This window comes from Gobio gobio, assembly GCF_949357685.1.
Source record: "Gobio gobio genome assembly, chromosome: 1".
NCBI classification, from domain to species: Eukaryota; Metazoa; Chordata; class Actinopteri; order Cypriniformes; family Gobionidae; genus Gobio; species Gobio gobio.
The window spans coordinates 8,027,667-8,099,755 of NC_137097.1; the positions used below are offsets into that span (position 1 = coordinate 8,027,667).

The 72,089-nt window shown below is 39.7% G+C and overlaps 1 protein-coding gene across 1 annotated transcript; it reads right to left on the minus strand.

Moving 5' to 3' along the window:
- Positions 1–4,996: 4,996 nt before the first annotated feature.
- On the minus strand, positions 4,997–29,459 carry LOC307138425 (uncharacterized protein). Its single transcript, XM_079836717.1, has 3 exons — positions 29,392–29,459; positions 24,134–24,492; positions 4,997–7,980 (listed from the first exon to the last, which is right to left on the minus strand). The coding sequence occupies exons 2-3, from the start codon at positions 24,441–24,443 to the stop codon at positions 6,845–6,847; spliced, it is 1,446 nt and encodes a 481-aa protein (XP_079692843.1). The 5' UTR covers positions 24,444–24,492; positions 29,392–29,459; the 3' UTR covers positions 4,997–6,844.
- Between the last annotated feature and the right edge of the window lie 42,630 nt (positions 29,460–72,089).

Here is a 72,089-nt window from a genome sequence, read left to right on the forward strand (position 1 = left end):
CTGGTTTGAAATTATGACCTGTAGTTAATTTTGTTTATTCTGTCCTTATTATATGTTTGAGGAGCTGAGTGCTGACGGTGGGGACGGCGCGCTCGGGACGGCGGGCTCTCTTTGCTGTGTAGTGTGGGTGCCCTCACCGTGTGATTGATTGCTGTGCTGGTTGTGTGGTTGTGCACATGCGTTGGGGTGGATTATCTGGATACTTATGCCCGACGGCCCGAGTCGCTGGACGCCCACCAGTAAGCCTCAAGCTCGGTCTTGTGAGTGTGCGTGTGTGAGAGACTCCTTGTCAGTACACTGACTCAACCATCTCAGGTGCCATTTATTAATGTGTTTTCTTGATAAAGATGAATTGTTCAATCCATTGGATTGTGAATGTGGATCTATGGTGATTTTTACCATCAACTCTCCCCCAGAGTATAGTGTTTTAGGAATGTGCTGACGTCAGCTTTCATAGTGTTTACTACTTTTTGCTGTGAATTTGCTGTGCATTTGATTAATAAAATTTGTATTTTTTTGTATGGAACTACTTCTCTGTTTGTTCAGTGCCCGAACCTGATGGCCTAAGTTTACAGAAAACTGGGTGGTTACTTACAGTTCCCCGGATTAGATCTCGGGGTGGCGTAGTCGAATTACATTACTGCCGCTGCTACACTTGCATGATCTCCCGCATTAAAAATGAAGAAAAGTTTTCTTTAATTTGCATGTGTTTAAATCCTGGTAAATAGACTGTTGACAACCCTGACATAGAATTGAACAGTCCATTTGATAAAATACAAACTACTAAAATATGCAGTAACGCTTTAGATTACGGCCCGGAAAGTACTGCGTAATTAAACCGAATTTACAGGGTAATTTTTTTAGTGTAACTATAAAGTATGTATGTGTAGGTATAGGGGAACAACATGTGAAGTTTTGGGAATGAAGGGGTAACAACCAGGAAAACTACAAATAATTATACTGTAAGTATTTTATAACTAAGAGCTAATTAATTGTTATATTACGTGCTATGACATAAACGACATGGGAAATTACAAATAATTTTACTGTATTTTATAACTAAGGGCTAATTATTGTAATATTACGTGGTATGACATGGAAAATTACAAATAGTTATACTGTATTTTATAACTAAGGGCTAATTATTGTAATATTACGTGGTATGTATGGACGAGGGTAAAATTCTAAACAACAGAGCAATTAATTATTACTATAGGACGTTTTTTCCCCCGCTACTGTCATCTGATGGTGTTTTGGTTGCTTGCCATTTTCACCTTTAGGTTGCTCATTGGGGGCTTAAATGACTATTAATATGCACAAAATATTATCAAACTAATTGTATTGACACTATCAGATGAGAACACAAAACATTTGTAAACATTACTGTTATTTTTGTTTATTATTGTGAAGCTGCTTTCAAACAATTTGTATAAAGCAATATAAATACATGTGATTTGACATGATGGAGATGTTACATGCTAAACAATCATTTGGGAGCAATTTAGAATGAACATACACTACAGAACTTTTTGGTAATAATATGTGTCGTATAATACAGAAGGAAATGATGTAGGTTTTTGCTATGATTTTATTTAGTAATGCACTTACCTGAGTGTTACAGATATTTGGTCTGCTATTCCGTTTGAATGGCATTGGAGTCCATCAAGGTGCAATGTACTGGAAAATAAGCTTACCTCATTCCAGCTAATCCCAGAAAATAAAATATTACTATAACATGATTAAACACACCTGCATTTTGCTACTTATATACAGTAGCCTATAATTGATATGTTTTGATAGAAAAGTGCATCTGATTTAGATGGACCTCCATGTTTCAAGGCAAGTAAAACTAAATTAATTTATTACTGGCAAATATACCCTCTTGTTACACATAGTTACAGGGTAACTACATCATCTGCGGGCTGTAAATTAAAGTGGCGCTTGTTACCCTCTTGTTACACATAGTTACAGGGTAACTACATCATCTGCGGGAGGTAAATTAAAGTGGTGCTTGTTACCCTCTTGTTACACATAGTTCCAGGGTAACTACATCATCTGCGGGCTGTAAATTAAAGTGGCGCTTGTTACCCTCTTGTTACACATAGTTACAGGGTAACTACATCATCTGCGGGAGGTAAATTAAAGTGGTGCTTGTTACCCTCTTGTTACACATAGTTACAGGGTAACTGCATCATCTGCGGGCTGTAAATTAAAGTGGCGCTTGTTACCCTCTTGTTACACATAGTTACAGGGTAACTACATCAACTGTGGGAGGTAAATTAAAGTGGCGCTTTTTACCCTCTTGTTACACATATTTACAGGGTAACTGCATCATCTGCGGGCTGTAAATTAAAGTGGTGCTTGTTACCCTCTTGTTACACATAGTTACAGGGTAACTACATCATCTGCGGGCTGTAAATTAAAGTGGTGCTTGTTACCCTCTTGTTACACATAGTTACAGGGTAACTACATCATCTGCGGGCTGTAAATTAAAGTGGCGCTTGTTACCCTCTTGTTACACATAGTTACAGGGTAACTGCATCATCTGCGGGCTGTAAATTAAAGTGATGCTTGTTACCCTCTTGTTACACATAGTTACAGGGTAACTGCATCATCTGCGGGCTGTAAATTAAAGTGGCGCTTGTTACCCTCTTGTTACACATAGTTACAGGGTAACTACATCATCTGCGGGCTGTAAATTAAAGTGGTGCTTGTTACCCTCTTGTTACACATAGTTACAGGGTAACTGCATCATCTGCGGGCTGTAAATTAAAGTGGTGCTTGTTACCCTCTTGTTACACATAGTTACAGGGTAACTACATCAACTGTGGGAGGTAAATTAAAGTGGCGCTTTTTACCCTCTTGTTACACATATTTACAGGGTAACTACATCATCTGCGGGCTGTAAATTAAAGTGGCGCTTGATCAAAAGGGTGCTTCTACTAAATACTGAGCAAAGGGTCTGAATACTTAGGACCATGTGATATTTCAGTTTTTCTTTTTTAATAAATGTCAACAATTCTGTGTTTTTCTGTCAATATGGGGCGCTGTGTGTACATTAATGAGAAAAAAATTAACTTAAATGATTTTAGCAAATGGCTGCAATATAACAGAGTGAAAAATTTAAGGGGGTCTGAATATACCCACTGTATATAAATTATATATGTATTACTTTACTGTATATAGTTACCTAGCTTGTTATCCTTAGAATGTGGCTGTAATATTAGCTCTGCAGCTAACAACCCAGTTACTGTCGCTAATCTAAAAGTAGATAGCATCAAGTATGTGTGTGAATACACACACTATAACGCGAGTGTTGTAAGTGTTGATAACCGTTCTGCTTTTGGTGTTATGTTGCGCGCGATATACACATTTCCAGATTGCAGAGCTCGATGAAATTCTAATAAGATAAGTAAGTAAGTAAATGTTATTTATAGAGCACATTTAAATTCAGCTTACACTGACCAAAGTGCAGGGGTGGTAAAAGTACTCAAAAGTTATACTCAAGTAAAAGTATATATACCTAAATAAAAAATTACTCCAGTAAAAGTAGAAAGTCCTCCATTCAAAAATCACTTGAGTAAAAGTACAAAAGTATCCGATTTAAAATGTACTCAAGTAGAAAGTAAATATTCAAATTGACTGTAAATATCAATAATCAAAGAGAACAGTTGTTTTGGGAGTGATATGCAATGCTTTAATTGAACAAATGATAATGAAGCACCTTAACGCAGTATAGGGGTTGAACAAGCAATAGACATGTTCCATAATTAGCTGCATCAAACAAGATAAGCAACTAAGGAACATTCTATATGATTAATAGATTAAATAATCATTACATTGTTAATAGTTAAATGTGTCATTTTTTATTAATTCTCTAATAACATTCTATTAACTAATAGTGTAAATTCATGTTAATTACCACAATATTAATTTACACTATTAGTTAATATAACATGTTATTAGAGAATTAATACATGACACATTTAATTAATATCAATTCATATATCACTTAATCTATTAATCATATAGAATGTTCATTAGTTGCTTATGCAGTGATCATTATTAAATGATTTAGTCATACATTAACTCATGATCTGAGCATTAGTTAAGCATGAATTAATGCATATTAGTGTGTTACAGACACCGTTAGCTATCAATATGCGTTAGCTAACTTGACTAACGTTAACTAGCTGTTTACAAGCCATGTTTGACATTTCAATATGAAATCACTTGGCTAACAATAGTAACAACATTAACCTCAGCTCACCTCAATATGTTTCTTCAGATTTGAGGGTGAATTCTTGAAAGCTGATATTGCATTCACCCGTGGCAGGCAAAGAAGACATTTCAGCCGATATGAATCTCCCTTGACTTCAATGAATTCAAACATATCCTTGAGATATGGCCATGGATGATCTCTGTCGGGAATCTCTGGATCATTGCTGGCAGCGAGAGCTGCCCCTTTACCTGTGGTTTCTGCGGCCATCTTCGCAATGGTTAACTGACTCGATTGTGCGCGTATGCTGGCAAAGAGCTCGCGGGAGTCACGGCGCCTCCGCGTTCTTTTTATTCAAACGAAAACCACGTTTTTCATTGGTTTGGGAAGCAAGTGTAATAAATACTTGAGGCGGGCATAGGGAAATGTATCGGAGTAAAGAGTAAACTTTTTCTTTAATATTGTAGTGGAGTAAAAGTGAAAGTAAATGCAAAAAAAATATACTCAAGTAAAGTACAGATCCCAGAAAAAAATACTTAAGTAAAGTAACGAAGTATTTTTACTTCGTTACTTACCACCTCTGCCAAAGTGCTGTAAAAAAACAATCATAAAATACAATAAAAATAATAATAAAAATAACAATCAAAAACAGAATAAGAAAAACAAGAAAACGGTTACTAAAACATAAATTAATAACCAGGAAATGCTTAAACGTAGAGATGTGTCTTAAGTCTAGTTTTAAAAACAGAAAAAGAAGGAGCACTCTTAATGTCGGGTGGCAATTGATTCCATAACCGTGTTTATTCAGAACTCTCAGATACAAAAAAAATAAACTCACGCTCTCAACAACTTGGTACAATATAACTTTTTTAGCAATCTTTGTTCTCCTGCTCTCTCTCTCTGGCAGGCTCACAGATGCAGACCTCTCTAAACCACGCCCCCGCCTAAGATCTAATACTCATTTCAGATGCAAAGATGTCAGCCAATCACAACAGTTTACTGAAGTCTCACAGCAGACATGCCCCTTCAAACAGGGCCTTCAGCCACAGGGCAAATATTAGGATAGAAAAAAATGCCTTTTATTTCTAAATTATGACATTTTATTATGTAAAAATCATACTACCAATATAAGTACACCTCAGGACACATTCTAAAATAAAGAAAAACATTAATTAAAGATAAATTTACTAAAGAATAGTTTGCAGTTTCATCAGCAGAAGCCAGCTTCAAGTCTCACAAGGAATTCGTAGGCAGCGCTCCCTCTCTACCCGCCTATCGTACATACAATTTCGCAACAGTTGCACTGTTTTCAAAGTCTAGCAACGTCATTACTGCCAGGTGGATGATTTTGATTGGCTCAGAGAAAATGAACATTCATGGTAAATTTCCACACTATAGCCGCGTTTCCACTGCAGGAACTTTCCCCAGGAACTAGGAACTTTGGGGTGGTACTCTGTGTGTTTTGGCCACAGGAACCGGGGTCTAAATGAAGTTCCGGGTAAATATTTCACCCTCCGAACAGTTTTTCAAAGTTCAGGAACTTTCGGGGTTGGGACTTGGGCGCGGAACATGCTGATTGGTTGAGCTCACGCAGCATTTTATTTCAACCGGCATTTTTAAGTCTTTTGCGAGGTTGGTTCTGCGTTCAGAATATCAGTCTTGCTCTTTCAGTCCGATGGCGCGCATTCGTCTCAGCAATCTCACGATCAATGATAACATACATTGCCTTATTTTAAATCTAGCTTTACTAGCTTTCAGAATACACTTTAGTATCAGTGCTTGTCTCTTTTCCGCTGTTTAGTTAATTACCTCTTTAGTAAACCAATACAAAAGCAGCGCTGCTTGCATCTCCTCCATACTTGTTATTGTTGCAGACAGTATCGCAAAAAAAATTATTGCTGTCCATCGCTGACTGGGAGGAACAGTCGTGCGCAGTCCCACGTCTCTGGACTAGTTAGCCTAATCTTCATGGTACTTTAGACCGCAGTGGAAACGCAAACAGTAGCAGGTCTGGGGGGAAAAAAGTTCCTGTAAAAAAAAGTTCCTGGTACAGATTGTTCCGGGTAATTTCGGTGGAAACAGGGCCATTGTCAGTTAACCCCACTACTGCCAGGTTGATGATTTTGATTGGCTCAGAGAAAATTAACATTCATGGTAAATTTCCACACATTGTCAATAATCAGATTCACATGTACATATATCACTTGTTGACGCTTTCAGCCCGGAATTAAGCACGTCGTGACCTTCCAGGTCTGGAGCAGGTTCCAGCTTGCCCAGAACAACAAGTAAACCCATCTCTTAGGATGCCCGTAATCCACCTCCAATTCTGATCTGTAACATGGAATACTGTGCACTTGCACAGATACACAGTTTCTCCAAGGTTGGAGTAGGTGAGCTCTGGTACTGACAAGAAAAAGTTTCCCAAAACATACAGATTGCATGTGCTTTCTCTCAGTGAGAAGTACAGACAATAGTACAGGCAATATTCATACAATTCTTTAGGGTTTTAGTAAAAGGAAATTTAAAATGAAATAACAAAAATGAAATGAAAGACCCAACCATATTTCATCTCTGGAAGCCGGGCTAAGTGAGCAAGCACTGTAGCTGCACTCCCGTCGTGAATTCTCATGTGGACTTTGAGATCTCCTTTATTTCTCCCTTATTTCTCATGTGCCTGTCAAGGTTTCCTTTATGTGTGAAACTCTTTCCACACTGAGGGCAAGTGTAAGGCTTCTCTCCAGTGTGAATTCTCATGTGGACTTTAATATGTCCTTTATCTCTGAAACTCTTTCCACACTGTTGGCAGGTGTAAGGCTTCTCTCCAGTGTGAATTCTCATGTGGACTTTAATATGTCCTTTATCTCTGAAACTCTTTCCACAAGTTTGGCAGTTGAAAGGTTTCTCTCCAGTGTGAATTCTCATGTGAATTTTAATGCTTTCTTTTCGAGTTGAACTCTTTCCACACTGTTGGCAGGTGAAAGAGCTCTCTCCAGTGTGAATTCTCATGTGGATGTTAAGTTCTCCTTTATGTCTGAAACTCGTTCCACACTGTTGGCAGGTGTAAGGCTTCTCTCCAGTATGGATTCTCATGTGAGTGTTAAGGTTTGCTTTTCGGCTGAAATGCTTTTCACACTGTTGGCAGGTGTAAGGCTTTTCTCCAACGTGAACTCTCATGTGACTGTCAAGATCTCCTTTATTTCTGAAACTCTTTGCACACTGTATGCAGGTGTAAGGCTTCTCTCCAGAGTGAACTCTCATGTGCCTGTTAAGGGTTCCTTTATCAGTAAAACTCTTTCCACACTGTTGGCAGCTGTAAGGTTTCTCTCCAGTGTGAACTCTCGTGTGACAGTCAAGGTTTCCTTTACATCTGAAACTCTTTGCACACTGTTGGCAGGTGTAAGGCTTCTCTCCAGTGTGAACTCTCATGTGCCTGTTAAAGGTTCCTTTATCAGTAAAACTCTTTCCACACTGTTGGCAGGTGTAAGGCTTTTCTCCAGTGTGAATTCTCATATGGACTTTAAGCTCTGTTTTATTTCTGAAACTCTTTCCACACTGTTGGCAGGTGTAAGGCTTCTCTCCAGTGTGAACTCTCATGTGGACTTTAAGGTCTCTTTTATTTCTGCAACTCTTTCCACACTGTTGGCAGGTGAAATAAGTCTTTTTAGCCTGTGTCGATCTTTCTCCAGTCATGAAATCATAATGGTCTCTCTCTTCTTCCCTTTCATCAAGTTCATGACTTGCCTTTTTCAATGCCATGAGGTCTAGGGCAAAAAACATACATAAAACAATTTAGACATTTAAGCATCAATAGCAGGGTATAGGGTAATATGATATATAACCTATCCTATCCTAGGGACCAGGGATGGGCAGCTTTGGTCTTGAAGGGCCACTGTCTTGCAGAGTTAAGCATGTTCTCCCATCTGTCTGCCAATGAAGTCCACTCTGAAATGCCAACTGTCCTGTATTAGCTCCGACGTCCTGTATATTGGGCCTAAATGTCCTGTAAGTGACTTTCCTTGACCCATTTATTGAGTGATACGCTGATCTAACCACTGACCAAGGCGCCGTTTACTCAAGTTTGTTATTTTTAATTTAGACACTTGCACAAAATAGAGCAATGCCATTGTGATGCTCATGCGCTTGTGGGTTCATTTAGGGTGCTCTCACACTTGGTTCGATTGCCTGGACCGAACCCGAGTTCGATTGCTCCCCCTGCCCCCGCTGGACTGTGTTCATATTATATTATTTGGTTCCGAACCGGGGTGCGTTTGCTTCATCAAAGCAGCAGCTGTTTACCCGGTTGCTTAGTAACGACAGCGAGCGTGAAGGCGGCAAAATGCATAGCGTTGCTCACCTCACTTTTATATTTTTGTTTTTTAACCATTGGTTTTGTTTCTAAAGCTTCAGTACGTAATGGCACTTGTGTCCATTTGCCGCAAATGTACTGCAATGCTCTAAAGAATGCTGAAGACGAGCAGAAATGAGGTTTACAGCTCTCTGCTTGCAGTATGTCAGTCACGCTCGTCAGGAAAATGAGTGAAACACACACAAACACACATTTTTATCAAACCATACGTCATTAATAGCGGTTCACTTCCGCGATTTAGTACGATTGCGTTCACATCAGCAGCGAACCGTACCGGAGTTCACATGAACCGTAGACCACCCTTTTTAAGCGGACTCTGGTACGGTTAGTGGGTGCGCACCCGAGTTCGGAAGACCGCGTTCACATCATCCAAACGTACCGAACTCTGACGTCAATCGAACCCGGGTGCGCACCAAAACTGCTAGTGTGAAAGCACCCTCAAAGTCCTAAAGATGCGTCATTAACGTAATTTCCATCACGCAGTTAGGTGATCCTAGAAATCGGGTGTTTATCACAATCACCGTACCTGTAACCCTGATAGGAAGACATCACCATTCTGCTTCTCTGTTTGTGAGGCCATTTTAAGCCGTATTCTGTGATCGTTTCTGAATAACACAATTTTTACATAAAAGGGTCTAAAATGAAATGAGAATTAAAAAGAAAAATCTTGTTATTGTTGCTCTGTACACATACTATACACTGTGAATTCTGTAGTTTATGTAAAAAAAAATTCATAGCTTGAATATGCTTAGGTGTGTATAAATATATTATATAATATAGAAGTATATGGACTCCTTATATTTGGTGTCATTGGTGTCCAATGATCCTTGAACATTGAACATTTAGTGTTATATCACAGTTTTTATACAACCTAAAAATTTTGAAATTAAACTTATAATGTGCTCTTGTATAATGGCCTTTCAGCATCACGGTCAAACTTCTGCAACTGACACAGAGTGCTGCAGCAAGAGTAGTCTTAACTGAGCCAAAGAGCGTCACACCTCTCCACTGCATCTCCAGAAGCTTGCAGTGAACAACGCCTTATGGTGCCATCCCATAGAGGCACACAATCATTTTCTGTTCCCTGCTGGTGGAATTTTCAAGAAACTTCTGAAGACATATCTTTTCCTGCAACATGTGACCCATTAATATTAACAAGTCACATTTGTAAGTCACTTTGGATAAGAGTATCTGCTAAATGATTAAATGTAAATTTAAAGGGTTAGTTCACCCAAAAATGAAAATTCTGTCATTAATTACTCACCCTCATGTCGTTCGACACCCGTAAGACCTCCGTTCATATTCGGAACACAAATGAAGATATTTTTGTTAAAAGCTGATGGCTGAGAAAGGCTTCAGATAGGCCTCCATTGGCATTCAGTACATTTACACTCCCAAGACCCATAAAAGGCACTTAAAACGTTGTTACAAAGTCCATCTCACCACAGTGACTCTACAATAATCTTACGATGCGACGACAATAGTTTTTGTGCGCAAAAAAAAAAATCAAAATAACACCTTTAGTCAACTTGTTATTGCCTTCCGTGTGTGCCTCCACGACGCATGCGCGAGAATATGACATAGCGCCGGCGTTCGGGAATCCATGAAATGCGCAGTTTAGTCCCATTTTGAGAACTACGCCAAGACCTAAAGCACGATAATGTAGAATCCAACAGCTGAGATACGCGCGTCTTCCTCTGATTGTAAACAAATCGCTTCTGGGTCATCTGTCCGAACGCCGGATCTACGTCATATTCTCGCGCATGCGTCGTGGAGGCAGCAGCTCATTTGCATTTAAAGGAGATCCACAAAATAGCTAATTTTACTCAAACCGAAAAATTGGCATATTCAAAATGGTATATTAAATGATCTATCAGGAATTTGATCACAGACACACTGGGGTCACATGAGACGTATATTAAATCTTGTAAAAAGCAGGTGCCTTTAATATGTAGCAAAACAAAATAGACATGTAATTTTAACATGTTTAACATGGATATTTTTCTAACAAAAACCCATCGTTTCACTTCAGAATGCATTCATTAACCCACAGAGCCGTATGCATTACTTTTATAATGGATGTATTTTGGCTTCAAATTTTGAGCTGCCATTTACTGCCACTATAATGCTTGGATTAGCCAGAACATTTTTAAAGGGGTCATGAATTGAGAAATCAACTTGAGCTTTTGATATATAAAAGGTTGTGGTAATATAAGAATATCCTGTAAGTTTCTGAGCTGAAAACTTCCTTATTAGTCAAAGAAAAGCTTTTGTTGACAGCAGGCTCAGCAAATGCTCAATCTGTGAATGTGCTTCCCTATGACATCAGAGTGCCGTGAAAAGCCACCTTGACTGAAGATGACAAACGCCTGATTCTGTAGCCCTGCCTACCGATTTGTGCATGACATGTAATAGATAAATAACATAGGCCCCGGCTAAACCGGATCAAACTTCCAAACAAAAAAGATCCTGCATAAGATTAATTCGGATTCCAAAATTAGGAATGTGGTTGAACTTTGTTATATTTCATTACGTTTTATTAAGTTTAAATTAAGTTCCAGCTCACGTGGGTAAGACATTGTGCATTTGCTCACGTCATTTAACTGTTGATTTATTTGTAAACAAGACAACGGTCAAGACTGGATTTGCAGACAGAATGAAATTATAAAACAATGCTGTGCCTTTTGGATCTAACAGGAAGGGTGCAACACACTTATGTGAGTAAAACATGTTTTTTTAATGCGTGATAGTGTTGCATTGTTACAGATCGTTTGATATCTACTGATTATGTGTCTAACTAAACATAACTTACATGCTGTCACAAGCTGGAGTATACTTTGTATTTGAGGTGTTGTTTGTTCATTGTCAGCCTAGAACATGTATGGGCAGATGCTCGCAAAGCCTTATGTCCAAAATGTATCACCGGCCTGCCCAATTAGCTATCTTAAATGTTGAAATAACATTCCTTTCTTGATGTGCGTTAAAATGAAGGTGCGTTAATATGAATAGTACAAGTGGGCTTGTATGACAAGCCTGGCTACATGACACTTTCATTGAAGCAGAATTTCGGTGGAGATCGCTAAACTCCAGTGTACGTTTGTTTTCAGATCATCAGCACTTTCTCCGCAATTAGAGCGAGCGCGTGCACAGAGTTGCCAGACTGCACAGATTAAGTAAAACACAGGGAAGAAAATATATCCTTTTAAAATTAAATCTGCAAATGCATCCTATTGTTCGACAGAGATAGTAATGAATATATTTATTGGTTGAACTGCGTATGCTGTCTGTGAACAATTCCACATGGATAGGATCATTAGATTTCCATTCATGCAACTAATCCATTTTTAGTGAGTAAGTCTCACATGTGCAGTGTTGTGCAAGTTACATCCAAACTGTAATACATTATAGATTACTTATTACTGTTATTTAAAAGTAATTATTTGCATTAAATACAACTGCCTCAGAATTGTAATGAGTTACAGTAGAAGGCGATATGATGTGGCATAATGACTGTGGGCTATCCAGATTACTAATATAGCATATAATTGGCAAAGTGAAGGTTCAAGACAATGCAAGAAAGAATGAATTACAAGCGATTCAAATCTGTTAAAAGTAGGGTAGAGGTAAAGTGATTATCTGGCAATATCTGGGTCTATTCATATTAGACACAACAGAACTCTATGTAAACTCTAATTCCATGACAAGATGCACATTTGTTCTTTTCTTATTGTAGTCATTATTTTATTCTCTTTGAATTCATGAGATTCACAACACAATGTAATTGCAAGTACAAAAAGTGCAAGAGATGTTTTTTTTTAATTGCTAGTGCTATTTTGCGACGTTGATAGTTCTTTCGGTTTTAGAAAAGGTAGCATTTGCATTTGACTATTGCGTTCTTCTTGTCCTCATCTCTGACAAACTCAAAGTAATGCGCATACGTCCATCTCGAATGTATTCTTCTTCTGCCTCATTAAACCTTGTTTATTTTCTTTTGGCTCCGCAGTGCGAGACTCCACTGACTGCGTGCACGCCTCGTCCGTTTGGGGAGGTATACTCGACGTGCTCGCCGTTGTGCTATTTTTTTTTATTCAATGATAAATACAGACAGCACGTTACATGTCCCACCAGAGACAGTAAAATACTGGACCACTGTTACACCACAATAAAGAATGCATATCACTCCGTCCCTGGGGCAGCTTTGGGGCTCTCTGATCACTGTGTGGTTCATCTTATACCGACCTACAGGCAGAAACTGAAATCAGCTAAACCTGTAATAAGAACTGTAAAAAGATGGACTAATGAAGCAGAGCGGGACTCACAAGCCTGCTTCGATTGCACTGATTGGACTGTTTTTGAAGCTGCTACCACTGATCTTGATGAGCTCACAGATACTGTAACATCATACATCAGTTTCTGTGAGGATACATGCATTCCTACCAGGACATTCTGATCATTCACTAATGATAAATCATGGTTTACTGGGAAACTCAAACAGCTCCGTCATGCCAAAGATGCTTAGAGAACTGGGGATAAAATCTTGTATAACCAGGCCAGAAACAGACTGACAAAGGAAATCAGAGTTGCTAAAAGAAGCTACTCTGAAGAGCTGAGAAACCAGTTTTCTTCTTACGACCCTGCTTCAGTCTGGACAGGCCTTAGGAACATCACCAACTACAAGTCACCATCCCCCCATTCTGTAGAGAATCAACAACTGGCAGATGAGCTGAATGCTTTCTACTGCAGGTTTGAGAAGCCCAGTCTCACACCTCACACACGCTCTGATCTGCACTTCACACGTTCACCAGCTCCTCCTTCACCCCCTCTCCTCCCCCCTCCTGCCATCCAACCTGAGCTTGGTCTGTGTGGAGGATGTGAGCCGAGTCTTCAAAAAACAGAAGACAAGGAAAGCTTCAGGCCCAGACGGCATCTAATCTGCTTGTTTGAAAACCTGCGCTGACCAACTGGCCCCAGTCTTCACGCAGATCTTCAACAGATCATTGGAGCAGTGTGAAGTTCCTTGCTGCTTCAAACGCTCCACTATCATTCCCGTCTCCAAAAAAACCCAAATCACTGGACTTAATGACTACAGACCTGTCGCTCTCATGTCTGTGGTCATGAAGTCGTTTGAAAGACTGGTTCTGGCCCACCTGAAGGACATCACTGGACCCTTGCTGGATCCTCTTCAATTTGCCTACCGAGCAAACAGGTCTGTGGATGATGCAGTCAGCATGGGACTGTATTATATCCTGCAACATCTCGACAGACCTGGGACTAACACAAGGATCTTATTTGTGGACAGGTTGGCCTTCAATACCATCATGCCAGATCTTCTCTCAGCTAAACTGACCCAGCTTTCCATGCCATCCTCAATCTGTCAGTGGATCTCCAGCTTCCTGACAGACCGGCAGCAGCTCGTGAGACTGGGGAAACTCACATCCAGGACTCTCACTACCAGCACTGGCGCCCCCCAGGGGTGTGTTCTCTCCCCACTGCTCTTCTCCCTGTACACCAATGACTGCACTTCTAAAGACCCCTCTGTGAAGCTCCTGAAATTTGCAGACGACACCACTGTCATCGGCCTCATCCAGGACGGAGAGGAGTCTGCTTACAGACTGGAGGTTGAACAGCTGGCTGTGTGGTGCAGTTATAACAACCTTGAGCTCAACACACTCAAAACGGTGGAGATGATAGTGGACTTCAGGAGGATCAGCCCAACTCTCCCCCCACTCACCATCATGAACAGCACTGTGGCAGCAGTGGAGTCATTCAGGTTCCTGGGCACTGCCATCTCTCAGGACCTGAAGTGGGACAATCACATTGACATTGTGAAAAAGGCCCAGCAGAGACTGTACTTTCTTCGTCAGCTGAGGAAGTTCAACCTCCCACAGGAGCTGCTGATTCAGTTCTACTTGGCTGTCATTGAGTCTGTGTTATGCACTTCCATCACTGTCTGGTTTGGTTCAGCTACCAAATCTGACATCAGGAGACTACAACGCACAATCCGGACTGCGGAGAGGATTATTGGTGCCCCCCTGCCAACCCTTTCAGGACCTGTACTCTTCCAGAGGGAGGAAGAGAGCAGGTAAAATCATCACAGACTCCACTCACCCTGGACACCTCCTATTCAAACTGTTACCGCCAGGACGGCGACTCCGATCACTGGCCACTAGAACATCTAGGCATAGGAACAGTTTCTTCCCACAGGCCATTTCCCTCTTGAACAGTTAGATTAGATTAGATTCAACTTTATTGTCATTACACAAGTACAAGTACAAGGCAACGAAATGCAGTTTAGGTCTAACCAGAAGTGCAATAGCAGCAAGTGTAGGATATACAACGGTTGCATAAGTGCAGGACATGGATATGTACTGAATATATATAAATATAGAGATGGTAATTACTAAAAACAGAATTTACAGGTGAATATGTACAGTGAATAAATATACAGATGGCTATTACTTTAAACAGAATTTAAAGGTGAATATGTACTATGAATATAATATACAGATGGTTATTACTATAAACAGAATTTTAATGATAGAGTTATACAATGATATGTTAGGCTAAATAAGGAATATAGTAGTCGATTAAGGTATTGCAATAAATTTTGGACAGAAGCTATCCGAAAAAGTGTGTAAAACTGCAGTGGAAAGTGATTGCATATTACAGTTAGAAGTAAGGTGCAAAATGCAAATGTAAACAGTAGGTACTGTAAATAACAGTCAGCAGTGCAATGAGCATAATCCAATTAAGGTATGGTAGTGCAAGATACATAAGTAAACGGTTGTTACTGTAACAAACAGTCGGTAGTGAGAGAGGAGAGTTAACAGTTATGAGGGAAATGGATCAGCGGGGGTTTGAGTTCAGCAAAGACACAGCTCTGGGGAAAAAGCTGTTCTTTAATCTGCTGGTCCTGGTCCGGAGGATCCTGAAACGCTTGCCGGAGGGCAGGAGAGAAAACAGTCTGTGGGCTGGGTGAGAGGAGTCCTTGAGGATGCTGCGAGCTCGATGCAGACAGCGTTTCCTCTGAATGTGCTCGATGGCAGGTAGTGGAGTCCCTGTGATGCGCTGGGCAGTTTTCACCACCCGCTGCAGTGCCTTGCGCTCCGCAACAGAGCAGCTCCCATACCATACTGCCACACAGTTGGTCAGGATGTTTTCTATTGCGCAGCGATAGAAGTTCACCAGGATGGCCGAGGAGAGCTGATTCTTCCTCAGTGTCCTCAGGAAGAAGAGGCGCTGGTGAGCCTTCTTGACCAGGCTGGAGGTGTTGGTCGTCCACGACATGTCCGCCGAGATGTGGATCCCCAGGAACTTGAAACTGGAGACTCAACCGCCATTCCATTGATGTGGATGGTGTCGTGTGAGCCTCTTGACTCCTTCCTGAAGTCCACGATGAGCTCCTTCGTTTTGGTGGTGTTGAGGAGCAGGTTATTTTCAGTGCACCATGTGGCCAGGTGCTGGATCTCCTCCCTATAGGCAGTCTCATCGTTGTTGCTGATGAGACCAATCACATAGTGTCGTCCGCAAACTTGACGATAGAATTAGATCCATAAATAGGCTTGCAGTCGGCAGTGAAGAGGGAGTAGAGAAACGGGCTTAGCACACAGCCCTGTGGTACACCAGTGTTAAGAGTGATGGATGTGGAGCAGGTGAGCCCTGATCGAACATTCTGGGGTCTGTCAGTTAGGAAGTCCAAAATCCAGTTACACATTGAAGTGTTGATGCACAGGTCTCCAAGTTTAGCTATTAACTTGGTTGGGATGACAGTGTTGAATGCTGAGCTGAAGTCAACAAACAGCATGCGTGCATAAGTGTTCTTATTGTCCAGATGAGTGAGCAAGGAGTGCAGTGCCATGGAAACTACATCCTCTGTGCTCCTATTGCTGCGGTAGGCAAACTGGTGTGAGTCCAATATGGATGGTAGAGAGTCTTTTAGGTGTTCCAGGACCAGCCGCTCAAAGCACTTCATAACGATGGGTGTGAGTGCTACAGGGCGGTAGTCATTAGGGCACCTCGGGCTCGTGTTTTGGCACTGGCACAACGGAAGTGCGTTTAAAGCATGATGGTACAGCTGCTTGGGCAAGAGACAGGTTGAAAATGTCTGTAAAAACCCCAGTGAGCTGCTCCGCACATGCCCTGAGAACACGACCAGGGATGTTGTCTTGTCCAGTTAACACCCCCACCTCCCGTTTTCAACGCGTTACTGCCAACACTGCACATGTGCACGTCACAAGTAAGTCTCAAGTAAGTACATTTTTGTGAGAATTAGGGATATTGGGTGAGATATGTTCTTTGTATTATTTGAATGTTCTTTCTCCTGCTTGTCCTGTAGAGTGTGAGCAGGTGATTGTTAATATGACAAATAAAGGCTTTTTATATTATTTCAATAATTGAGTGCCTTGGATTCTTGATTTTTTTTTACTCTTTTTTTCCCCAAAAATGAAAATTCTGTTATTAATTACTTACCCTCATGTCGTTCGACACCCGTCAGACCTCCGTTCATCTTCAGAACAGAAATGAAGATATTTTAGTTGAAATCTGATGGCTCTGAAAGGCCTCCATTGGCACAATGGCACTTTACACGCTCAAGACCCTTAAAAGGTACTAAAGACGTCGTTACAAAGTCCATCTCACTACAGTGGTTCTACAATAACTGTATGAATAGGCGAGAATAGTTTTTGTGCGCAAAAAAACCCTAAATAACGACTTACATAGTGATGACGATTTCAAAACAAGGCATCATGAAGCTTTGAAGCGTTATGAATCAGCGAGTCGAATCAGTGGTTTGAATCGCCAAATTTCAGCAGTTTGGCGGTTTGACACGCGATCCGAATCATGATTCGACTCACTGATTCATAACGCTTCGAAGCTTCATGATGCCTTGTTTTGAAATCGTCATCACTATGTAAGTCGTTATTTAGGGTTTTTTTGTGCACAAAAACTATTCTCGCCGATTTATAAAGTTATTTTAGAACCACTGTAGTGAGATGGACTTTGTAATGACGTCTTTAGTACCTTTTAAGGGTCTTGAGAGTGTAACGTGCCATTGTGCCAATGGAGGCCTTTCAGAGCCATCAGATTTCAACTAAAATATCTTCATTTCTGTTCCGAAGATGAACGGAGGTCTTACGGGTGTCGAACAACATGAGGGTAAGTAATTAATGACAGAATTTTCATTTTTGGGTGAACTAACCCTTTAACATGTCCAAACCGGGGCATAACCATCATTTCAAAAGCGAGGGGGACAGAATGTCAAGTGTTATACCACTTTTGTTTTGACGTTTGTCTAATTGATGGTTCTATTTTTAATCTTCAATTTCTTTGCTTAATTGGCTTAATATGTTATTTATGTCAGCTATCTGGGTCTTTTTGACCCCAAATGATGTTTGCTGAAATAATAAAAACAAATCATCTAAATTGGCATGAGAATTGATGTGGTGGTTGATGTGGAATGATACTAGTTGTATATTTTGCATTACTACAGACACTTGTAAATATTGTGTTCAACTGTTTACACAATTACTGTGTAAAACACATGTAGTAGTACATGTCTATATTAAAAGGCATATTTTCTGTTGCAAATACTTAACGGGCGGTGGTAGCTTTAACAGTTGGATTTAGCCATATTGCAAATGTGAATAAAGCATTTTAAATCGCTGGGGAAAACCACTGTTGGTACTAGGGGAATGTCTTTGCTGCGCCTGCGCAGTGGCGTCCTTTTCCAACCAAAGCTTGGCCAGCCGTCAGAAATGAGCCCTGCGTCGGTGAGTGAATTTAATTAAACGTGTAAAATAGTAAATATTTCTCCCCTAACATGTGAATGATTTGTGTTAATATTCCAGGAAACATAATTTGTTTGTTTTAACCTCTGTTAGGCCGTTTCCATGTTCCGTAGCCGAATGTTTAGTATGTTTTAGTGTGTTGTGGTTAAGCATCAATAGGCCAGCGAGCTCTCACGTTTTGCAATGGTGTTTAGGAATTAATTGTTTTTAATAATAAATTAAGGTGCCATGCATATAAGGTTAATAAGCATGGCACCTTGAGTTTGAACTCATAATAGTCCTTCTACCAAATCCTATGCGGTAGGTTAAATCACGTTTGTGCCACCTGGCTTTTTAAAATTGTATTGATCATGGGATGAATACATTTAACATTTCGATTTTCTCATTGTATTAAATTATGACTCATCGTTATATTATGATTATGATAAATTATGATATCACGGCATTATAATATGGTGTTATTATTATATTGTTTATCCCGCGGCTGTCTTCATAGACATGCCAGCCTTGGCAATATATTTTTAACAAAGCTGCTGAGCACTTTAAACAAAGGTTGGTTCATAATTTGTTAATATTAATATTTCATTGTTTCTGTTTTATGCACTGCAGGTGGACATTGAATTTTCCAAGATGACAGGTGGGAAAGAAGACGTGTTTAACAAACAGAGCATGTATACCTGTCCAAAGTGCTTGCAAAATATTGTTGTCAAATGTCAAACTGTGTGTGTGTGTGTGTGTGTGTGTGTGTGGGGTGATTATTTCTTATTTGAAGTTCATTAATAGATTGTTCTATTTGACAGTAGTTTTACAGTACCTAACAGATATGAGTTGTATAATATTTGATATATGTTGTCATTTAAAGTGTTTTGTATGATTAATGTTCTGAAATGCTTATCATGTTAAAACCAGAAAAAATTCTAAATGAACAGTATGTGAACTATATTTAATACTTCAGTGTGATTTCATGATAAGTGTACATATTTTATTCTGATCCCGCTTTTTCAATAATCTTTTATATTAAAAAAAAAAAATTTTAAACACACAATTGTGTTAGATGTATACAAAAAATACACATTAATGTGTTTTGTAACAAGTGTGTATTTTCACAACATATTCTGTGTTGTATTTAACACAACATCTGTTGTCCCGGAGCATACTCAGAGTGAAAAGGTCTTTTACCACTTTTAACTCATCGTGATCTCTTTGTATGAAAATGATGGATACAGTGTGGTGTGGGTGTGAGCAGGAGCGTGCCATGACCCGTGAGCAGTGATGGAAATAACGGCGTTATAGATAAACCGCGTTACTAACGGAATAATTTTTTTCAGTAACGAGTAATCAAACGAATTACTGTTTCTCCCGTTACAACGCCGTTAGCGTTACTGAGAAAAAAATGCGCCGTTACTATAATTGAGCTCACTGAAGCGGTTTTCATCCGAACAGGCTCTCTGTCAGTCGGACCTGCAACGTGTATGTGTGTGCGTGTGCGCGCGCCAGCCATGTGTGTTTTGGTACACATCATAACTGATGATGATTGGTGGGTGGGAGACAAGGTTGAGGTGGAGTTCACACCTATTTTTTTTACGGTCTATGGTTCACACACACACACACACACACACACACACACACACACACACATCTATGACGCACACACATATGCACAGTCAGCGATGGTCCAACGACTTCAAAGGTAGCTTTCGCAAACTGGAAGTATAAGCGCTACTTTTCCCTTGTGGAGGTGAAAGGTAATCAGTGGTGGTAAGTAATGAAGTAAAAATACTTTGTTACTTTGCTTAAGTATTTTTTTCGGGGATCTGTACTTTACTTGAGTATTTTTTGTTTGCATCTACTTTCACTCTTACTCCACTACAATATTAAAGACAAAGTTTACTTTTTACTCCAATACATTTCCCCATGCCCGCTCCAAGTATTTATTACACTTGCTTTCCAAACCAACAAAAAACGTGGGTGCAGGAGAGAATCAAGCTAGTAAGCTGGTCTCCCTGCATGCTGTCAATCGGTCATGGATGATCCGGTCGGGGATAGACTTGGGAAAGCTGACTAGGTTTGCCACACTAACGTTAGCTCAGTGTTTCCCAATTTTTTTTCTTTCACTATTTACTATGAAAACATTGGTAACACTTTACAATAAGGGGTGCACTAATATGCATTAATTCATGCTTAACTAATGCACAGATGATCATAAGTTAATGTGTGACTCATGAAGAACTAAATAATTTATTAATGATCACTGCATCAGCAACTAAAGAACATTATATATGATTAATAGATTAAGTAATACATGAATTTCTATTAATTAAATATGACAATGTATTAATTTTCTAATAACATAACAGATTATATTATCACAATGGGTCAAAGCCATGCATTTCAACTTTCAGTTCTGCTTTAATTAATCACTAGATAACGATTTGCAAAGGTTTCATTATGTCATGACTTTACTTGTTGAGGCACATGACTATTAACTAATTGTTAAGTAATATGTCATTGTGGTTATGGCTTTCGAATTAATTTTAAATGAGTTAATAGTATCTTGCACATCTTCTGTTTGATGCAGCTAATGTTATGGAGCATGTCTATTTTAAGTTCAACCCCTATACTGTGTTAAGGTACTTCATTGTCTCTTATGATTGCAAATCTAACAAATTCTTAATTGCAGTATCTAATCTTATAATTTGTTCAATTAAAGCATTGCATATCACTCCCAAAACAATTGATCTGCTTAGGTATTGATATTTACAGTTAATTTGAATATTTACTTTTTACTTTCGGTACTTGAGTACGTTTTAAATTGGATACTTTTGTACTTTTACTCAAGTGATGTTTGAATGGAGGACTTTCTACTTTCACTGGAGTCATTTTTTATTTAGGTATATATACTTTTAATCGAGTATAACTTTTGAGTACTTTTACCACCCCTGAGAATGTTTATGTAACGTGCAACTTATGCCCAGGAAGAAAGAGTCTCTCCACGTTGGTGGCAAGTAATTCTAATCTAATGAAGCCTCACATCATCACATGCCGCCACAAAATTAGTGGCTAAAAACCCAGGTGATAACGTGAGCTCCACTACCAAAGGAGGAGTATAGTACTGATAATATTTACACAATATTTACACTATAGTAGGATAATATTTACAGTAATGTATTGAATTTGATAGGTGTCTCTCACATTGTCCCACAGCAACATTACAATAGTGTACATTAATGTACAATGTTTTATAATAGTAATTTATTCTATTTAGTGTCCAATTCATTCATTTAACATATCTAATATTGGGGGCATCCAAGTTATTTGACATATTTGAACATTTGAAAAGAAAAAAAGAAGTAACTAGTAACTATAACTATTTACTTTTTTAAAGTAACGTGCCCAACACTGCCCGTGAGCGACTGATTACCATGGAAACTTGAAATTCACATAATCCTTGTACCCCAACTCAATTACACTTGGTGTAGCGCCTTTCATGTTCAGTCACGACTGTCAATGCTCTTACGTTAGCTCTCTGCTTGCCTGGTGTCACGTGATCCCTAAGGTAGCGATGCGTTCAAAAACAGATATTTATTAAGCAAAAAGACAAGTTATTTTGAGGAATTTAACTCAAGTCTCAAGTCAAAGTCAATTCTAATATTTTATTGATATCAAGCAAGTCTCAAGTCCTAACTTAAGCCATGTGACTCAAGTCCCCCACCTCTGGTATGTAGCATTTCTTTACCAGACATACCATTTTTGACATATTTTGACATACAGTGGGGAGAACAAGTATTTAATACACTGCCAATTTTGCAGGTTTGCCCACTTACAGTAATTTTTAGCATAGGTACTCTTCAACTGTGAGTGACGGAATCTGAAACAAAAATCCAGAAAATCACATTGTATGATTTTTAAGTAATTAATTTGCATTTTATTGCATGACATAAGTATTTGATACATCAGAAAAGCAGAACTTAATATTTGGTACAGAAACCTTTGTTTGCAATTACAGAGATCATACGTTTCCTGTAGTTCTTGAGCAGGTTTGCACACACTGCAGCAGGGATTTTGGCCCACTCCTCCATACACACCTTCTCCAGATCCTTCAGGTTTCGGGGCTGTCGCTGGGCAATACAGACTTTCAGCTCCCTCCAAAAATGTTCTATTGTGTTCAGGTCTGGAGACTGGCTAGGCCACTCCAGGACCTTGAGATGCTTCTTACGGAGCCACTCTTTAGTTGCCCTGGCTGTGTGTTTCGGGTCGTTGTCATGCTGGAAGACCCAGCCACAACCCATCTTCAATGCTCTTACTAAGGGAAGGAAGTTGTTGGCCAAGATCTTGCGATACATGGCCCCATCCATCCTCCCCTCAATACGGTGCAGTCGTCCTGTCCCCTTTGCAGAAAAGCATCCCCAAAGAATGATGTTTCCACCTCCATGCTTCACGGCTGGGATGGTGTTCTTGGGGTTGTACTCGTCCTTCTTCTTCCTCCAAACACAGCAAGTGGAGTTTAGACCAAAAAGCTCTATTTTTGTCTCCTCAGACCACATGACCTTCTCCCATTCCTCCTCTGGATCATCCAGATGGTCATTGGCAAACTTCAGACGGGCCTGGACATGTGCTGGTTTAAGCAGGGGGACCTTGCGTGCGCTGCAGGATTTTAATCCATGACGGCGTAGTGTGTTACTAATGGTTTTCTTTGAGACTGTGGTCCCAGCTCTCTTCAGGTCATTGACCAGGTCCTGCTGTGTAGTTCTGGGCTGATCCCTCATCTTCCTCATGATCATTGATGCCCCACGAGGTGAGATCTTGCATGGTGCCCCAGACCGAGGGTGCACCATCTTAACTTCTTCCATTTTCTAATAATTGCGCCAACAGTTGTTGCCTTCTCACCAAGCTGCTTGCCTATTGTCCTGTAGCCCATCCCAATCTTGTGCAGGTCTACAATTTTATCCCTGATGTCCTTACACAGCTCTCTGGTCTTGGCCATTGTGGAGAGGTTGGAGTCTGTTTGATTGTGTGTGTGGACAGGTGTCTTTTATACAGGTAACCAGTTCAAACAGTTAATACAGTAATGCTGTTAATACAGGTAATGAGTGGAGAACAGGAGGGCTTCTTAAAGAAAAACTAACAGGTCTGTGAGAGCCGGAATTTTTACTGGTTGGTAGGTGATCAAATACTTATGTCATGCAATAAAATGCAAATTTAAATTAACATTTAAAAATCATACAATGTGATTTTCTGGATTTTTTTTTTAGATTCCGTCACTCACAGTTGAAGTGTACCTATGATAATTACAGACCTCTACATGCTTTGTAAGTGGGCAAACCTGCGAAATTGGCAGTGTATCAAATACTTGTTCTCCCCACTGTAAATAAGCTACCATTGTACACACAGTATGAAATTAACACCCGCCATCTCGCTGTTATTTGAGGGTATTGCGCAGTGGCTGAATTATTCAGCTTTTAAGAATAAGTCGAAGATATGCAGATTTTCCGGATATGGGTGGAACTAATGCACAAACGCCAATGTCATTGGCTAGCACTCTATTCTATTACCGTTTCTGTTTTCATTTCAGCAAATCAGTTTGAGCGAAAGCAGACAACTGCGATCTGCGAGCGTGTAGACTTGACGAATGCCAAGTTTACTTCAACCAGCAGGATTGAGGACATTCACAAGACATTCTTCACAAATATCCTTCATTTCTATAGAGCTGGAGATTTTAATAATTATCAAATGACTGAGTTCAGCTTTGAGAATGAAACCAACCTGTTTGTTCCTCAGTTTCTTCATCTTTCACTCTCAATGTTTCTTCAATCTTCACGTCTTCACTCTCTTCTTTCTCTGTTTGTTCCTCAGTTTCTTCATGTTTGACTCTCAATGTTTCTTCAATCTTCACGTCTTCACTCTCCTCTTTCTCTGTTTGTTCCTCAGTTTCTTCATGTTTCACTCTCAATGTTTCTTCAATCTTCACGTCTTCACTCTCCTCTTTCTCTGTTTGTTCCTCAGTTTCTTCATGTTTCAAACTGAATACATTTTCAATCTTCAGGTCTTCACTCTCCTTTTTAATAAACAGCATTTTTATAGTAGTGTCACGTGGATCTCAGTCACTTCTCCAGGGGTTTTTCCTGTTTAAGATGAGAATAATTAACAGAAAGAAAAAGAGTGAGTCTCAATCAGCTCTAGTTCAGTATCAGCAGTCTCAGTAAACCTCAAAACTAGCACTACAAACTAATAATCAACACAAATTATACAGACACTATATACATACAGGGCTCTAGAGAGCAACCAAAATTTGTAAGGGTGCAACTAAAAATGTTCCCAGGTCGCACCTCTGCCCCTAATATCCTCTCATCCGCTGCCTCTCCACAAACGAAGCTGTAGCTTTTGTTCTCCTTTGACAGAACTCTTACTTATGGTTAGATCATATCGTGGTCTTAATCAATCAGAGACAAAGATGGGGCAGGTCTTTGCCTCTGATTGGCTGTGGTCCAGATATTCCTGTACACCTAAACTGCTCCGTGCTGTGTGAAATGAAATTGCGCCCGAGCAGCAGAGAATCAGTTACAGCAATCAGCATCAGCACGACGAACAATGAAAAGAAACAGACCCATAGAGAGTTTTCATAAAGAAAAGTAGGCCTGTTCCCCCCAACACTCTCCTTGGTCAATGCTCCAACAACAGCCCAGACATGGAGATACTTCAGCCACCAGGGATGGGTACCGAAATCCGGTATTAAATTATAAAAGACCGCAGTATCGATAAGCTCTGACGCTATCGGTTCTGGAGAAATGAAGAAAATACACTTAATATTTAGTATTGATATATAGACGTTATCTTGCAAATTCTATATCTGCCAGCTGTTTCTATATGAGATAATATTTAACAATCTTTCCGTGATGCATTTTTGCTTTTCGCAATTCGAAAGAGAGAGAGAGAGAGAGAGAGATCTACAGCGAGCACAACACAACAATCCCAGTTTAATGAGTGACGATGGACAAGAGAACTAAACAAAAGTTTACACTTTACAGCTGTGATTTACAGATGAGATATTAGGTAAAACTATTATAAACTAGCCGTGTTCTGTCGAGTGCAACTTCCTTCCCTTCACAGCAGCGAGCTGTCATTTCACCCAGTGCTTGAAGTGGAAAAAATAAAGCACTGATTTCGCCCTAAACTTAACGTCAGAATCAGTGATTGCTGTAAAAGCCAGTGTCTACTGTTGCTAAAATGCAGGATATATTTGGTGATACAAAGAGCTATTAAATGCACAATAATCCACGGAAGAGACGCTGTTTCCAACTTCAAGGCGGCTTGTGTGTGTGTGTGTGTGTGTGTGTGTGTGTGTGTGTGTGCTGTGAAACGGACCAACTTGCACATCATACATTAGACTTTGTGTGCGCATCTAAACAATTAAATACACAACAAATAGAATATGGATTGTAGAGAGTAGTCACTTAAACACAATTTATGTCTTAAATGGGCGTAAATAGTTTGGAGAAATGGGAGAATATGATATTATTAGAGCTGCATTCGGTCTTAAAGGGGCAGCGTCTAATAAATCTGCTGACGATCGGGCCATTAATGTGAATCAAACAACAAAAGGCAAAAGAGAAAATATGCACAGCTCTATCAATTCTACAATGAAAACTATGGAGCGTTATTTTACATTTCATTACTTTATTAGATTTCTTTGTAGGCCATGTTACTTAATGTTAGTAGACCTTCCTTAAATTAAAGTACTGTTGTTTATTTTGTTAATTTGTGTCTTTGTTTTATTGTGTATTTATTTAACATTTGTTTGCACTTGTTCTTGTTCTTATATTGTATCTTATGCATATAAAACAAAAAAATGCCTGCACACTGCTCCATTTACCAATATATGTTTTATATTTGTTTTGTTCAAAGATTGATATTTTAGATATTTTACTTTTCAGATTATAAAGCACTGTTAATTATGTTCTTAATTAGTTTTTTTTATTAAAGGGGTGGTTGCATGCGATTTCACCTTTTTAACTTTAGTTAGTGTGTAATGTTGCGGTTAAACATAGTGAGGTCAAAATTCCGGCCGGGTCATAGATATATACATAGATGCCACATTAGTGCCTGCGTGGATCGCTCGAATGAGGATCTATACATATCTATGACCCGGCCGGAATTTTGACCTCACTGACAGGAAGTGATGGCAGTCTGGAGAGCTGAAGCGTCCGTCTGATATGAGGTGAAATTAATTGCATAAATACCATTGGGTTTCTCTCAGAAACCGATGGTTTCGTGTCTTAAGACATCAATGTGTCATCACGAGCCGCAGGGTTTAATTTGAAGTTGTCTGTCCATGTTTTTTTTTACTCTTATAGAATTAGAGTCTTCAAGACTCTTACTCGCATCATACACACCTCACCCCATCCCTGCCCCCCATCCAACCGTCTGCCTCCCCTTTCCTCCTTCCTATCTCCCTTACTATTCCCAACAAAAAATACCATCACGTGACCACGTGTACTGTGTGTACTATGTATGTAATGTTTGCATGTATGCTTAGCAATCTGCATTTCTTTATTTCTGGAGAGCGTGTGGCGGCGCTTTAAATAGCTGCGGCTCGGAGGCTTGCTCCAAACTTCATTTCGTTGCATTGTACTTGTACATGTGTAATGACAATAAACTTGAATCTCATCTCATCTCATTAGACCCCATTGAAAAGCATTATATGAGTGACACACAGCAACGGTTGGAGTTAAAAATCTTCATTTGTGTTCTAGTGAAGAAACGAAGACACCTACATATTGGATGCCTTAGGGGTAAGCAGATAAACATAACATTTTCGTTTTTGGGTGAACTATCCCTTTAACATAAACACGGCCCCGCGAACACGCAACAAAGTGGGCGAGGCCTCGTCGCAGTCATTACGAAAGAGAGAGAGAGCTGTTGCAGAACTGCAAACTACATTTGGCCATCTAACCAATCCAGGGGTCAACATAAAAAAAAATTCCCAGATCAGAGTTTTGCTGGCCCCTTCTATATTTTTATTGGCCCTGAAAGAAATATAAGGAAAACTTTTCCATTAAGCTGAATGTATTGTATACATTAGGATTAATCAATGACCAATCTAAGACCATTGCGTTTTTCGGAGGGATGGGCTTCACAGAAGCAGGAAGCAAACGAGCCGTTCAAAGGACAGTGGAGACAGCGGTGTGGAATAAAGGTCAAATATAAGAAAAATACGGCGTTTAAAAAAAAAAAAAGGAGTTTTAAGACATGTTATACTGTGCCCCATAAACACAACCAAGCCTAAAAAAAACCCGGAACCACCCCTTTAAGAAAAATATAAAAAAGAACCGATAAGAATACCGTTAAAGTACCGGATCGATAAGCAGTATCGTTTAGAGTAGTAATACCGTTAAAACCTTAACGATACCCATCCCTAGTCTCCTTAGGCCCTGGTCTAGAAACCTGCTCTCCTGTGGGACGACCACAGGACCTGCACTCCCGCGGATCACAATCAACTGAGATGATAGCTTTTTAGGAATTACGAAGGGAGCACACTTTGCGCGCATTCTGCCACGCCAAACCATGCACGTTTTTGCTTTTACGTTAAATTACTTGAAACTGTGTCAGAAAAAATCTATTTATACTTTTATGCAGGCGGGAGTGGGACAAAACATGAAGCGAGAAGGTATATGTAAATGTTTTAATTTGGCAGCTCAGTGAAGTAATATTTATATATATATATATACACATATATATATATATATATATATATATATATATATACATATATATATATATATATATATGAATACATACACATACACACACACACAGTCACACCCGAAATTATTCATACCCTTGGTAAATATGACCAAAGAAGGCTGTGAAAATAAATCTGCGTTGTTAATCATTTTGATCTTTTGTTTTAAAAATGTATAAAATTCTAACCTTTCATTGGACAATAAACATTTTAAATGGGGGGAAAATCTTATTATGAAATGAATGTTTTTCTCTAATACACATCTTTCACAATGAATCACATCGCATTTTTGCCAAGATAACAGCTCTGAGTCTTCTCCTATAATGGCTGATGAGTATGGAGAACACATGAGAAGAGATCAGAGCCCATTCCTCCATTCATAATCTCTTCAGATCCTTCAGATTCACACATCATGTTGGTGCTTCTTCTCTTCAGTTCACCCCACTCATCTTCTCAGGGCTCTACGCTTACATTTTTTGTTTCTTTTTTTTTTTTTATTAGGAGCACAGTCAGAAAGTAGGAGCACTTTCTGATCAATAACACGCATCCCAATTATAACTTTCCCATTACAGGACGATCTTTGGCTCTTTAAATTAATGTCCAGGGGCATTTTTACCATTATAAGAGCAATGTTTCCTAATCTTATTAAATGTATGCATCATATTTTGTCAATTTCTTCAATTAAAATAGAAAAGTTGTTTTTAAAATGTTCATTTAAACAATAAATTCAGTTAGAGCAATAAGACACAACCAGACTTTTACCAATCTAATTAAATCAGCATCAAAAGATCAATCTTTGCACTGCAGAAGTGGCACAGCAGCTCTATATGAAGTGGCATTAGACACAATTACAGCTAATGGGTAAATAATGTTGTATGAATGTTTTAAATATAAGTTTTTGAATTTAGAAAAAGGCTATGTACAAGTTAAACTTAGTTAAAAGATTGATATTTTAAATAAAAAGTCCATGCAAAGTATAAATATGAAAATAAAGCAGCCAGTAGGTGGCGTCAAGTCTATATGTGCGAGTCATTCATTCAATCGTTCAAACGCACTGGACTTTTGTACAAGATCTGCATCACATGTGCAATCAAGCCAATACTCGGAGCAATAGCGTAACTTTAGGCGCTCTGGCGCTAAACAAAACTGCATGCGTCTGTTACTTTACTCACACAACGTTGATAAGTGTTAGATAAAGCATTGAATAATAAACCATTCGATCTGCGTCGCCTGTACAACTTTGAAGACGATTTCTATAGTTTTAAACGCTTAAAACACAAACCTTTCTTCAGCAGAATCACTACAGATGCAGGAGCGCGGCGCAGCCTTATGACGTCACATTACCGCACCAAAATAAAAGTCCCCTTCACACGCGACAGTCTACAATCACAGACGTGCACACATACAAATAATACAAGAGGTGACAGAAATTCAGAGTTTAATGTATTAGTGAAATACATACTTAAATACATGTTGTTCAAGGATGAGCTGAAAATATTAGGAAACTAGTAAAGACTGTTAGACTTGGTCTAAAGGTTAAAACTGTATCGTTTAGGAGAATACCTTTTATATAATATACATTATATGTTAATTTATTTATATGTGTGTGTATTAGCACTGAAATGCATAAAAATGTTATGAATTTTCCTGGGGGGTTTTTTCTCTCTTTAAAAATACATTTAAAGTAAATTTGAGTCTAAAAATTCCTGAAAATAGGCATACAGTGTCAAACTAGAGTAAAGTTTGTAAACACACTTTGAAGTTAGCTTGATAAAGCTAGACCTGAACGTTTGAAAAAGTTAATTTAAAGCTTAAAGGTTTGAAGTCTACAGTTTTTCACAATCACTATGACAATTCTTTCAATACTTTTTACAAATTTCCTAAACTCTTAACGCACCAACAGAACACAATTGGCAAACTGTTAATTTCATGCTCAAAATCACACATCGTAAACTAAACTCCAACACTGATTTTCAAAATACAATAATTCACTAAAACAATACACTATTGTAGCAACTCCAATTATTTATGAACAATAGTATTAAAACCCAGGGGGCGCCAGGTTGATGCAATCATGGTGGGTACAAGTCAACTGGAGGTTTAAAATTACTAATAATGAGGGAAATAAAATTACGCAGCATGAGGGACAACCTGATTTTCACTGGCATCGCTGATTCACCCACTGACGAACCCGAGAAAGCAGTCAAGGATTTTATGGTTAAACAGCTCAAACTTCCAACAGAAACTGTCAACAACATCACTTTTCACCGTGTTCACCGTTTAGGAAAAATACTCAGTAACACCACCTGACCCCGCCCAATCATTGTTAAATTTGAACATTTTAAACAAAAAGAATTGGTTCATCGGCAAGGCAAACAGTTAAAGGACACTCACTACAGACTTAACAACCAGTTTCCACAAGAAATCATCCATAGACGTAAACAGCTAATCCCCATCCGCAAGCAAATGTTGAAAGAAGGCAAAAGAGCAATACTTACTGTGGGCAAATTGTACATTGATGGACAGTTATTCAAAGACAAGGACATCACCCCCTGGCTCTACTAGAACCCCCCCCCCCCCCCCCCCCACATCATTTCTTGTATCTATAATATAATGCACTTATGTCTCGATGTACTGTAAGTATGCACCTCAGTCACCTATGTTTTTTTTCAAATGTTGTGTTTTTTGTTTTATGTGCTTTGCTGTAAATGCTTATGTTTATATATTGCTATCATGTCCTACTGTTCTGTTTTTTTATGTACAGCACAATTCATTTACATATATATGTCAGTATAGAAATATTAGCTCAATATGCAACTCAAATTCATAATCTGAAACATCCGTGGCGTTAGCTCTCAGACAAAAAAAAAATATAAACTTCTCAACTATTTGGATAATCTACAGGCAGATATATGTTTACTACAAGAAACACACCTTGCAGATTCAAAACAAAACACCCTAAGATCAGCACAATTCACTCACTCATTTTCAGCCACTTATAATTCAAAACAAAGAGGAGTATGTATCCTGATAAGCAAAAAAATAAAATTTGTTCATAATACAATAATTTCAGACCCAGAAGGACGCTCTATTATCATAAACATAACAATTAACAATAACCCGGTAACAATTGCCAGCATCTACAGCCCAAATTCAGATAACCCTGCCTTTTTCCCACACCTTTTTTTCTTCCCTTTCCAATTTTTCTAACGGCCTGGTAATTATAGGAGGCGATTTTAACACCGTAATTGACCCATCACTTGACAGATCCGCAAGTAATAAAAGACACTGGCAATCCACTGACACAATAATACAGTCCATGAGAGATTTTGGTCTTGGTGATGGTTGGAGGCTACAGCATCCAACTGATAGAGAATATACATTTTACTCGCCAGTTCATCATAGCTACTCCCGCATAGACTTTTTCCTAACTAGCAATTCAATTATACCAAATATCTCTGAGCACAAAATCCACTCCATCAGCATCAGTGACCATGCTCCAGTAACATTCATATGGAATCCAACTAATTTACATAAACACATCAGTAGATGGCGCTTTAACTTATCACTCCTCAAAGACCCAGAGTTTGACAGTTATCTTAAAAAAGAGTGGACACCCTTCCTAGAAATAAACGACTCACCAAAGTTATCAGCTTCATTACTTTGGGAAACAAGCAAAGCAGTATTACGAGGTAAAATCATTTCATTCTCCGTCCATAAAAAGAAAATAGAAAAACAAGAAGAAATCAGACTAGAAAATAAAATAAAAGAACTTGAAATATTACATGCAAATAACCAGACAGAAGTAATATATAATGAATTAAGAAAACAAAAATTCCTGCTAAACGAAATCATAAATAAAAAAACTCAATTTCTAATTCATAGACTCCGTCAAGAAACCTACCATCATAGCAACAAATCCAGTAAATATTTGGCCAATCAGATTAAAAGAAACAGAGAAAAAGTAACAATTGCAACTATTAAGGACTCAGCAGGGAAGCCTACCAACTCTCCACAAGAAATAAATACAATATTTCAAAACTACTATGCCAAACTTTATTAATCTGATAATAACACAAGACAAGCTGATATTGATTCTTTTTTCAATAATATTCAACTCCCAAAACTTAACACCGAACAAATCAGCGCACTGGATAAACCAATCATAGGAAAAGAACTCCATATCACCCTGAGTCGAATGCCTAACAATAAAGCACCAGGTCCTGATGGCTTCCCTGCTGAATTCTATAAACATTTCTGGTCCATTTTATCTCCATTATTCATTAGAGCAATAACAGAAATAAAAGAAAATTTAAGATTACCAGTGCACATGAACACAGCCACTATTTCACTTATCCCTAAACCTAATAAAGATCAAACCCTTCCGTCAAACTACCGTCCTATATCTCATCAACGTAGACATCAAAATAATCAGTAAAGTTCTTGCATATAGAATTGAAAAAATTATCCCGTTCATAATCCACCCGGATCAGACTGGTTTTATTAAAGGTAGGCAGGCATCCAACAACACACACGCAGATTATACAATTTAATCCATTATTCATCACTACAATAGTAAAATACTATTATTGAAGTCACTTTAGATGCAGAAAAAGCTTTTGACAGAGTCAATTGGAACTTTTTATTCACCACATTACAAAAATGTGGCTTTGGTGAGTTGTTTATTAATTGGGTTAAAATTTTATACACAGCACCTTCTGCCATAGTCACGACCAATGGAATAACATCACAAAGCTTCACACTGCACAGGGGGACTAGGCAAGGATGCCCACTCTCTCCTTCTTTATTTACCAACTTCATTGAACCCTTAGCAGCAGCCATCCGTCAGAACCCACTCATCAGAGGAATCCACACGCCCCAAACACATCATAAAATTAGTTTATATGCTGATGACATTTTACTCTTTTTGCAAAATCCTCAATCATCTCTGCAAGTTTACCATTACTCACTAGCAAACCAACTTCAATACATATATAAATGGACTCACCCCACTCAATCAGACAATATATGGCTAGACATAGAACAATCACTCTGCGAAAACGTGCACATATCAGACATCCCATTTCTTAGTCAGTCCATTAAACACCACCCATGTTTCAAAGCATTGACAATAGCCTCTACTCTGACAGCCCGGTGGAAATATCACCACATCACAAACTCAAATCAGGCCCCATCAAAACTCACCCCACTCTGGAATAACCCTGATTTCACATGTAACAAAAAAACGTCTCGGTTACGTATGTAACCCTCGTTCCCTGAAGGAGGGAACGGAGACGTACATCGGAACTGACCGACGAATTGGGATCTGATCTCAGAGACCAATCTACTTCGAGTGTGTTAAAAACGAGATAATGGAGATTGGCATGCGATTCACGCATTCCACGCACCGCGGGTATAAATAAGGAAGTGGAATGCTTGATCATTGCTTTTTTTTTCTGCTGAGGAGCCGAACTAGTGACTCGGCCCCCTAGCGGAAGCACAGCACCTGGCGACGGGACGTACGTCTCCGTTCCCTCCTTCAGGGAACGAGGGTTACATACGTAACCAAGACGTTCCCTTTCAGTCGGAAATTGTCAGAATTGGGATCCCTACCAAAACGCCAGGGCGCTGGCCCTTCCAGCGTCCTGCTTGAGCGCACTGGACCGTCTTAGATGGTACGGAAGTCAGGGCTCCAAGCAGGGAGGTCAGTCACTGCTGTTTCTGCAAGACCCACCCAGTGTGACTATTGGACAACGCTGGGAAGCGTGCCCGTCTCGGGAGATGGTACGCTGCGGAGCCACGTCCTTCAGTGGAAGGATTGGTGGCGGAATACACATAAGGACTAACCTGTCATAGTAGTGCAACATATGGCAGTCTCTGGGGTGGTTCCAGCCTGGTTCCAGGGGGGAGAGAACACGTCCAGAGACGACAGAGCGGGCTCTGTCAAGGGAAAGACACGGGGCTAGCCGAGTTGGGTAGCTGGTACAGTGGAAGAATACACATATGGGGTAGCCGTGAGGGGACCGCTACATATGGAACCCAGCCTTCACACACGTTCACAAATATACGGGTGCAGGCCTGGCGTCAGGCGGCCGCAACGTCTGGCACCGGAGGGGTGACGGAGGAGCTCGACAGGGTTAGCCGTTTCCGGGGAACACAACTGGAGACAATAGACGCACGTATCCGGCCCAGAGGGCGGGAGTGGCGTTGCAAGCCGACACTTAGAACGGGCACTTAGGGGCGAGGATGCGGGAAGATACCGGCTCTACACGGAGGCTATAGAATCTAGCGAACGTGTTAGGCGTCGCCCAGCCCACAGCTCTACATATACAGGGAGTGCAGAATTATTAGGCACGTTGATTTTCTGATCATATTTTTTTTCCAGGCACATTTGACCAATTCCAAACCACAGTAATCCTAATAACTACTATTGATTTAGTATTTAATAATGTATAAGTGATATATAATTGTTCATGAAGGCTGGAAATGAAAATCACCTTATATTCAGGTGTGCAGAATTATTAGGCATGTTTTCTTTTACAGATAAATTGAGCCAAAAAAGAGATTTAACTCAGACTGAAAAGTCAAAAAGTATTAAATGCCCATGAGAAGGATGCAATACTAATGCAATACTAGACATTGCAGTTAAGGCATGACCATTGGACAGTGAAATGCTCGTTGGGTCAGCAGGATCTGACAAAAACATGTGGCGGAGAAAAGACACCTGTTAACTGCAAAAGAATTAAGAATTAAGGTGAAGAATTAAGGGTGAAACCATCAGGAACCCTTTAGTCTCCAGCGCCACCATTTTCCAAAGCTGCAACCTACCTGGAGTCTCCAGAAGTGCAAGGTGTCAGGATCTCAGAGACTTCAGTTAGGTAAAGAATCCTAAAAAATGACCCCCACTAGATAAGAATCACAAGCTGAAGTGTTGTAAAATACATGAAGAAGGTTTTTTTATAGGCTTTATGGACAGATAGGTTGAGAGTGACTCTTGAAGGACCAGCACCACATCCTCTAGTACCACTGTTTGAAGAATTCATCTTCCAGAATCTGGCAGTACGTTTTGGGAGTTCATTTTAGTCCATCTCTGCAAAACGGACTTCAGGATGGACTAAAATGAACTCCCAAAACGTACTGCCAGATTCTGGAAGATGAATTCTTCAAACAGTGGTACTAGAGGATGTGGTGCTGGTCCTTCAAGAGTCATTCTCAACCTATAAAACCTATAAAGCCTATAAAAAAGCAGGCTTCATGTATTTTACAACACTTCAGCTTATGATTCTTATTTAGTGGGGGTCATTTTTTAGGATTCTTTACCTAACTGAAGTCTCTGAGATCCTGACACCTTGCACTTCTAGAGACTCCAGGTAGGTTGCAGCTTTGGAAAATGGTGGCGCTGGAGACTAAAGGGTTCCTGATGGTTTCACCCGTAATTCTTCACCTTAATTCTTAATTCTTTTGCAGTTAACAGGTGTCTTTTCTCCGCCACATGTTTTTGTCTGACCCTGCTGACCCAACGAGCATTTCACTGTCCAATGGTCACGCCTTAACTGCAATGTCTAGTATTGCATTAGTATTGCATCCTTCTCATGGGCATTTAATACTTTTTGACTTTTCAGTCTGAGTTAAATCTCTTTTTTGGCTCAATTTATCTGTAAAAGAAAACATGCCTAATAATTCTGCACACCTGAATATAAGGTGTTTTTCATTTCCAGCCTTCATGAACAATTATATATCACTTATACATTATTAAATACTAAATCAATAGTAGTTATTAGGATTACTGTGGTTTGGAATTGGTCAAATGTGCCTGGAAAAAAAATATGATCAGAAAATCAACGTGCCTAATAATTCTGCACTCCCTGTATGTGTCAGCGAGGCGCCTTGAGCCAGCGCACAGGAAGAAGCAACACTCCTTGTTGAGTGTGTTTGCAATCCGAACGGGCAAGGCACGTCTTGGGACTGGTAAGCCAAGACGATAGCAACCACTATCCAGTGGGCTAACCTCTGCTTGGAGACAGCCTTTCCCTTCTGCTGGCCTCCGTAACAGACGAAGAGTTGCTCTGAGGTCCGAAAGCTTTGAGTCCGGTCGACGTAAGCGCGAAGAGCGCGGATGGGACAACAAAGCCTGGGCTGGGTCTGCCTCCTCCGAAGGCAGCGCTTGCAGGTTCACTACCTGGTCCCGGAAGGGAGTGGTAGGAACTTTGGGCACGTATCCAGGCCGGGGTCTCAGGACAACGTGAGAGTTGGCCGGCCCGAATTCTAGGCACGATTCGTTGACCGAAAGTGCATGCAGGTCCCCTACCCTCTTGATGGAGGCCAATGCCGTCAGAAGCACTGTCTTCATTGACAGGATTTTAAGCTCCACAGACTGCAAAGGCTCAAAGGGAGGGCTCTGAAGTGCTCTGAGCACTAGAGCCAAGTCCCAAGAGGGTAACGAGTTTGGGCGAGGAGGATTTAGCCTCCTCGCACCTCTGAAGAACCTGACGATTAGGTCGTGCTTTCCCAAGGACTTACCTTCGACTGCGTCGTGATACACCGCTATTGCTGCGACGTACACTTTGAGGGTGGAGGGAGACAGCCTTCGCTCCAGCCCGTCTTGCAGGAAAGAAAGCACAACACTAACCAAACACCTTCGGGGGTCTTCCCGGTGGGAAGAGCACCATTCAACGAACAGGTTCCACTTCAAAGCGTAGATGCGCCTCGTAGAGGGGGCTCTAGCAGAAGAGATGGTGTCCACCACTGCCTGTGGTAGACCACCTAGAACCTCCGCGTCCCGTCCAGGGACCAGACATGGAGTTTCCAGAGGTCTGGACGCGGGTGCCATAGAGTGCCCCGTCCCTGAGAAAGAAGGTCCCTCCTCAGGGGAATCGGCCAAGGAGGGGCTGTCGCGAGGAGAGTTAGTTCTGGGAACCAGGTCCGGTTGGGCCAGTAGGGCGCAACTAACAAGACCTGCTCCTCGTCCTCCCTGACCTTGCACAGGGTCTGTGTGTTACGACCGCTCGTAGTCGCAACCATATAGGAAAACCCAAAACGGCAGATCGATATAATGAATGTAATTTTATTCCACAATTCTAGGGGGTTCACAACTTTATATAAATGTTTAAGCAGTCGTGAGATCTTCCAACACTCCTAGCAGACGCATGATTCCTCATCGCGAGGTAAACACGATGGTGATGTCTCCCGCCTCCCGTCTGCCTCTCCGTGCATATATCTCCACCTCCTAATATGGACCAGCTGTACCTCATCTCCGCTGCGGCCACCTACAAAACAAGAGACAAAACAAAAACCACCATACATACCCATAACAACTACCCTCTTAAAAGAGAGGATCCATTCAAGGAACCTCTAAAAAAATTCTTAATTAACAAACATAAATACTCAAATCATTATAATAGGCTGCAAACCCAACATATTTCCTTCTTAATTCGATTCCCCAACTTGAATACAGCAAATCCTGGCACCTAGGAAAAACCATAGACAGACAAGAGAAAACAGAAGGAAAAAAAACAAACAAAAAAAAACAGCAAGTTAATCAGTTCCAAAACTCTCACATGGAGCACGAGATAGGGCATCTGCCAGCACATTTTCCACACCCTTCATGTGTCGAATCTCCAAAGGATATGGTTGCAAAAAGAGGGACCAACGAATAAGACGCTGGTTTGGGCTCTGCAAAGAGTGCAAAAAGGTAAGTGGATTGTGGTCTGAAAACACCACAATTGGAAAAATGCCACTAGTAACATAGACTTCAAAGAACTGCAAAGCCCAAATCAACGCTAATGCCTCCATTTCAATAGTGGAGTAATGCATCTGGTGAGACTTGAACTTTCTGGAAAAATAAGAAACTGGTCTCTCTATACTCTGTTCATCGGTTTGTAAAAGTACCGCTCCAGCCCCAACTTGACTGGCATCAACCTGGATCTGGAAAGGTTGTCCAACACGTGGAGCAACCAGCACAGGGGCAGTGCTAAGCAACAGCTTTACGTTCTCAAAAGCTTGCTTACACCGAATGGTCCACTCAAATTTGACATTTTTCTTCAACAAATCAGTTAAAGGAGCTACCACTGATGAAAAATTCTATAATAGCCCACCATGCCCAAAAACCGCATAAGCTCTCGTTTTGTGTTAGGTGGAGGAAAATGATTAATGGCCAAGACCTTAGCGCGCAGTGGACGCACTTGACCCTGCCCAACTACCTTCCCCAAATAGGTCACAGTTGCCTTGGCAAACTCACACTTTGCCAAGTTGACCGTGAGCCTAGCTTCTGCCAAACGTTCAAAAAGCACCCGGACACGCAAAAGATGATGCTCCCATGTGTCACTGTAAACCACCACATCATCTAAATAAACAGCACAACCATCCAAACCAGAAGTTACAAGGTTCATCAAACGTTGGAAAGTGGCGGGTGCATTTCGAAGGCCAAAACTCATTACAGAATACGAATATAGCCCAAAAGGGGTAATGAATGAGGCAATTTCCTGTGCACGAGTGGTTAAAGGCACTTGCCAATATCCTTTCAGTAAATCAAATTTACTTACGTACTTTGCGGAGCCGACAGAATCTACACAATCTTCCATTCGGGGCAATGGGAAAGAATCTGGTTTCGTTACGTTATTTACCTTTCGGTAGTCAGTACAGAAGTGGTAGGATCCATCTGGCTTTCCCACCAATAAACAAGGCGATGCCCAACTTGCGAAGGATGGTTTTGCAATGTTATTTTCCACCATATATTTGATCTCAGATTCAAGATGACGTTGTTTATCCAAGGATACACGATAAAAACGCTGGCGTATTGGTTTTGCATCACCGACATCTATATCGTGCTCTATCAAATGAGTGCGTGAAGGTGAATCTGAAAATAACACAGAAGGCAAATGTTGTACAAACTCCTCCAAGTTGTTAAGTGTTTCAGAGTTATTGAGACGGGGTTGCAACATGCCATCTTCAGGTGCTTTAACATCCTCAGGAACTTCCATTACAGATGAAGCAACAGCAACTGCCGCCGGAACCTTTTCTGACACAATAGAACGGGAATAAAAAGGTTTCAACAAGTTAACATGGCACAACTGTGTGCATCTCTTCCGCTCAGGCGTTGAAATCAAGTAATTTTGGTCGGAAACTTGACGTACCACTGTATACGGCCCCAAAAACTTTGCACAAAATGGAGAAGCTGGAAGAGGCAACAAGGCCAATACCTGATCACCAGGACAGAACACACGAAACTCTGTGTTTCGATCAAACAACCGCTTCATTATTCAACAAATTGTCCCTAGCCTAGCCGAGGTGGATCAGGCCCCCCCTTCAGTCCATCATGGAGAACAGCCAGTGGTCCACGCACTCTATGACCAAAGACTAACTCGTTTGGACTAAACCCAAGACTGTCCTGTACCACCTCACGAGCCGCCAACAATAACCAGGGCAAACCTTCCTCCCAGTCACGCTTTAACTCCACACAATAGGCCCGCAGCAACGACTTCAATGTTTGGTGGAAGCGTTCCAGCGCCCCCTGGCTTTGTGGATGATAGGCACTGGAAAGATTTTGCTTCACTCCAAGCTGCTGTAAAACTTCCTGAAACATATGAGAAGTAAAATTGGATCCCTGGTCGCTTTGAACAACCCTAGGAATCCCAAACAATAAACTGTGTCAAAGCTTTAACAACAGAGCGAGTAGTTATTGAGCGAAGAGGATAGGCAGCAGGGTATCTGGTACTCTGACACATCACTGTAAGAAGATAAGTACTTCCTGATTTAGAAGGGGGTAACGGACCCACACAGTCTACAATCAGATGCTGAAACGGTGAATCAATCACTGGTATTGGATATAGCGGTGCAGGTTTTAAACGCTGGTTCGGCCTTCCTGTAAGCTGGCAGGTTGGACAAGTTTTAATGTACTCTCTTACATCTTTTTTTATACGAGGCCAATAAAAATGACGCAACAAATAATTATAAGTCTTATTGACCCCAAAATGACCCACAATGTCTCCATGTGCAGTACGTAACACAGTATCTCGAAGAGACATTGGTACAACCACCTGAATACAGGCCTCACCCAAGGATACATCCGTACCAGACAGCCATTTCCTTAGCAGAATCCCATCTTCAATAAAACAGCCTCTTGCTGCACTCTCAACCTCTTCAATGGACAATGTGGCAGAAAACATTTCCTTCAGGGTAGAATCTTCCTGTTGCGCCAACACCAACTCCTGGTGAGAAACAGAAGGAAAAAGATGCAAAAGACCAGGAAATCCACCAGAATTAAGCTTCATCTCCTGAATTTCAGACACCTTTTTACTCATTGCACGAGTAACAGCACAGGTCACAAAAACATCAGGAAACTGTTTATCAGCACCAGCCTGCTCTGGTAAAGTAGGAAAATCTGTTACAATAGGAGGGGGTGGTACATCCCTCCAAACACGCCCTCCAGCTAAATTATTACCCAGAATAACAGATATGCCCTCTACTGGCAGAGAAGGTCTCACCCCTACAGTAACCTGACCAGTGACCAAATCTGATTCAAGTACCACATTGTGTAATGGAACAGGGAGAACTTGTAACCCAATTCCCTATATTAACATCTCACTTCCAGTACTAGAACTTTCAGAAAAACCTAGAACAGACTATAAAATAAATGTTTCCGAAGCTCCAGTATCTCTGAGAATTTTAAGGGACTTTCTCATCACTTCCGACGAGAGATACAAAACCGTCAGTAATAAAAGGAGCATAGCTCAACTTTTCTACATCACCTAACACCTCACTTTCCTGAAAAGAGTTTACATCAACACTGGGTAAAACAGACTCCTCCATAACTGAAGACACAGCCAGAGCAGATTTTGGTTCAAATCTAGAACGGTTCATTTTTGCTTTAAGAGCTGGACAATCTTTTTTCCAGTGTCCTTTATTCAAGCAATAAGCACACTGGTCACTGTTATCAACTGAACTTCTTGACTTTTTCTCAAACTTCACACTACCAGGCAGAGAAAAACGAGTCTCCATAGGAGCACTTTCCACAGAATCATTAAAACGACACCAATTATTTTTTTTAAGATCTCTATGAGTCAAAACATATTCATCAGCTAGGACAGCAGCATCCTCTGCATTCTGAATATCACGCTCTGTTATGAAAACAGCCACATTTTCTGGCAAGGTGTTTTTAAATTGCTCCAACAACAACAACTCATAGAGAGAATCAAAATCATCTGCTTGTGAAGCAGAGCACCAACGATCAAACTGAATCCTTAGCTCTCTCGCAAACTCAGTGAACGACTGCTGCATACTTTTTCGTAAAGTCCGAAACCGTTGCCTGTAAGCTTCCGGAACCAACTCATATGCCTTCAGTATCACGTCTTTTACCTTCCTGTACACTTGACTGTCACGAACACTTAAAGTGGAGTATGCTTTTTGGGCTTTACCATAAAGCACACACTGCAAAAGTAGCGTCTGCTCAGAATCTTCCCACTCCATAATACCTGCCAACCGCTCAAACAAAGTAAAGAAAGTATCCAAATCGTCCTCGTCAAATTTTGGCATAAGGCTAAGAGAACGAGCAACATCAAAAGCTTTTGCAGCCGGACTAACTATTTGGGCCTGCAAACCCTCAGAGTGGTATCCCAGCTTACCATCTCTAATTAAAGCATACCTTTGGGATTCAAGGTCCAACTTTCGCATCTCAACTTCCTGATCTAATCGACTCTTCTCCATCTGTAAGAGCAACAATTCCTTTTGCTGTGCAAAGGACATAGATGAAGGAACACAAACAGGAACATTACCATCTCCAGTAGCACTCGAAGGTTTCTCTGATTCAGATAGAAAAATACCCAAATCAATAAGAGCAGCTTTAACAACAACTCCTAAACCCTCCTTTAAATTCTTGTCTTTTGTGGTAAGGCTAATATTATATTTTTCTGCTACTTCCAATAACTGCTTTTTAGAAAGTTTATTAAAGCTCTCCTCAGAAGGATCCTCAAAAAACTCATCTAATAAAGTAGCCATCTTAAAAAGCACAATCGCCAACTTCTAAAACACTTTTATTTGTATTATTCTTCTCAAACTTCACATTTAGTGACCTTTCCCACTACCTACACAAAACACTAACTCAACCCTAGACTTCGTGCTTCCACCAAGGGCTAAGTGACTTTAAGCACTCCAATCCCGACAGCACAGACCCCTCTCGGACAAACCAGAGAGAGACTGTACAACGGCAGTGCCCTCAACCCAGCGTCAGCACAAAAAAAAAAAACTAAAATAATAAAGGGTCAACGCAAGCGTTGCTTCAGCCTAACAAGGGAAATGCCACCAATGAGAAGACAAAGTTCAATTTCACCTCGCAATAATCTCAAGCAACGTTTAACAAAGACTAACATACAACGTATAAGTTACTACGCAAAAAGGAAAACACTCTTATAACGTTATACGGTAACATTGGATCTCAACTGCTTTTATTAGTCTACCAAGCAAATTTCAAACAAGAGTAAAACATTACCTCAATAACATTTCTATATCACTTACAAAATGCAGGTCAAATTAAATTAACTCACCTACCTCACTTTCACATGGACAAGTGACGAACATATGTGATCAAATACTGGAAAAAAAAACCAGTGACTATCCCAAACAGCTAAGCTGCTGCAAACACCAACAGGTGTTTCTATTTACCGACGGGTTCTACAACACGACAATCAAATCAAACAAACGCATGTCTATCACGCGAAACAAAACGGAAGAGGGATCCTGGACGAGCCTCCATTTGTTACGACCGCTCGTAGTCGCAACAATATAGGAAAACCCAAAACGGCAGATCGATATAATGAATGTAATTTTATTCCACAATTCTAGGGGATTCATAACTTTATATAAATGTTTAAGCAGTCGTGAGATCTTCCAACACTCCTAGCAGACGCATGATTCCTCATCGCAAGGTAAACACGATGGTGATGTCTCCCGCCTCCCGTCTGCCTCTCCGTGCATATATCTCGACCTCCTAATATGGACCAGCTGTACCTCATCTCCGCTGCGGCCACCTACAAAACAAGAGACAAAACAAAAACCACCATACATACCCATAACACTGTGCAAGAAGGCTCACTGGGGGAAACGCATATTTGCGCAGGTCCCGGGGCCAGCTGTGCACCAGTGCATCCGTGCCGAGGGTGCCCCCGGTCAGGGAATAGTACCACTGGCAATGGGCGAGTCCGGAGAGGCAAACAGGTCTACCTGTGCGGCTCTGAAGAGGTCCCATATCAGCTGGACCGCCTGGGGATGGAGTCGACATTCCCCCGGAGGTGTCGACTGGCGAGAGAGCTCGTCGGCTGTCTGGTTCAGCGCACCTGGGATGTGAATGGCACGAAGCGACCTCAGATGCTTCTGACTCCAAAGGAGGAGGTGGCGGGCGAGTTGGAACATGCAACGGAAGCGTAGACCACCGGAAGCGTAGACGGTTGATGTACGCAACGGCCGCAGTTCTGTCCGTACGGACCAGTACATGCTTGCCACGTAGCGGCCCCTTGAGGCGGCGCAGTGCCAAGTGTACCGCTAACAACTCGAGGCAATTGATATGCCAATGCAATTGAGGTCCCGTCCACAGACCTGAAACTGCATGCCCGTTGTACGTGGCCCCCCAGCCCGTGGAGGAGGCATCCGTGAAGAGCACAGCATGCCTGGACACTTGTTCTAAGGGCACCCTGGCCCGGAGAAACGAAGCGTCGGACCATGGGCTGAAAGTTTGGCGGCAGTAAGGAGTCACTGGGACCCGGTACTGGCCACTCTGCCACGCCCACCTCGGGACTCGGCCATGAAGCCAGTGTTGAAGCGGTCTCATATGAAGCAATCTGAGCGGCGTTACCGCGGCTGCAGATGCCATATGTCCCAGGAGCCTCTGAAAAAATTTCAGTGGGACCACTGTCCTGCTCTTGAACGAATTCAAGCAGTTCAACACCGACCAGACCCGCTCTTCCGTGAGGCGTGCAGTCTGGCTGACCGAATCCAGCTCCATTCCGAGATAAGAGATCCTCTGTGTGGGACAGAGTTTGCTCTTCTCCCGGTTGACCCGAAGGCCCAACAGGCTGAGGTGACTGAGCACCATGTCCCTGTGTTCGCACAACTGCTCCCGAGACTGGGCGAGTATGAGCCAGTCGTCGAGATAGTTGAGGATGCAAACGCTGCGTTCTCTGAGCGGAACAATGGCTGCCTCCGCGACTTTCGTGAAGACACGAGGCGACAGGGACAGCCCGAAGGGCAGGACTTTGTACTGATATGCCTACCCCTCGAACGCAAAACGTAGGAACGGTCTGTGTCGAGGAAGGATAGAGACATGAAAGTACGCATCCTTCAGGTCGATCGCTGCAAACCAATCTTGGGGACGGATGCATTCGAAGATGCGTTTCTGCGTTAGCATCCGGAACGGGAGCTTGTGCAGGGCCCGATTCAGGATACGCAGGTCTAAGATTGGCCGTAACCCACCCCCTTTCTTGGGTACAATGAAGTAGGGGCTGTAGAACCCCGCCTTCATATCGGCTGGAGGAACCGGCTCAACCGCATCCTTCGCCAGTAGGACATCGATCTCTGACCGCAAGACCTGAGCATCGCTGCTTCGCACGGAGGTGAAGAGTATGCCCTTGTACTTGGGAGGCCGGTGAGCGAACTGAATCGCGTAGCCGAGTCTGATGGTACGGATGAGCCAGCGAGACGGCCTGGGGGCTGAAGCCCAGAGACCGCACAAGAGGGACCAACTGCACCACAGACGTACCCGGGGTGGGGCAGCGAGGCGGAATAGACAGACCCGACTCGGGAGGCCCGGAGTGTTGTCTGAGGATTCCAGGGTGGGGCAGAGTGTGGGTGAGAAGGCCCGGGGGCGTTCTCGGTGCCCACACTGCTGCCCCCTGGCGAATCTCCATTGGCTCATTTTTAACACACTCGAAGTAGATTGGTCTCTGAGATCAGATCCCAATTCGTTGGTCAGTTCCGACGTACGTCGAACGTGACCGACTGAAAGGGAACACTCAATTTCCATAAATGGGCACAAAAGGGCATCTCACATTTAAATCAAATTTTTCAGTCTAACAACTTTGTTTCATTTTCTCACTTAGTCCAGGAGTACGGTATCGGGAGCAATCAATTCTTGAATTATCTGCAACTCAAATCAGCTGTTTTATCCAAAATCAACAATAGAACTTTTTATTTTAGAAAGAATTACTTTCTAAACTATACAAAATTATAACTAATTCAAATAAAACCATAACTTTACCAACAATCAAATGGGAAGAAGAACTTTCGATTGCTCCTGATACCGACTTCTGGACTCAAATTTGTAAAAATATTTATTCCATGACTAAAAACGCCAACCTTCAGCTCATACAGTATAAGACTCTTCATAGAACACACTACACTGGGGTAAGGATGGCTAAAATGGGATTCACATCAGAAATTTGCGCACACTGCTTACAAAACTGTCCGGACACATATATCCATGCCACATGGCACTGCCCACCCATCAAACACTTTTGGAAAGACGTCACTGTATCCCTATTCCGCCTCTTGGGTTGCAGCATCCCATTATCCCCCCTACTCTGTCTACTAGGTGATCTATCAACTCTCAATCAGGAAATAACAAACAAACGGATGCTCCTTGTAGCCTTAGCCATCGCCAAGAAAACTATCTTCTTAAACTGGAAATCCCGAAACACTATTCACATAACGCATTGGAAAAATGTGCTCATAGACTACATCTCCCTAGAATATTTTTCACCTCATTACAACTGTATATCGGAACCACAACACTCCAGATCAGACCTCATTCAACTATTACAAATCTGACACACTCATCCTGATTAATTATGTATTAATTTATTATTATACATATTTATACAAGGTTTTAGTAATATTGTGAGTATTTTCATTATTATAATTATTATTGACATTAATGTTATTAATATTTTCAATATCATGGAAACATTTAGCGGTGATGAATGATGGCGATGTGATGACATGTTGCTTGATATAAGGACGGTAATGGTATAATGTATATCTTAAATTATAAAAAAAATATTAATAAATAAATAAATAAATGAAGTGATGATGATAATGATAATAATGGTAGTGACAATATAAATATCTAAAATATAAAAATGTAACCAAATTAAATCAACACTAACATATACCACACATGATTTCTTTTTGTTTTATTGTTGCTATTGTCATTTTGTCATTATTATTGTTGTTATTATTATTATTGTTACTACTGTAATTATTAATGACATTACTGTCGTCATCCTTACAAAATGTTATCATCGCCATCTTTAGCATTGCTATTGTTTTTATTACTATTATTATTATTGTTATTATTGTTATTATATTATTATTGATATTAGTATTGCAACTGTACTGTCAATACAAAATATTATCATCACCATATTTAGTATTACTATTATTACTGTTACTATTATTATTGATATAAATGTTGTTATTATTATTGATTTTTTTTCTGTCAACACATTATCTTTTTTTATTTATTTTTATTTTTATTATGTATTATATATATATATATATATATTATTTATCCTTTTTGTATGAGTACTAGCCTACTACTGTTGTTATTATCATTGTTATCATTATTATCAATATTATCTATTATTATTATAATAACTCCATATCGCGTCGAATGCCTAACAATAAAGCACCAGGACCTGATGGCTTCCCTGCTGAATTCTATAAACATTTATTATTATATTACATATTATTATATTACTATTGCCGTCAACACACCTTATCACCATCTTTAGTATCATTATTGTATTATTACTGTTATTATTATTACTGATATTACTGTTGCCGCCATCACAAAATATTATCATTATTATTATACATGCTATTACTATTTAAATACTTCCACTATTACTATTATTATCTGTCATTTCTGCTTATTTTTCATTGCTGTTATTATTACTGCTGTTTTATTGTTGTTTTTGTGTTTTGTTGTTGTGTTCTGTGTTCACCCTATGTTGTAAGTTTTGCACTCCTAAAAAAAAAAAATAATAATAAATAAAAAAATACTATTTGCAAAGAGTTTAGCCGAAATGGATTACAATTAGAATAGAACTTCTTTTACCGTTCTTAATTCCCTTTAATCCTTGTTTTATGTTTCAGGTATCATTACATACTTGGCCTGTGTTTTCATTGCATTTACAGTTTTGACCAGCATGGGTCGCCATTTGTATATGTTTTGTGCATATCTCGCATGTATTTCTAGATTACAGTGTGCGTTTCTGGATCTGTTACTGTTTTCACTCGATATATAATGGAAATTCGAGCTCTTTTCGGACAAGACGGTCGGATTTATTAGTATCATTTATAGACCGGATAATTTCAGGTACACAGCGTTATCCATTTAGAAGTTTTTATGTCATCTATTAAAGTAATGGTTTCAATTCAGATTTTCGGTCACAGTTCATCATTCCAAATAATTTATCTCAAGCAGTCTGCTTAGAAGTTCTGTGAGAAATAAGACGGGCACAGATGGAGAAACATTTCCATTGGCTGCAGTCTGCCGGTATTGGCCAATCACAAAAGTCGACATTGTGCAGCCAATATCACAGAATATCCTGCAATGTTTATTATTATTTATTATTATTATTATTATATATTAAGCTACGTTTACGTGGCCATTATATTGTAGACTATTGAGTGGATAAATTATAGAAATCCTTTTAATTTCCCAAAAAAATAAAATTAACCTTTTTTTTCCCCAACTGGAACGCCGTTCCCCCTCGAAATTCACTCCCTGGACTTCATCCCCCCGCGTACCCAACCCCCCCACCCCCCATTTCCACCCCTACACGTATGTACTTTATAGTTACACTTACTTACGCAGTACTTTCCAGGCTGTAATCTAAAGCGTTACCGACACATCAATATTTATGATGATTCACACCCTCGCTCAGGCTCACTGCTCACAGCTTTCTGACACAAAACACGTATTTCAAATTTTAAATCAATATATTGTTTTATGTGAATGAGTGGCCAGGATAATTTTTACATAGTTTTGAAACAAAAATTCTAGGCTACATGATACAATGATCAAAAGTTTTGTGAACAAATATTCAGTATGGGTTTTACGGCCTTGTTTCATAAATTCACAAACCACGCATAAACGTAATTTTCGCAAAACTACAAACTTTTAGACACATGCTGCTCATATATTATTGTAGCAGAGTTTGTGCTTAAAACAGTGAACTCAGACTTTAGCCATGAAAATGTTACAGAAGTAAGTAACAGAAATAAGCTCAAATGTCAGGGCATGTCAAAACACCTCAAGGACCCAGAAAACAGCTCAGGGTTCAGAGGGTTAAAGAATAACAACTTTATTGGAGTTAGGGCATATCATCCTTTAACTGCTTTTTTTTTCTCAACTATTGGTTCAATATAGCAGTGTAAGCTTCCAGCTTGCCTGTAATTATGGTCATGTTATCTAAATGGTCCTTCTCATAATCTTACGAAAAAAAGACACTTGTGTAATAATTTCAAAAAGACTTTGGACTTGTGTAGTCACGATACCAAAATTATAACTTTGATACAATACCAGACTAAAATACCTCGATACCGATACTGAATCGATACCATGGCAAAAAAGAAAAACTGACAAAAATGAATTGAATAATATGACAGAACCTGCTATTTGTTTAAAAAAATTAATAATAATAATTAAATTAAATTTAAAAAAATCACTTGGCCAGGATTTTAGAATCTAAACTGCTTAATTGACTTTTTTTTTTAAGATTTACTGAATATTAAGTGTTTGTGTATCACAATAGACTAGGGATGCACCGAATCCAGGATTCGGGTTTGGATTCGGCCGAATATTTGGCTTTTTGACGGGGTTCGGTTTCTGCCGAACCTCAGAATTTTTTTCCACCGAACCCGAACCCTAGGCTTGCACTGCGTGCCCCGCTGGTCGAACGTAATGATGCCGCCGTTGAAAGTGAAAATGAAACTCATGAACAGAAAACGTGGCAGTATGCTACTTTAAGTCAAAAGAAGGCGATTCAAGTCGAGCTACATGTTCAATTTGCAATGCCGATATGTCTCGTGATGACAAGGACCCTAAACAAAAGCCGCTGTTAAAACATTTGCGTATGAAACATCCGAAAGAATACGAGTTGTGCATGAAGGAATCTACAGACAGCAGCCAAAATGTATTTTATTTTACCGTGCAAACAGCCGCACATAGCCTAGACCAGATAAAATATAAATAAAAAGAATAAAATACATAGACCTACACTAAATATTTTTCACTTAAATAATTATCAAATTAAGATGACAAAACGAAAATGCACTGAATCCGTAAGCTTTGAAGAACCGGAATGTTTTTTTTGTTGTTTTTTTTTGTCAAATAAAAATAGAAGGCCTAGGCTACCTCAATCCACACCTTGTATGAAGCTTTTATTTTTAAGTAACATGTCTAAGTGATGTGGGTTAGTCTGGAGCGCAGCCTGTTGACAGTTAAACCCGCGGCAGAAAACAACCTCAATCCTTCTGTCTCCGCAGCGCGCAAGCCTCTGCTGACAGCGCTCTCCTACGCTCTCCGTTGTGCTGTTCTTTGAAACGACAGTGGACGACTTGGGTAATTTTTCTATAAAGCATCAGGAAACAGCGGCGAGAAGAACATACGCGGCAATGTTAACTTTAGTAATCTTGACCAAAACCACACTATTAAAAGCCTTAACACTAGAACCGCCACGGGGTAAAATTTACCCATGCATGGCTGTTTTTCAAATGTACATAACAGATTTCCAATAAAATATCCAAGTCTCCCAGTCACTGACTTTAACTAAAACTGTGTTATTTACAATCCGTTGTTGTTAAAAATTGTTTAGATAAAACCAGATTTAAAAACGGGGCATTACAGCCTACCTATAAGCGCCAGCGGGTCAAATTTACCCCTATATAATTCCTCTATTTTCGCGCTGTGTTTGAGCAACGCGTCGGCTTACTGTAAACAGTCACATAACGCACGGTTAAATAAAGATGTTTTAGCCTATTTATAAATGTTCAGACTTTGGATTAATTATACATTTTTGTTTTGCAATTTTGTATTGAATATTGTTTGCTACTGTGTTGCTATTTATTCAAGTCTGCCCGTTTCCTGAAAAAAAAAAAAATCTGATATGATGGAATGAATATAACTATTTTCATGATTATCCCAAGTTTATTGGTGTTGTTCTCTTATTCAAATTATAAATGATATAACTATACAAATTAATAATAAATTAAGTCAAACTGTGCGCTTGAATTCGTATGTTATCCTTATCGTAAGTTGTCATACATCTGCAGTGCTGTGAATTATTATTGCTCTTCATTGTCTATTTAGGGTATTTTAGTCATTTAAATAACATGGGTTATCTTAATATGGGATTAATGACATTTTATTGCCAATAAGTCATGCCAATATTGTTGCAGAACATATTTCACTCTTTTTTTTTTTGCATTTCTGTTGTAATTTTCGTTTGATTTTGTTTGTTTTACACTGCAGATCGATCAAACGGGTGTTTGTGTAGGCTGTTAATTGTAATACTTGCTTTGTGAAGTCTTCAAGTTATTTATGAGAGGCAGTATTGCCATTTCTTTTACACAACGGTCTACAGTTTCACACACTTTCACGTGTTTCTTCATCTGCCGACGGTGTCGCCATTTCTCATTTCACCCGTTTTTGTGCGTACGCCTGGGTCAGAGCTTGTGTGAAGGACCACACATTTTCCCGTCAAGTTGGCTTTTTATAAATACCAATTATTGCGTAGAGAGTGGCGTACGCCTTCTTTTGTGCGTACGCAACGTTTATAAATGAGGCCCCAGGACAGGAGTTTTACAACTCCGTTTACAAGTATTTGCAAATCCAGCTTTTGATAATCATGTTTGAAAAGATTGGACGTCTATTACTGGAGTGGTCTAGGATAGAGGAGATTCTGATGAATTCAACAACACTAATATGGAAAACCTCTGTGATATACTGTACACTGTTAGACCACCATGATTCCTCTCTGGCCTCACTAAAAATGTGAGGCAAAGGTCACTTGATCCTATATCTGTAAAAAGAATTGGCATAATATACATAGTAAAAAATGCATCCTGCTTAACTGGAATCAGCAAAGGCCTCCAACATTTGATCTGTTTAAACAACTTCTGAACGATACATTACGAATGGAACAACGCACCTACTTCTTAAGAGGCAAGGCTGATGTCTCCCCCCATGTCTCCACAACCACACATGTATCTGTAAATTTGAATTTACAGAGAATTCATAAACCTTATCTTATGTTGGATAAGGAAATGATCACATCCTTCAATAAACTTTGTGTAAACTCTAATACGTGCACTTCTACTTTTCCAACCTCACACTGAATTACATACATGATTTGAACTCAATGATTTGGGTTTTTGAAAATTGTCTCACCCAAAGCACTTTTGTTTGTCTTTTCAGAAATGGCTGAATCTCATGAAGAGGTGAAACTCCTGCTGGCTGTTGTCCATAAACAGGCACAGGAGCATTTTGTCCCAGACCCTGCTGTTGTTTGTGTTGGTGGTTGAAACTGGATGACAAGCGTTAAGGAAGTCACAGGTATAACAGTGTGAGCCATTCTTGATTCTGAATCTGGAACTTACCTGTACAAGATATGTAAGGATATGATTATAAAATAAGTTTTCTTTAACATCTCAAATTTAAATTGATCTACATTATTTAGATTTAAGACATCTTGCAAATGCCCTTTACCAAAATGACTTAGAAAAGTGTCCTACCAGTCAATCCACTTATTACTAAATAGAGGATATCCATTTGTTAATAAAAATATTAATGAGAAACAACAAAATTCAGACATAATGCAAAGTTTGGCATTTGTATAAAGGTAGTCAGATGAGATGCAAGTTTGTAATTCGTTGTTTTACCAGCATCCCTAGCTGCTATGTTCAAAATGTAGGGAGTTTGAAAAAGGTTTTTCAGAAATTTCAAAATGTTTTTATAGACGGAATTAAAATTGGAAATATACATTTTGGAAGGTGTGACTCAAGGATTCAGGTTGATAAAAAATACATTTTCTAGCCCTTACTCGTATGCCAATCGTAGTCTTATTATAGCCACCTAGTGTTGGACGGATGTGTGTCTTTGAGTAGATGGGGCCCTCCTTCGGTGCTTAGACCCCTGAAAAATAACAAGTGTTGTGTACATACCAAACAAAAACTGTAGAGTGAATTCAGTTTGTTTTCTGCAGCAATGGAGAGTGAGCCTGCGGTGATGTACTGAAAGTGCAGAGAAAGGCAAGAATTGAGGATTCTGTTGGAATATATAGCTTATATTTAAAAAGACAGAGAACTTAATTGTATAATTGCTGCTTACACTCAAAGATCACCTGTAAGGAATACCACTATAGACAAAGATGGATGCGATGCCAAACAGGATAATCAACAGACAGACCATTATCTGGACAGTCTGTGTAGGACAAGGAGTCAATATAAATTTATGGGATTTTTTTTTTATGAAGGTGTTATTAGAGCAAAACAATCGCTGATACTGTTTCCTGGAATGAAAGGTGAAGCAGGTGAACCTCAGGTGGTTAGGAGGAGTAGTAAAGCTGGGAAATCAAGCCTCACACTTCACTATACAATAGGAGTTTAAAAACATCAACAAAAATATATATATCAAAATGAAAAAGTATTGTAAAGTATTCTACATTATAACAAGTAATCTACATGCTAGTTTGGAAACAGGCATTGTAAATATTTTAGAACAAAATGTAATACACATAAGGATAATCAGCGTAACATGACATGCTATAGTAAAAAGGGAACCACTTCTTATTCTTAACTGATTAAACCTTTTGCAACCAAGTAATAAATCTGAGGTCATCAGCATTAATTTTCTTATTGTCAAACAAATTTTGACAAGATTACCATTTTGTTTCTAAACTTTTCCATTCACTCAAACCAATAACACTTGTAGCCAAAGAGTATTTGCAGTGTAAAATTCTACTGCATTGTGACTGAATACTCGCAACAACACATAATCATTCTTCTAAAACACAGGTTTTAGACTGTTTTTGAAATAAAACAACACAAACAAATAGTGTTGCCAAAATGGCAATCCAGGAATAAACAGACTATCTTTATGTCACAGTGTGTTTTGGTGTTGTTTCATGTTTTTAGGTTATCATGTTCACTGTCATGTTTCCTGGTTTTATCATGTGTTCCTGTTTGTCATGTGATCCTGCCATGTGCTCCATTGTCATGTATGGACCTTTATCACAGAGGAATTGAATACCGGAAGTGCGCGTCGAAGCAGTGCATCGAATCTTCCGGTTATGTATGTTTTCAGTGTGCTGTTAACACCTAGCTGAACAAACGTCACTTAAAATAAGCATCTGGAGGATGATTTAAAAACCCGGACATTTTCAGAGCCAGGAGAAGAGATAAACTGATCATTACTGTGTACAGGATTTTCCAAACTCTGATGAACTTGTGGTTTAAATCCAACATAAGCCGAGGGTCGTAAACATACGTGATTATTTCACCACACGGTGTCAGTGCTCGCCTAAATAGTGACCACGATGAAGTGTGTGTGTGAGACCTTACGAATAAGATAGGAATGAACATATTTATTTATTTATTTGTATTAAATATTTTAGTCATTATTCTGTCATTTTTCATTGACAATCATTTCACTGTATATTTAATTCACACATTTAGACTAAATTCAGTCACGCTGTTAACGTATTGTATCCATTACTGTTTAAGATGAATTCAATGTTTAACAGCGTTAATTTTCTTTAAGCGCATTCATTCATCTATTTAATACTGCTGTCATGAAAATTAACCATGGTTTTATTAAAAAAACAAAAAAACAAAAAAAAACATGGTTATTATAGTTTAACCATGGTATTTGTAGTAAAACTATTACAAATGGTAGTTAATCCATGGAAAACTACTACATTCTTACAATAATAAAACCAGAGCATTTTCTTGTGGTGCCCTACGCGCAGCGCGTGGCGAGATCGGCGGCACTGGTTGTAACCCATTGTTTGGTGAGGTCGGTTCTGCTTTAGTCTAGTTCATGGCAAGTTTAGTTCAGTCAAGCCAAGTCTTTTGTTTATTGTTTTGCCAAATCTTTGTTTTATGTTTTAAATTTTGGAATAAAACTGCACTTGGGTTCGGCAAACTTGCCTACAGTGGACTTTATATGTTACACTTTTAACCCTCAGAAAAAAAAACACATTTTCAGTTTCAACAGTAAGAATAAACCAGTTCAAGTGAAAAAAGGCTAGTATAAGTGATCAAAATAATCAACGTAATTAATGGAAAGTTATATTTACAAAGAGCCTTCAAATCCACAGGTGTAATTCACATTTTGAGACTTGGCTCACTCTCCCACTCTTTATTGTGCACCTTATTTAGGTCATTTTGTCATTGTGATATTGAATATACAGCTACAAGTTCAAAGTCTGGTCCCTTATCAAGCTAAATCCCTGCCACTCCTGAGTGGAGTTTACACAATACCATAGTTTTGGCTTCGGTACAATACTAGAATTTGTCATCTCGGTACTGATACTAAATATATACCAGTTAATAAACAATCTCCCTCTGGTTTTGACCCCTGCCTGGCCTGTCTCCCTTTTCAACTTTCCTTAGGGATTTTTGCATCGCTGAACTGACTACTGGCTTTACTCCTGCCTGCCCCTTGGATGTTGCCTCTGCTCCGCCCCTTTGCTTGGCGGCTCGGCTGCCTGTAATTTTTGTGTTTTGTTTTGTTTTCCCTTTTGACTTTTTTATATATATATATATATATATATATATATATATATATATATATATATATATATATATATATATATATATATATATATATATATATGTGTTAGTTTTGCATAACATTACAGATTGTTTGAAATCTATTGATTACAGCTGTGTAAATACATCTATTGATGCTACTGGACACATCTTCAGTGATGTTCCTGGAATCATTGGGTGTTTCGGGTCTTTCAACATCATACACCCTCATCCAGGCGACCCAGCTGAGGCTGATCAGACCCCAGCTTGTGTCCAGTTGGCGAATCTAGCTACTTTGCCCCCATGGATCTCCTCTCTTGAGCCATATCCATCTTGAAGCTTTCTCTGCTGCTTCAGTGGTGTAGTAGATGGCTCTTCTTCTCCTCCCTCCATCGATGCCTAAAAGACTGAAGGCTCTGAATAGGGATCGGGCCGCAAAGCCCCTGCTTCCGACCTCGATTGGGAGACACCTTGCTCTCCATCCTGCATCTCAACACTCGCTGACCAGTCCCTCGTACTTGGCGAGCTTCCTTTCAAAGGCCTCTTCCAGGCGATCTTCCCAAGGGACTGTTAGCTCAGACAAGAGAACAACGTCTGGTCTTAAGATGGTGGTAACAATGTGGTTGGGGAACTTGAGTTGCTGCTCCAGGTCCACTAACAGCTGCCAGTCCCTCACAGTGGCCAAGATGCCTGCTGATGTTTTTGCAGCTGGTCTTGGCTGCTCTCCAGCTCTGATGAAGGTGATGGCTTTCTTGGAGAGGCAGGAGCGCTTGGCCCACTCGACTCCTGCAGCAATGGCCTTCAGCACCTGGTCATGTCTCCTCCTATACCTCCCCTCTCCCAGTGCCTTAGGGCAGCAACTCAGAATGTGCTCTAGTGCTCCACGCCTGGAGCACAGTGGACATGCTGCTGACTTCACTTTGCCCCGTATGTGAAGGTTTGATGGGCTGGGAAGCATTTAAAGATATTTAAAGAGATTAAAGCAAGGGTCTGAAGGTAGACTCTGGGTCAGGCTGGGCCGCATCAAGTATTACACATAATAAGTGTTTCATGTATTCCAAAAAAAGTAGCACAACTGATCCAATCTTCTCAATCTTTATTATTAACAGTTCTTCAACATGAATGTTTCTTCTCAACATGAACTGTTCTTTAGAACATAGGCTTCTCTTGCCTACTCTATTTTTTTGTTTAAATATAGCCTATAGAAATTAAATAATGTAATATGAAATAATGAATGATTTTAATTTTATTTGAAATAATAGAGTAATTCACAGCAAGGCCGTAACAGGTCAAACAGAACAGTGAGCGAAATTCTAGGTCTAATTCTAGTTGGGAAATAATCTTTTTGGGACTATTTGTAAACAATATTTGCATTAATTTGCGTCAAATATATTATTAGACCCGAGATTCTTCGCATGAATCAATAAATGCATAGATCCGCAAATAAGCTTTTGAATTCCCCAGTGGTCTGGTGGTAGAGTTTTTGTCAACCGTGTCAAAGGTTCCAGGTTCTAATCCGCCCTCATATAGTTTTTCTTCATTAAAATCAAAGATGTTCATCAATGCTTGTATATTAAGAGCATGGACACGTTTGCATTTTGTTTTGTGATTTCACCGGAAAGAATAGTCTCTCTCCGCAACGGCATTAAGCGATAGATTGACGCGCTCGTCTGTGTGTGAAGACTGTGCAGTGTGCACGAGCCAAAAGAGAACGTTAACCCCGCCTACTCTGATTTGATTGGCCATCTCAATCATTTTGACATTGATGAGCGCTGTTAGACCACATTCGTGTCAACTGTCTTATCAGCTTCGTTCGTCTGTTCCTGTCAATCACGCGGTGTCAACCAATTATACTGCATGAGGGAGGGGCGAGCCATCTCTCTCTCTCTCTCTCTCTCTCTCACACACAGTGCTGCATACGCAACGACTCAGCAAAAATGTGCTTTTCAGAGCAACGCGCGGGCCGCACACTAACACTAAACTTTGATGTCAAGTAGGGGGCCACAAAATATCATCCACTTGATACCACTTGAGGCCCGCGGGCCGTGAGTTTGAGACCCCTGGATTAAGGTCTAAATAAGGTGAATCTGCAGCTTCAAAAGGGATAGTTCACTCCAAAATGAAAATTGTCATCATTTACTCATCCTCAAGTTGTTCCAAACCTGTACGAGTGTCTTTCTTCGGCTGAACACAAAATAAGTTATTTTAATGGATGTTGGTTACCAGAGAGTTGATGGCAGCCATTGACATCCATTTAGTAGGTATTTTTTCCTACTATAGAAATCAATGGCTACGGTCAACTGTCTGGTTACCAACATTCATTAAAATAACTTATTTTGTGTTCAGCCGAAGAAAGACACTCGTACAGGTTTGGAACAACTTGAGGATGAGTAAATGATAACAGAATTTTCATTTCAGGGTGAATTATCCCTTTAAATAATTTTTTGTTGAAAAAACCTAAGCTCTTTTATTCTTCAAGATTAACTTGTTATTTGAATGCTATGCAGTTTCACAGAAAATGAACTGAGATTTATGAAATGGTCTATGGTCTTAAGGCCACAACATACTCCGCAAGAACAGAGAAAAAAGTTCTCGCTCCCAGGGCTGCAAGAACAAAATTACGTCATTTTGCCCTGGTTTGGGAGTTCTCGCAGCTCGTTCTCGACACATCGTCTGAGCAGAACTTTTTTTCTTGTGGGTCTCCGAGAACTATTGTGTGACTGGTCAGAATTTTTAAGTGGGCGGTGTTAATGCGGAGAAACAGGGATGTTCCGCACCTGCTTTTCTCGTGAAGTATGGAATGTCCTAGCCAGAACGAACTTTGTTCTTGTTCTTGCCACCTCGAGAAAACGAACTAATTTCTTTGTTCTTGCAGAGTATGTTCCTAGCTTTAGCTCAGAGGTGTTTATTCCTCTTCATGAAGAGTTTAGCTCAACACACCTGCCTGAAGTTCTCAGTGATCCTAATGACCTTGATCAGCTGCTTCAGGTGTGTTTAATTAAAGGTGCTCTAAGCCAGTGGTTCTGAAACCTGTCCTGGGGCCTGTTTCAGAAAGGAGGTTAAGTGGAAACTCTGAGTATGTTAACCCTGAAATAAGGGAAACTCTGGGTTTTCTGTTTCAGAATGGGAGGTATGTCAAACCCGAGAAAGCAGGGTAAGTCAAGCCCGTTTCTGAAAGAGAGGTAACTTATACTCAGAGTCAGTTACCAGGGTTACTTACTCTGTGAACCTAACCTGGTCAGGAGCAGGTTTTCTTTGGTAAACCCAGAGTTTATTTCGTTCTCCTCCCCCTTTTTAAAGCACCAGCAGTGTTTAAATACTTTATTCATTCATTCAAACGCCACAAATGCTTTTCTTACTGAGTATTTTGGTTGTATTTCAAGTATAAATATATAAAAAAAAATATAAATTTAATCTAAATCTAAAGTAAGCAAAGTTTACTTAAAACAAATTAATTATCTGCCACTTGACAAAAATACAAAGTAAGAAAAGCATTCTTTGCAGGAACATTCATTGCTTATATTTTCATCATGAGGACACTGTCAAAGAGACAAAAATGGCATGTCCTTTTATACAGGATCCTGACATTCACTTGATAATCCTCTAGAAGTAACCTGATAATTAGAATTTCCTTTAGGATTTCCAGTGGTTGGACGCATTGATGACACTCATTTACCCATCATCACACTTTCTGAAAACGGATTATTGTATGGAATGGAAGGATGCTGCCAGATGGTAGTACGAGATATATGCCATAACCACCACCACAGCTGTTAAATACATTTATTTACATTTTTTATAGTCATCTTTATTTCCTACAAATACTTTATTCTTTTTCCTGTTGGGTATTAATTTTCTTCCTCCATCTCCTCTTCATCTGTCAGTGGTGCTGGAGTTTGGCTGGCCTGAGTAGAAGTAAACTGTTTAATGTCATTACCCTGATTAATAAATGTAACAGGTGGGATCAGAGAACATTTCATTATGTGAAAAGAGCATAGACCCTTTCACATTTCTGGGTTTCTCAGAGCGGAAGTCGTCATAGGGTTAACTTTCATAGCGGTGAATGAAAGAATAAATTAAATATATATTTTTGTGTCTCCATTTGCTCAAATAGCAAAAGAAAAACTCCACAATAGTGATTTCACAACTTTCAAAAAGGGAAAAATTAAAGTGAGATTGATAACTACAGTGAAAAGAGAGAAAGATGTTAATTTTAACTATCACTCCCATAGACGCTGTATTAGAAACACTCTCACAGCAGCGGTAGCTTGATTTTTGTAATTGGATGCAAAAGTAATATAATACAAAGTATTAATGTTATAAATGTACATAAAAAAAAAATACACAAAACGTTGCAGGATTTACGATATTGATGACTATTAAAACACGTCATCACAGTCTGTGAAAAGGGTCTATGTGGGAAAAGCTGCTCCACATTGGACACTGAATGATATTTATTTAATATGTCAAATGTTTGTAAAGTCATTAAACCAACACCCATGAACATTTTATGCTTAAAGCTTTATCTGATTGAATTATGTTTTTATTTTATTTTTTATTTTTAGCTGCTGCCACATTCTTTGTTTGCCTTTTGGATACCATGAAAATTAAACTTCATTAAAATAATTAAGAATTAAACTTGTGTATTGACCTGGAAGTATGCAAATGTCTTTTTGTTGGGTGCTGTTGCCATGGTGAATCGTAATTTCGGAGCTCCATTGATCGTGGCTTTTCATAGTTGGAGTGCATGAGCTTAATTCAGAGTCAGTCTACTCAGAGTTGATTGAACTACCTCAATTCAGCTGTTCTGAAACCCAAAACTCAGAGTTTCCCATCTCAGAGTAAGTCAACTCAGAGTTCAGGTTTAAACTCAGAGTTGGTTGAACCTCCTTTCTGAAACAGGCCCCTGGTGTTGAGAATTTATTGTTAGATGACTATTTAAGGAATAGTTAAAAGTTAAAAATTCATAAGTTAACATTAATACTGATAGTTAATACAACACTAAGATTAACAGCTCATGTGTCAGATACATATGTAGATAAAAAACAGACTGTGTTATGATGATTAGTGAGTTGCATTGAAACGGACTTCATTTCCCAAGATGCATTGAGCTATGGTGAAAGTCACGTGTAGTTTTTTTGATGTTCGGGAGTTTTGGGCAAGGAGCCATCTTGTGACGATTTGCTGAACAAGCATACGCTGTATTACTCTTGTTTTCTTTTCTTTCATTAAAACGTCTAAAACGAAGCAACGTCTCGCTTCGTTATTCTTAGTTGCTAAGACGATAAATGTACAACACCTGGGGACCCCTCACTACTACACATTTTGTATGTCTCCCTCATCAGACACACAGGCTGCGTTCGAAACCGCATACTTCCCTACTATATAGTATGTAAAAAGCAGTAGGCGAGCGAAGAGTATGCTCGAATCCTTTGTATTCATAAAAGAGTAGGCGAGAACTACCAGGGTTTTGGAGTATTTCTCGCGAGATTCGGACGTGCGTATACTGATGTTGCGTTCGAATATGCCTACTTACCTACTATATAGTAGGAGAAAACAGTACGTGAAAGGAGAAGTATGTTCAAAACCTCAGTAATCATAAAAGAGTAGGCGAGAAGTTCCCGGATGGCTTACAGATTCCGCCCAGATTGTGAAGTACCCATCGTCGGATACTTTTCTATCCCTGCCTTCCCATGAGGCCACAGGAAAGGATACGTCAGGCGGAGAAAAGCCAATCAAATGTGAGTATTACAAACCAAAATCACCGTTCCTTGTGTTAAAATCGCATTTGTTGGACTACTGTAGAGTAACGTTAAACTGTTGAATTGTTAAAAGTGTAAAGACGACAGACAGTATTGTATAGTTGTGATTGTGCTGTAAAAACACGTTTTATTATGTATGAGCTCCAGTAACACACACACACGTCTCCAAAGTGGATTTACATAAACGATATACTTAAAGATAAAGATGCTTACTAAATGTTTATTTAACATCTGACAGGAACATTTTCGATAAGTATTGCAGATGACATCACAGCATGAAATAGACATCTGATCAGAGTGATGTGTGTGTGTGTGTGTGTGTGTGTGTGTGTGCTATAATGTAGAGTTCCCTGTTGTCAACACTGCTTACTTTACATGAACGTCAGTAATGTTAATAGATCTACATAAAGTAACTAAACATAAGTTATCTTTTTTTATTTGTCCATTAGTACTGTTGATGAATTGAGGAACATTAACACATCAGCAACTACCTCAACATTTAAGGCTATTGAGCACATAAACTTTTATGCTTTTATCAAGGTGTTGTTTAAGATACATGTAACATGAAAGTTGTCTGATGTTACAGGGGCAGAAGAGCACGTGTGTGTTTATCTGGTGGAGACTGGAGAGAGGGTGATGAAGGAAGCCTGTTATCAAAGGCTTTGAGTATACTACAGAAATGAATAAAACATACATTTAAATCTTAAGTTGTATTTTATTTTAATTTCAAACAGTTATTTCAGCACTTTTCTGATTCTTGATGTCTGTGCGTTTGCTGCAGAGCTCCTGTGGTTGAGCCTTGCTCAAGGACACACTGGTGGTGACGGCTGCGGAGATCCAAGCAGAAACCTTCTGCTTATCAGTTCAGTGTTTAGCCCACTACACCACAAAAGTCATAAAGCTACAATACAAGTAGCATGTAATTGTAAAAAATATTAAATCAAATATGGCAAGAAATGGGATGCTGACAACATGAATTGTAAAAGGTTTTAAGTAGTCATGCTGATGGAGAGCAGGCAGACGGATGTTTGGAGCAGACATCAGCAGTCAGATTGTCCCGCACATGTTTTCCCACTCTTGCTTCAAGGTTGTGGGGTTCAGGAGGGACATGAGGGACGACTAGGACAGGCGAAGGTGTTCACGGTGCTCAACTGCTTCATCAATATAAAGCTGCTTCATCAAGCTGTGTTGAGATGGCAGCAGATGTGGGGTTCACCGTCTGTAAATGTGTGATGGTTTGTTAGAACAATACGTTTGAATAAAGCTTTGTTTCATGGTGACTTATTCATTTGTGATGTTTACTTTTATTCATTCTTTTACTCATTAATTCATGTTTCCTATTGTTGTCAGTAAATAAAATATTTTATTAACTCATGCATTTATTCATTGCTTGACTGAAAATTGGTATTCACATCGGCTGCATTTGTTCTAGTGTATTTTCATGCATCGCTATGTCATATGACAACAAGTTGCATTTTGCTTGTTTTACTAAAACAATATAATTTTCAGTAAAAAAAAAAAGTAATATAATTAAGTATTGGTCAGCATTTGTTATTATTATTATTGTAAGTGTTTTAGTGGGCTAGCAATGCAATTCATTCTGGGGTAATCTTAATTTTGAATAGTGATAACTTACATTTTAAGAGTATAAAATCAACAGTGTTCTCCCAAGGTGAGATCTTCGAGCAGCTGAAAGACGTCCTCGTTGCAGACTCTGAGGGAAACCGCACAGGTCAGGCTGTGGAGTTACTGATGCTTAGCTGTTACTGCACCTGTCACTCATAGGCCTATCTTTTATTTTATAATTACATGGTTGTATCTTTAACAATCCTAATAATAAAACAAATATCATGGGTTTGCATACATTATATACAAAGAAAAAACAATAACAAGGTTAGATATCTTTGAATAAGGGATTGAGGGATAAAACAGGAGTTAAATTTAAAAAGGAAAATATAAAGGAGATTTAGGCCAATTTTGCTTGTGGATGACATGTTTTGCATATAAAATAAAGAAATTAACAACATATTTAAGAGATCACGATTGTGGGTTTTGGTAAGGATAAAACTGGGTCAGATTAGTAGGGTTAATATCACAAAATAAATGGGCAGCTGTTTCTTCAACAAGCCCACACAATTAGCAAGTTTAATCAATATTAAGATATTTATAGATCGATGAATTAAACCTGTCACTCGTCTTTCAAGTTGTTGCGCTTGAGATAACGTCGTAGGTCACATGATAACGTCAACATGGCGCATAAAGTGCGGATCGCATTCATACTTAACGAGATCAGGCAATATAGTACCTACTCTTTTAGAGCTCGTTAAGTAAGTACTTATTGAAAATTAGTACCTACTCAATGAGTATGCGGTTTCGAACGCAGCCATGTTCATGAGCTCATTCTGAGGTCACATGAAAAAAAATCATGACAATTGGACACTTGGTGGCGCTATAAAATGGTTATAACTTGTGAACGGAAAGAGATATTTTCGCTAAACTTGGGACACATGTTCATAAGCTCAATCTGAGTTGACATGAAAAGAATCGTGACAATTGGCCACTTGGTGGCGCTATAACAGTGAAAGAAATCATGAAAATAGCTATAAGCGCACCCAACCGTTAGTCTACTGAAAATTGGCATGCAATGTCATTGTCCAGGGTGCCATGATAGTCTATGAGAACATTGGTGTATCTCAAAAAACTCGGTATACGTCATTGGCACAATGCCTTGAAGGAGCCTTAGAAGTTTCAAGCCCGTGTTTTTTTCACAGGAGTGACCTCCTAAGAATCCTTGCCGAGTCCAACAATACCAAACATGCCAGGTTTTGCCTTATGGTTTTGGTAAGTGTCATTTAGAGCTTTAAAAAATTTTGGTTATCTTCAAAGCTGTTAGTCTGATCGAGACAACAACAAAAAAAACAAAGGAAATTTGTAAACATAGGTAAATAGCTAAACAATAACGCCAAAATGTTAAAATTATGATAGGAACTGACAAAAAAATAAATTAAATCCAATCAATTTCACCCATGGATCATTTTGATGCTCTCACATGTTTGAAACGAACAATGATGGATTGTGATGAAATTTGTTCTGAATTGACTGGCGAATCCCCGTCCATACTGTCAATGACCGTTCGCAAAGACCCGCCCACTTTAGTTACTGTTGCTATGTCTGACAAGCGACGCCACTCTCACACCACACCAAGTTCTCACGCATTGAAAAATACATTGCGGATCAGAGAAAAGACTGCGTGCTGACAGACAAGTACTTTTGATATGAAACAAAGTCTCACCTTTCAAATGTGGTCAATTTTTAGAGACATTTAAACAATAAATACCATTTTGTGACTCTTTAATGTGTCTGATAGATTGCTGTGGACTCGAGGCTCAGTTAAAGCTGCTTGTGAACCGATCATCTCTTCCTTCTAGTTAATTTATATCATTAAAATAAACATAAATGAACATAAAAGGAATGTTGTTTTAAAGTGCTAAGACGTCAGTACACTTTGTTTTTCAAATTTAATTCCTCCTATGTTAATCTACTAACTTTCCTGACTGCTTTGTTGGACAAAATGGCGGATTATGATTAGTCAGATCGCCTGTCAATCAAACTCCCTCCACATATATACAGTATGGGCACACTTTGAGTACTACTAATAAAAGTGGTGGAGATCAGGCAAGACTATAAGAAGACTCAGGCAAAAGGTGCTATAACTGTAAAAACGCTTTAAAACCATATATTTCCTATGGTAAACTGCCTGTATAGGCTGTAAATTGACTTTTTCATCTATGATGGCAGTTGTTAAATGCTTGCTAAATAAAACTTAATGTCTTTTGATGCTTGTGTGCTTAAAGGCCTTAACTGCTTGAACCCCGATAAATGCTGCTTGCAGCTTTAATATTTATTTATTTATTTATATTTTTTATATATTTTTTTTTTTCTTCCCGTATTTGACTTACTGATTTCTGACTCTTTGATAGCAGCAAGCCCCCAGTTCCTGTGATAAGCATTCACGTTCCTGTAATTCTTTATAAGGTTCTAATTTCTGTTGAGTAATATAAATCCAGTGTTACTTTAAAAACAATATAATGGTTAAATCAGTGTTATTCAACAACTACACTTGACAAAACTTTACACCCATTAAACGTACTCTCTCCAAACGTCTTATATTGGTCAACACTAGAACAATTATTAAAAGATTTATTAAATAAATAGATTTAATAGATTTATTAAATATTTATAATTTTTTAAGATACATACCTCTGCAGGTTTTTCATCATTGATTGTCATTGCATGTGAGATTTCTTCCATTACAGGCTTGTCAGCAAGCTGTCTTTCTGTAAGAGTCTACCACCAGATTAATAAAATAGGATGCAAGTATTAGTTGTATAAGGCGACAAGGCATCTTGGAAAAAGTTGCCCATAGCTACCATTTGAGAAGAACTTAAATGAAAAACCAAAACATACTAAACATTAACACCTTTGAAATAGTACATGTAGACATTATATTTAATATTACATTGAACAGACATTGGCGTGCATTGTAGTAATCCTACTGATTATGGTGGTACCACCATTCGCTCTCTGTCACATTGTTCCTCCTCCGTTGAACTCTGCACCATAAATAAAAATGTATTATGTATACAAATATTTATATATAAATAATATTTCATTTGTAAATCTCACTGTACATTATTGAAATATTCATACTTCAGCAGGAGTGTCATCACTGATTTCAGTTGACCCTTCCATCACAGGTTGATGTTCTGTTGGAGTCTGAAAACATTTTAAATTAAAAAGATATTGGATTTACCATTGCAAACATCATTCTACAGAATACTCTGGTATTCTGTGCCTATACACTGAAAAAAAGTGATACTTTGGACAAACTTTAAAAAATTGTTACAGCAAAATCGTGAATTTAATTTGAGAAAAACCAAAACATTTGACTGTAACAAATTAGAGAGCATTTTTTAAGTTGGCCCAACTATTGGCCAGGGCTCTTATCAAACATGTGAAGTTTGGGGCAGATCGGACATTGTATGCCTGAGTTACAACAACTTCCTTGTCTGGCTATCGCCAGACCAAGCTCAATTTAAGATTGGTCTGGGGAGTCTGCACTGTATTTTCTACTGCACAAGATGTGTGATAAACGAAAATAAATTAAATGACTGTACAAAATTGGATAGTCCTTCAACCAATCAGATCACAAGAGGCATGAACGACCGATCGCGTCTCTATCCGTCATCGTGTTTAACCCACAAATACCGTGCCAGGTGGATAAGCCAGTCTGTGATTGGTTCCGCAAAAGTGTAACAGGAGCAGTAGATATTAATGTACAGGTTTTCAGACTGAGTTGCAGGGCGAAATCAAATCACCGGCAGATCAGGCTGGGTTTACCCAGTCTAATAACTTCCTGTTTCATGGCGTAAATCACATACACTAGCACTTAGCCACGTGTCGCTTGATTTAATGTTTCTAGTATATTTGGGACTTGATGACATATTTAAAGTTTTCTGGGAGTGAATTATAGTGTAAAGTATGCCATTTCCTGTTGCCCACAGGTGGCGCTATGACTGTAACTGAATATTGGCATGTAGATGTCTTCAGGTCAGGACTTTAATAAAACATGTGAAGTTCGGGGCAGATCGGACATTGTATGCCTGAGTTACAACAACTTCCTGTTTCAGGTCGAAACATTGAACTTTGTGAGGCCGCCACGGACACGCCTTTCAGGGAAAACTCAAGATCTTCGCAATTAAACGTTGCAAAGGCCTTTAGATTAGACTGACCAAATATGATGATGATCTTATTAAATCTCTAGGAGGAGTTGATTAAAGTACAACGTCTAGAAATGGCAAAATTTGCAACAATTTTGAAAATATCTCACTTCCTGTTGGTTTTCAGATTTCATACCAGTAGACTTTTTTGTAGTTATTGGGCTTTTACATGTGTCTCCCAAATGTCATACCTGTAAATGAAACGTAGTGGGAGGGGCACTTTTTGCCACTTCTGAAGCGTGTTTTCGAGCATGTTTAGGCCCTCAAAAGTGTGATTCATTTGGGAGAAGAATAATAATAGACTGAGCAATTCCAATAGGGTCCTCACACCATCTGTGCTCGGGCCCTAATAATAAGTGTATAGCTAATTTAGAATAAATACTACATTTGCTGTATTAAAGCGGTTACTTACCCTTACAAGCACGATGTGACACACAGTACAGTCTTTTGAGAATACACTTCTAAAATCTTTGACTGTTGCCTGTTGGTCCCCAAAGCCTGGCTGTTTTAGTTCCTTGATCCCGTCATAAAAATTCCAGTGACTACCAGTGATTCGATGAAAGGAAAAAATATATATTTCTTGACGTGAGATGATATGTCACTGCAACAGGTTGGTATCTGATTGTGAACAAAGACATGTAATTACACGGAATGAATATTTCCAATTAAACAGTCAAATACACACATATATTTAACTACAAGTATATTTCATTCATTATTTGTTTATGTCAACTTCATATCATCATCCCTATGACAACATATAAATCTAACTATGTTTATTACATGTAGACTCATGTTTATCACTCTTCATCATTTTCAAAAAGGAGATTTTTGCCTTTCATCACAAAGCAGAACTGATGAAGGAAGCATTGGTGGCTGCATTTCTGGGTGACCATCACAGGTGACTGTAGCATCTATTGCCATAATCACAAAAGGAGGCACTCCATGAACAAACTTACGGGCTGTGTATGTTCTTCTTCCCTGACAGACCCTTCCATTCCTGTGCACAAGACAATACATATAAAATAATAAAAAAATAATTAAATGAAAAAATTTGATATACAATGCAAAAAGAAAAAATAATTTTACATACAAAAAAAAAAACTTTTGATAAACATATCTTTGCATGCAGTTAGTGTATTCGTACCTCCACTTTTTTCTGCATGGCCAAGAATGATTGTCAGCAACCCAGTTGTTAATTGACTGTTGTAGGTCTGAGAAGTCATTACACCTATTTTGAAATGTTATTTTAAAGAAAATGTTAATAACATATGGTACAGGCATAACATTTTACTGACATTATGAAACCCAAATATTTATAAAATAAAACCTTTTGGTTACTTACCGTACAGCTACAGTCCAGCAAAGTTTTGGGAACTCAGGGAAAGGACATTTGCAAGCGTCACATACAGACAGTCTTTCATTGTGATTGATGTAGTCTAGACGGCAAACCACATAGTCATTTTCAGCTCCAAATGCATTCCATAGATCTTTTCCTTTAAAACGCTCCAAGTTTTTCAGCCATGAGATCTTTCCCTGAGACCACTGCCCAACGGAGAAGTGTTGATAAACCTCCAACAATGTGTTCATCCAACTGTCTTTCATTTTCATTTGCTCAATTTCTGATAGAATGAATGGTCTTGTTTTCATTGCTAAGTACATAATGTACAGCAAATTGTCAATTGTGCATGTGTTTGTCATAGTTATGGACCGCTGTCCCAGCATTCCATGACCAGACCATGGAGGAGATGTGTAAGACGCCTTCTTGATTGTCTGAGCCTTTGGGGGATTGTAGTATTTAGATTTTTTCTGTTCTGGTTTTTTCCCCCTCCATTGCTCCTCCTGGCTTAATGGTTTGTCAATTTCTTCCAATTCCTTCTCCTCCATTACTGTCTGCCGAATTTCGGTTACTCTGACACCACGCATTCGACCAGATATGAATTGATGCATAGTTTGGATGAAATCTCCAGGCCGTCTGTGGAATTTGTTTTGGAGGACGATGTTTTTGGTGGTGCGGAACCAATTTTCTTCTAGACTGTTTGTGTCTCTTGTTTGTCCTAAATGTTTCAGGATTATCCCAGTCCAAAGTGGCAGTGTTGCAATGTATGTGCGGACTACATCAATCAAACCTGGGCAGTAGTACGGATTTGAGGGAGTGCTCAACCTTCTTTTCCACATTCTTCCTCTTGGTAGCTGTGAATGTACCCTCAAAGAGTTTTACAAATGGGGATACAAATGTATCATGCCTGACTGTCTTTGGTGTTGTTTCTTCTGAGACTTCTTCTGCTTTGTCTGTTCTTGCAGTTTCCACATCTGCAATAACTGCCTGATTTTGAATAGCAGTCTGCAGGTTTTTCAAACTCTCCTGGCAGTGTGCAGTTATTTCCTCAGTAAAAACTGCACACATGTCAGTTAACAAAGCTTGGATCTCATCTAGTGATGTGGCATTCTGCAGAAGTGCCACTGAATATAGAAAGAGATCTTTTGTTTGCTTCACACACTTCACCTTTGCTACCTTGCAGTACAGTATTTTAATCATGTGTGCAGCACAAATGTGCACAACAGTGAAAGAGCATTGTTGTTGGCCTTCACTGACCCGAAGACATCGCTGCAGGTACATGTGTATATCATTCTGGCAGAAAGTATGTACACATGCATGAATCATTGCCCAGCTGAAATCTGTTTCAACTTTTTGGGGCTGGAGGTGCAGGATTTAAACATTTTAAAGAAATCACGCGAAAAACATATCAGCCAGTGTTGGATAGATGGTGTGCTCTGATCAGAAGAGAGCATCTCTGACACTGCGACAACTGTTGATCCTGTGGTTGATGTAACAGGACAGCAAAGTGCATAATAGAGTACACCTTTGCTGTCTTCAGGTTTGGCCACAACAGTACCTGTTGCATCAAGGTAAAGAAGAAGAGTATTTTTCTTCTGCAAGTCCCTGAGTAGTTGGAGTTGATCTGTTGAGTACATGTGAGTCATAAAAGGTGAAATTGCCACGAACTGTACATACTGATGCTGTAGAGGACTGAAATGTTGGTTCAAGTCTTGTGCTTTCTGAATTTTGACACAATCCAGAAATGGATTTGTGTCAATTCTATTGTCAAGATTGCTTTCACTTGAGATTTTTTGCAGTGTTGTGAGGGGAGGCACCTCATTTGTGTTTCCCTCAATTAACTTTTGTTCATCTGCAGCAGCAAGTTTTTTTGTGTGAAGGTGCATAGGTGTGCATTCTCTCAACTTAATCTTTAATGCTTCCTTTTCGCTACTGCTAATGCGTCTTCTGAATGTAAGGCCTTTTGAATGGTCTATTTGGCCCGAAACTTCCACCTTAACCAAAACCCATTCTGCATTTTTTGCAGGTTCTTCCAATACGTATAAATTAAACTGGGTACATCCTGGAAATTTACAACTGGCCTTTCCATGCCAGTATGGGCACATCCTCTTTCTTGAGTCAGACTGAATTACTTTATTGTATGAGAAAGCCAGAACACAGTTGATCATCGAACCAATTTTTTTCTGACAGCATATCTGTCCAGCCATGCTGCAGGATTCTGTAGCCTTGTCTTTGGGTGGGTTTTATTTTGCTCCATTCATCGACTGATAGTTGTATTTGAAATTCAGTGGGGCACTGTTTTTCTTCCTCTTTTACTTCCTCTTCCAATGCTTCAGTGTAAGACTGATCAGACTGATCAGGATGGTCAAATTGAAGTTGAGTCCTCTGTAATGGTCGACTTGTTCTCTTAAAGGAACAGTCAGGACACAGCCATGGTGAAATCAGTGCAACATCCTCAATGCTCTGAAATCCAATGCACCTTGGGTGGAACCAGTCTTTACATCTATCACACTGAGCATATGGCTCTAAGGTATTAGGACGCTTACAAACACAATATTGTTGTTCATCAGACTCTGGATTTTGGGATTGAATGCTCAGCCTTATTAGGAAAAAAAATACATTGATTAAATTCAATCAAATAATTGTGTTTACATTTGCATATGTAAGTCATAAATTAAATGTTTAGTTCTACCAGGAAGACTCAGGAGACCAGATGAAGTATGATAACATCACAAGTTTATTAGCAGACCAGCAAGTATTAAATTAGAGGTTCTTTGGCGTAGGCCCCGTCCATAGCGCCCGTCACGAGGGCAACAGACTCTGCATTTCCTGCCTGAAGATGAAGGCAGGGGCGCAGCCGACACTCAAGAATTGGTGGAGGAAATTAGTTCCTCCAGGACGGGACCTACTCACCCCCAAAAATTATGAAAGAATTGTATACTCGCCCGTCGTAATTGCTGCGATTCTGAAACATTGAAAAGACAGATGTTATTTAGCCATAAACTGAGCATGATAAAATGAAACCACGAAAGGAGTTTTGATCGGCCACTGACTAGCCTTGAACGGCCGCAGACGGGCCTTGATCAGCCAGGTAGAGACGAAAGCCTTGAACGGCCGCAGACGGGTCTTTATCAGCCAGGTAGAGACGAAAGCCTTGAACGGCCGCAAACGGGTCTTTATCAGCCAGGTAGAGACGTAAGCCTTGAACGGCCGCAGACGGGTCTTGATCAGCCAGGTAGAGACAAAAGCCTTGAACGGCCGCAGACGGATCTTGATCGCCAGGTAGAGACGAAAGCCTTGAACGGCCGCAGACGGGCCTTGATCAGCCAGGTAGAGACGAAAGCCTTGAAGGGCCGCAGACGGGCCTTGATCAGCCAGGTAGAGACGAAAGCCTTGAACGGCCACAAGACAGAGCCTTGATCCGGCCGCATGGAAATGAAGGCCACGTTAGGCGGCATGTAGACGAAGGCCACGTTAGGCCACCTGGAGACGAAGGCCACGTTAGGCCACCTAGAGACGAAGGCCACCTGGAGACGAAGGCCACGTTAGGCCACCTGGAGACGAAGGCCACCTGGAGACGAAGGCCACATTAGGCCACCTGGAGACAAAGGCCACGTTAGGCAATTGACGAAGAATAAGAGCTATAGAGACTGACAAACGGGATGAGTAATAATCTGAGAATGTGACGCTGTGACACCACCACCAGTATTTGCATGAGGATTACTTAGAATATGGACATTGAACATGCAATAGATATGGATATTGACATAGGTGTTAAACCAATAAACAGAGGGAATTGTTATGCTACTGCAAAAGCCGCGTAGGCTGTATGGACTGCCACGTTGGCCATATATTCACTGCCTCAATAGGCCATGGTACAGAGAGCTGCGTAGGCTGTATGAATTGCCACGTTAGGCCGTGTATACTGCCTCAATAGGCCGGGGTACGAAAATCTGCGTAGGCTGTATGTTCTGCCACGTTGGCCATATATTCACTGCCTCAATAGGCCGGGGTACGAAAATCTGCGTAGGCTGTATGTTCTGCCACGTTGGCCATATATTCACTGCCTCAATAGGCCGGGGTACGAAAAGCCGTGTAGGCTGTATGACTGCCATGTTAGGTCGTATATACTGCCACAAGAGGCCGGGGTATGAAAAGCCGCATAGGCTGTATGGACTGCCATGTTAGGCCGTGTATACAGCCTCTATAGGCCGGGGTGCGAAAAAAAACCACGTAGGCTGTATGACTGCCAGGTTAGGCCGTGTATACAGCCTTGATAGGAGAGGGTACAAGAAAG

Excerpts from the sequence above, each read along its gene's own strand:
- LOC307138425 (XM_079836717.1), bottom strand. The coding sequence starts at position 24,443 with ATGCTGTTTATTAAAAAGGAGAGTGAAGACCTGAAGATTGAAAATGTA. Across the intron at positions 7,981-24,133 it reads AGAAACTGAGGAACAAACAG|ACCTCATGGCATTGAAAAAG; the intron begins GTTGGTTTCATT and ends TTTTTGCCCTAG.